General features: G+C 37.8%; 1 protein-coding gene, 1 long non-coding RNA gene and 2 pseudogenes across 2 annotated transcripts; 2 read left to right on the top strand and 2 right to left on the bottom strand.

The window, feature by feature from the left end:
• The first annotated feature begins 18,393 nt into the window (after window positions 1-18,393).
• Window positions 18,394-19,287, top strand: SPRY3 (sprouty RTK signaling antagonist 3). The gene has a single exon (XM_028095951.2). It carries the CDS (start codon window positions 18,421-18,423, stop codon window positions 19,285-19,287), a length of 867 nt encoding a protein of 288 aa, XP_027951752.1. The 5' UTR covers window positions 18,394-18,420.
• A 15,947-nt stretch (window positions 19,288-35,234) lies between these two features.
• On the top strand, window positions 35,235-37,608 carry LOC114202656 (dnaJ homolog subfamily B member 6 pseudogene; annotated as a pseudogene).
• Window positions 37,609-57,104: 19,496 nt separating this feature from the next.
• LOC114202659 (U4 spliceosomal RNA) lies at window positions 57,105-57,186 on the bottom strand (annotated as a pseudogene).
• Window positions 57,187-59,359: 2,173 nt separating this feature from the next.
• On the bottom strand, window positions 59,360-62,134 carry LOC114202655 (uncharacterized). The gene is made up of 3 exons (XR_015767353.1): window positions 62,073-62,134; window positions 61,400-61,470; window positions 59,360-60,461 (listed from the first exon to the last, which is right to left on the bottom strand). It is a non-coding gene; the product is annotated as an uncharacterized LOC114202655 (long non-coding RNA).
• Window positions 62,135-72,089: the final 9,955 nt, after the last annotated feature.

Here is a 72,089-nt window from a genome sequence, read left to right as displayed (position 1 = left end):
AATCTCATTTATGCTATATTTTTGCTGTTTGACCTAAGGTAACTTACCTTTAGTTCTCTTGACCTCAGTTGCCCCATCCTAAAAAAGATGATTTTGGTGCCTTAACTTGGAGAATTTTTTTATGATTTTATTTATTTATTTGAGAGAGAGAGAGTGAGTGGGAAGGAGAAGGAGAGAGAATCTGAAGCGGACTCTACACTGAGCACGGAGCCTGACATGGGGCTCGATCCCAAGACCTCAAGATCACGAGCTGAACTGAAACCAAGAGTCAGACACTTAACCAACTGAGCCACCCAGGTGCCCCTGATTCAACAATTCTGTACATTATTTAGTGCTCATCATGATAACTGTACTGTTTTTTAAAAATTTTATTACGTTATGTTAGTCACCATACAGTACATCATTCGTTTTTGATGTGATGTTCTATGATTCACTGTTTGCCTATAACACCCAGTGCTCCATGCAGTACGTGCCCTCCTTAATACCCATCACTGGGCTAACCCATCCCCCCAAGCCTCCTCCCCTCTGAAACCCTCAGTTTGTTTCCCGGAGTCCATAGTCTCTCATGGTTTGTCTCCCCGAGCAATATATGTATAAAGTATTTAGAACAATAGTAACAATACACTGTTAATGCTCAATAGATGCCAGCACTTCATTAATATTACATGTCAGTTTGCACATAAGGAGACAGACATAGTTATCTCCAGGCTGGGAATATTTAAAAATGAGTAAACAAAATATCCCATTTTAGCCTTAGGGCATCTGTATTCTCTTGACCTATTGAGGGAGGAGGTTCCTAAAAGATTCTTTCTTAAAAAAACTGGAGACATGAAGAGGAAAGTGCCAGAGGAGATAGTGAAGGACACCAAGAAAGCAGAGAAGAGGGATAGGAAAGAGAAGAACGAAACAGAAGAAACCAAGGAGGCTAGATAGAGGAAAGAAGGTAGTTGGGGAGAGGGAATAGAACAAGAATAAGGTTCATGAGGTTGGGGGGGGTGGAGAGAGAAAGAGAGAGAGAGAGAGAAGGGAGGCCGACCTTGTAATACAGAGCTGAGAGTTTTATTGAAGTTTAACAGAAAAGAAACCTTGTTTGAAAGGAAGAGACTGGCTATATTTAGTACTGGGTAGGATGTCAGTTCTGAAAATAAACTGCTCTCAGAACCAAATGTAATCCTCTGTGCTATTGTCACCTGCAGCAGGCTGGCCTCCCTTCTAGGGGAATGAGGAACATGGACACATCAGCTACCTTAGAGCTCCTGACATTGACAAGGACTTGCTTTGCTCCATTATCAAGTTTAAAAAATTCTGATTAATGTGGGGGAAAAAGTAGCATAGGTGGAGAAAGTGAAATGTATGTTAGTATATATGTAGGGCAAAGAAGTGTCCTGCTGAATAAACCAGAATCTAAACACCATGTGGCTAGATGCTTAATACATTTGCTACTTCCATGGTACAATTCCAACACATGAATGTGAACACTGGGGCTCAGGAGGAAGTGTGATAGGCCATAGAGAAGGATATACCTGAGGTACACTATAAGTGGCATAGAGATAAGTCCTGTGGAGGTATCATGCATATACAACTTAGGGAGCTCACATAGGGCACGCAGACAGGCCAAGGTCAGGCTACATTAGGAAAAGACAGAGACCTAAAGTACTTTTACACATACACACACACACACACGCACACTGTGTTGGGAAAGTATAGGTGATGCTTTTCACTGAAATGGAAAAAAAAAAACAGGATAAAACAGGTATTTCAATGGGAGAAGATATAGTTTTTTTAAAAAGCAAACTCTACCCCCAGCATGGGGCTCAAACTCACAACCCCAAGATTAAGAGTCACATGCTCTACAGATTGAACCAGGCAGGTACCCCTGTGGAAGAAAATACAACCAGAGTTCCAGAATTCTAAGTTTCAATTCTATCTTCTCATCACTTCCACTGTTACCCCTCTCTAGTCTGGACTGTTTCAGCAGCCTCTTAGCATGCACCCTAAGCCCCTCTCCTGAATATATACTCCAGAAGGCAGCCAGAGAGATCGTTTTAAAATTACAAGTCAGATTATTTCAACTCCTCTGGATCCAGCCCTCTTCTACCTCTCCGGTTTCCTTTGCTACCAGTATCCCCTCACTTCTTGAAGTCTAGGCATGCCGACCTTCTTGCCCTTCCTAGAACATTCCAAGCACATTCTGCCTTGGGATTTGTATTTACTCTACCCTCCATGCAGGAGATGCTGTGCCCATATAGCTAAATGGCTTTTTCTCTCACTTTGTTTGAGACTCAGCTCAAATGTCACCTAATGAGAGAGAGACTTTCCATGACGCCATACATTAACTAGCAACCCCCTTACTTTATATCATGTTTGCTGGATAAAGAAAGATGATGGGTGGAGATGTCTGATAAGCTGTTAGATATGTGGGTCTAGAGTTCACCTAGGAGGTCTGGACCAGATTTGGGAGTTTCCATCACTGCAGGCAAGGATAATAGTGTTTGTAATGGTCTAGAGGTAAGGGAAAACATGGTGTATTCAAGGACCATGTGGGAGTTTTTGAAAATGCAGATTTGTTGGTCTCATCCAAAATCTTTTGAATAAGATCTCTGGAGGTGAGACTTGGGAATATGTAGCTTGGTAAAGTTCCACATATTATACTGATGTGCAGCCATGGTTAAGAACCACTGCTTGAAAGATACATGCACCTGCACCAAATTTACTAGTAATCTCCACAATGCCAAACCAGTAGATATTTTATCTCATTTGACAACTCTCTTGGAATTGATGGTTGATCACTCAACTTCAAACACTATACTTCCTTGGCTTCCAGGCATCATACTCTCATGATTCTCCTGCCACATGTCTGACCATCCCTTCTCAGTCTATTTTATGGACTTCTTTCCTGCCAATCCCTTATATATCTGTGATCTCCATGGTTTTAACTTCCATTCTGTTACTCTAACATTCCAAACTCTTCTACTAGGCTCATCCATTCACATGACTTAAATCTGTGTACTACTGGTACCCATATTTCCATTCCTGATCCATATCTCCTCTTTTTCAAATTTTTATTTAAATTCTAGTTAGTTAATATACAGTGTAATATATTAGTTTCAAGTGTAGGATTTATTGATTCATCACTTGCATACAACACCCAGTGCTAGTAACAACAAGTGCCCTCTTTAATCTCCATCACCCATTTAACCCATCCCCCCACCCACCTCCCCTCCAGCAATCCTCAGTTTGTTCTCCATAGTTAAGAGTCTGTTTTATGGTTTGCCTCTCTCTTTTCTCCCCTCTATGTTCATCTGTTACATTTCTTAAATTCCACATATAAATGAAATCATATGATATTTGTCTTTCTCTGGCTGACTTATTTTGTTTAGCATAATACACTCAGCTCCATCCATGTTGTTGCAGATGGCATATTTCATCTTCTTTATGGCTGAATAATATTCTATTCCATTGCCTTTCATCCATTTTAGTTTATTTTTGTGTATGCTGTAAGAAAGTTGTCCAGTTTCACTCTTTTGCATGTGGCTGTGCAGTTTTCCCAACACCACTTGTTGAAGAAACTGTTTTTTTTCCATTGGATATTCTTTCCTACTTTTGTGAAGATTAGTTGATTATATATATATATATATATATATATACCACAACTTCTTTATCCATTCATCAGTCAATGGACATTTGGGCTCTTTCCATAATTTGGCTATTGTTGATAATGCTTCTGTAAACATCAGGGTGCATGTACCCCTTTGAATCTGTATTTTTGTATCCTTTGGGTAAATATCTAGTAGTGCAATTGCTGGGTTGTAGGGTAGTTCTATTTTTAACTTTTTGAGGAACCTCCATAGTGGTTTCCAGAGTGGCTGCCCCAGTTTGCATTCCCACCAACAATGTAAGAGGGTTCCCCTTTCTCCACAACCTTGCCAACATCTGTTGTTTCCTGTGTTGTTGATTTTATCCATTCTGACAGGTGTGAGGTGATAGCTCATTGTGGTTTTGATTTGTATTTCTCTGATGATGAGTGATGTTGAATATCTTTCCATGTGTCTGTATTAGCCATCTGGATGTCTTCTTTGAAAAAATGTCTATTCATGTCTTCTGCCCATTTTTTTAACTGGATTATTTGTTTTTTGAGTGATGAGTTGCATAAGTTCTTTATATTTTGGATAACAACCCTTTATAAGGTATGTCGTTTACAAATATCTTCTCCCATTCTGTAGGTTGCCTTTTATTTTTGTTGATTGTTTCCTTCACTGTGTAGAAGCTTTTTATCTCGATAAAATCCCAATAGTTTATTTTTGCTTTCATTTCACTTGCCTCAGAAGACATATCTAGTAAGAAGTTGCTACAGCCACTGTCAAAGATGTTGCTGCCTTTGTTCTTTTATAGGATTTTTATGGTTTCCTGTCTCACCTTTAGGCCTTTCATCCACTTTTAGTTTATTTTTGTGTATGGCGTAAGAAAGTGGTTCAGTTTCACTCTTTTGCATGTGGCTCTCCAGTTTTCCCAACACCATTTGTTAAAGCGACTGTCTTTTTTCCATTGGATATTCTTTCCTTCTTTGTTGAAGATTAGTTGACAATATAGTTACGGGTTCATTTCCTGGTTTTCTATTCTGTTCCATTGACCTTTGTGTCTATTTTTGTGCCAGTACTGTACTGTCTTGATCACTACAGCTTTGTAATATAAATTGGAGCCCAGAACTGTGATGCCCCCAGCATTCTTTCTCTTTTTCAAAATTGCTTTGGCTATTCAGAGATCAATGAAACCAAGAGCTGGTTCTTGGAAAAAATTAATAAAATTGATAAACCCTTAGCCAGGCTTATCAAAAAGAAAAAGGAAAGGACCCAAGTAAATAAAATCACAAATGAGAGATGAGAAACAGTAACCAACACCACAAAAATACAAACAATTATAAGAGAGTATTATGAAAAATTATATGCCAACAAATTGCACAACTTGGAAGAAATGGATAAATTCCTAGAAACATATTAACTAGCAAAACTGAAGCAGGAAGAAATAGAAAACTTGAACAGACCAATAACCAGCAAAGAAATTGAATCCATAATAAAAAATTTCCCAACAAAAAAGTCCAGGACCAGATGGTTTCCCAGGGGAATTCTACCAGACCTTTAAAGAGTTAATGCCTATTCTTAAACTGTTCCAAAAAAAAGTAGAAATGGAAGAAAAACTTCCAAACTCATTCTAGGAGGCCAGCATTACCTTATTTTGAAACCAAACAAAGACTCCAATAAGAAAAGAGAACTACAGGCCAATATCCCTGATGAACATGGCTGCAAAAATTCTCAACAAAATACTAGCAAATCGGATCCAACAGAACGTTGAAAGAATCATTCATCACGTTTAAGTAGGGTTTATTCCTGGGTTGCAAAGGTGGTTCAATATTCACAAATTAACATGATATACCACATTAGTAAAATAAAGGATAAGAACCATATGATCCTCTCAACAGATGCAGAAAAAGCATTTGACAAAGTACAACAACCATTTTTGATAAAAACCCTCAACAGAGATAGAGGAAACATACTTGTGAACATCATAAAGGCCATATACAAAAAACTCACAGCTAGTATCCTCAATGGAAAAAACTAAGAGATTTTCCTCTATTGTCAGGAACAAGACAGGGATGTCCACTCTGCACTCTGGCCACTGTTATTTAACATAATACTGGAAATCCTAGTCTCAAAGATCAGACAACCAAAAGAAATGAAAGGTTTTTGAATTGGCATGGAAAAATTCAAACTTTCACTATTTGCAGACAACATGATACTCTATGTAGAAAAACCTGAAAGACTCCTCCAAAAAACTAGAACTGATACACAAATTCAGTTAACCTGCAGGATACACAATGTACAGAAATCTGTTGCATTTCTATACACAAATCATGAAGCAGCAGAAAGAGAAATCAAGGAATTGATCCCATTTACAATTGCACCCAAAACCATAAGATAGCTAGGAATAAACCTAACCAAAGAGGTAAAAGATCTGTACCCTGAAAACTATAGAACACTTACGAAAGAAACTGAAGATAACACAAAGAAGTGGAAAAACATTCCATGCTCATGGATTGGAAGAACAAATATTGTTAAAATGTTTATATTACCCAAAGCAATCTACACATTTAATGCAATCCCTACCAAAATACCATCAGCATTTTTCACAGAGCTGGAACAAACAATCCTAAAATTCATATCAAACTGATCCATGTCTTCTCATAAAGTCAAAACCCATGTATAATTTTGCCTGGATTACCATTTATATACTACATGGGCACCTCAAACCCAACATTCTCAAACCCAATATTTTAATATTCCTTCCATATTTCAGTATATGGCATGATTAATACCTCATATCTAATAAGTCACTAAGTCTTGTTTATTCTATATTCTGCATGTCATCCATTTTTCTTCATCCACACTGCCCCTACCTTGATTCAGGCCACAATTATCTCTCATTTGATTTAGTGACAGGTTGTATTGCAGTTTATATGTTTACATGTCCATTTATTCTATCTGACTGTGAGTAATGAGAGGCTAAGACCATTCATTTACTCATTCAACCAGTATGTATTCATCTTTGTATCTTTCTTTTTTTTGAAATATTTTATTTATTTATTTGAGAGAGAGAGAATGAGAGATAGAGAGCACGAGAGGGAAGAGGGTCAGAGGGAGAAGCAGACTCCCTGCTGAGCAGGGAGCCCGATGCGGGACTCGATCCCGGGACTCCAGGATCATGACCTGAGCTGAAGGCAGTTGCTTAACCAAATGAGCCACCCAGGTGCCCCTCATCTTTGTATCTTTCATATCAAGTATATTCCCTGACAATAAGTAGGTGCTCCATATATGTTTGTTTTATTGAATTACATTGAAACTTACTATGTTACAGATGAGAAAAAATGGTGAAGATGAAAATAGATGAAAAATGACCTGCCAAAGCTACACAGATTAAGATACTAAAATTTACATTTCCTTACTCTTAGTCCAGTTTTCTTTCCACAGAATCACTTTGTCCCTACCTCCTACCCTTCTATGCTCTCCTACATTATTCTTTTCTCTCTGACTTTTCTATACCATTCTCTCATTATTGGTCATATTGCTCCCATATTTGTTTGCCAGCTTCTATGGGAATAATCATTATCACCATCCCTATAGGCTTTTTGGTTAAGAATCTGTATTTCCTTGGCATTGTTTACTTCTTCTGGCATCATCACTGCTGAATCAGGATGACCATAGGTCAGCTTTTCACCTGACATTTCTAAAGATTTCCTCTTGACTTCAGTAGAATATGGATAAAACTGGCCTTATATAGGAACTTGCAGGCTCTCAAATGGATTTAGTGGCAGTCCAGGAAAAACAGAATGAGGAAAAACTGTCAGAATTTGTGTAGAATACGTGTTTTATGTAGACAAATTAAGAGAGTACAGGTTATAATTATAGGTGACAGAAATCGATATTTTATTGGGTTTAGGGATGAAGATTCTGATAATGATTATTTTAGACACTGTATTGGAGTATCATACAAAATTGTTTTTTTATGTATAATCTATTTCCACTTGCTACAATTTAGTAAAAACTAAGTAAGAAACCTAAATAAGCTCAGTACATTCTAGGAATATGAAGAAAATATGTGGGTGGTGCCTTCTAGAGAAAATTTTTGCTCCTAACTTGTTCAAGCTATGAGTAGAGGGGGACCCTTTTAGAATGGCTTATAAAACATATTGTTTTCACATCTTTGTATCTTCATTAGTTCTGTTATATCTGCTTGTAATTGTTTTCATTCATTCTCTTATTTATCAAATATTTTCTCAGCATCTACTTTGTGCCAGGCATTATGCTGAGTTTGGGAGATTCAGTGATGGTTCTTTTTGCAGTTCATTCTGTCATCCCCTCTCTTACCTCTTGGCTTTTGCACACATGCTATTCCCTCTGGCTCTAATGTCCTTCTCATCCTTCAAATTTATATTTAAATATCACCCTTTCTAGGAAGCATTCAATAACCCCCTCAATATTGGATTAGATGTATTTCCTCTCTACTCTCTTCCATAGCACTTATTCTTTATTACATTTGTCTGTTTGCTACCTTTCCTACCAAATTATGAGCCCCTTGAGACCAGGGATTCATTGATTATTTATAATTAATTAATAGCATATATAATCTAGTATCTATATTAATAACATAGAATTAATTTATTTTTATATATTAATTTATTACTATATTATTATACTCTGAGCCTATATTAAGGCAACAATGAAAATAACTGAGATTATTCAACCTTCTCACCTCTTAGGATGATACCCATAAAAATAATAATTAGGTTAATGATCATTCACAATGCCTTCTATGGGCCACTCACTAAGTGCTGATTATTCAACAACTAAATTTCCTACTCTTGTGGAGTTGACGACACTCAAGTGGGTAGGGAAAGATGTTTGTTCTGTGTCAGATACTGTTCTAAGCATTTGACATGTTTTAACACATTTAATTATCACAACAACCCTACGAGGTATATTTGTAAGTTGTACTGATTTTACAAATGAGAAACCAAGGCCCAAAAAGATTAAGGAACTTGGCCAAGGATATATAGCTGGCAAGTGGCTTATCTGGAATTCGACTCAGGTTGACTCATTTCAGAGTTTACACTCTTAATCACTACACCACAGAACCCTCTCATCTGCAAATGTCTTCAAGGACTTTTGCTCTAACTTTTCTAAATTACTTGATATCCCTGAATATTCCATGTCATTATATACTCTTTTGCCCACCAAAACACCAGTTTAGGTATCTGTCCTCTTCTTTATCACCCTTAATTATAATTGTCTTCTCCCATTCTAGACAGTGATCTCTTTGAGGGTAGATATAACATTTATCATATTTGTCTTCACTGTTGTATCCCCAGGGCTTGGCACACTGGTCACTCAATTAATGCCTATTAAATGAATAAATAACTGACTCTTGTGCTTTAAGCTGTTGTGTTTCTGAAAGATTATTTGCAGTTTTATGATTTTTGAAAAGATATTGGCATAGTACAATTATATACAGAAATTGATGTTGAGACATTACAAAATTCACTATGTGATATCTGACAACTTGTTTTACAAACTTGTTAGAATCAGTGTATTTCAGGAAACATGCTTTCTTAGCTTTTTAGTTAATGGTGTGTTTTCAGGAAACACATTTAAACATATTCACTGAATTGTCTAAGATCATACAGCTAGTTAGGGACAGTGTTGGCCTAGAGCAAACACAGGTCTCCTGTCTCCCAATCCAATGGTTTTATTCTCTTTATAGACACCTTGCTGACATTAACTCAAATCCAATTGAATTTGGAAATACTGTCTTAGCACAGATCAACCCACCTATTTCTAAAAGGCAGTAATTTCAAAAAATAAATAAGTAACCTTGAAGAACACCAGAAAAATCACTCTGCCCTCCAAATATCTTCCTTACTACGTTGTTTTAGAAATCTCTAAGTTATAGTTTTATAATTAATTAAACACACCCTTCCATACTTAGAGCAACTGGTTGTCCAAATCATTTCTGATATGACAATTAAGTCAAAAAGATTTTGAAAGAAAGTAAAGTAGCTAACAAAGACTACTGACATAGATGAGAGTGTTACAGGGGTTACAAATGTAGAAATAAGTTAGGGTATTAGTAAAAACTATCATAGAGCTTTAGAACAGAAAGAAGCCTTAGAGCCAGGGAAGTCCTCACAGAGGAATTAGGACCCCAAAGTAGAAAATGAATAAATATATACAAGTCATGTGAAGGATACATATGGAAAGCTGGATTGGTATCTTAGAAGAGTCAAACACTCAACTTATCTTATGTTAAAAGATACGTTGAGAAGTGGAATGTATAGAGTCAGAATAACTTGATTGACAGGCAAAGCAATTTAAACTTAATGCTCTAGGAATTAGAAAGAAGTTTTTGAACAAAGGAATAAAGTATGAAAATAAGCCACATTTAAGGAAGATATATTTGGCATATATCTGCTCAAATTTAAAAATGGAGTGTTTTAAGCTCCAAAATAAAAGGATTTCAAATTGAAACCATCTCCTCCCTCTCCTATAGGCTTCATTAGGGTGAGAACAATTTCTTATTTTCCTTAATATTCATATTTACTGTTCATTGAGCACTTACTATATGCCAGATACATGATAAAACTTTCAAATGCAAGACCTTATTCAATCTATAGGAAATAGCACAATTCTGTGATGTGGGGACTATTGTTACCTTCATTTTATAGATGAATGGAGGAAACTGGTTCAGAGAGGTGAATTGAGATGTCCAAAGTCAGATAGCTCATAAATTTAGGAGCATAAATTTGAACCCTGATCTGTTTGATACAAATCTAGTTAGTTCAGTACTTGGCACATAGTTGATGTGCAATAAATACCTGTTGAAAAAATGGGTGAATGAATATATCAGTAAATCTATCCTCTTCTGCAGATAAAACTACAGCATAGCTTTAATGTTTTTCATGATCTTGATAAGCTCAAGTCAATATTAAGAGTAAAGAAGATGTTTGAACCATAAAAGAGAAGAATTTACATAGGCAAATCTCTTGACTCTAGAAATTCTGATTAGGAAGAGAACTGGATTTGTTTAGAAATTATACACACACACACACACACACACACATATGTATGTATGTATATGTGTGTGTATACACTATACATACCCACCCATCAACAAAAGAGTTTGGAGCACCTTTGACACATACATACACATATGAGCATGCAGACCCACACAACCATATATACTTTTAATCTCATGCTTTCTTTTGTTTTCTTAATCCTCCTGAGAGGGTGTAAATAATAGAATGTCAGAGCTAGAAGGGACCTTAGCAATTACCTAATCAAATCTTCTCATGTAAATGTAGAAATTGAGGCACTAGAGGGAAAGTAAATTACAAAGGTCACACAAGGAGTTAGAGTAAGATTAAGAATCTCAGTTTCGTGACTCACACAGGTTTGTTTTACTCTGAACTGTCACCATTTACCATCTCATTTTTATAGATGGGGTAAGCAAGGCATCCTAAGAATGTTGATGATCAAGCTCTTGCTACTTGTCCATTGAAGCAGGACTTGAAATCAGATCTCTTTTATTTTAAATATGAGGCTTGTTTTCATGCAAGTGCTTCTGTTTGGATGCCCAAAAGGAAGACCCATTCCTACTTAATTAGTGGACTGAGGATAATTTACAGAAAACTTTGTCCTTCACTTTAAGAGAAAATGTCCAAAGCTGCTTTCTTTTCAGAAGACTGGCAGTCCTAAGGAGGCTGCATGAAGGCAGGGATTCTGTCTTCCTTATTGAATCCACAATATCTAGTACAACAGAAGGCACAAAAAAATTTTTGTTGATTGAATCCACAATACCTAGTACAACAGAAGGCACAAAAAATTTTTTGTTGATTATATGGCATACTAAAGGCAAAAAGGGAAAGTAAGTTGGGTAATGGTTTCCCAATGGATGATGGATGGATAATCATTATTGGTGCTGAAAAAGTGGGAATGAATGTGGCTAAGAGGTGGGAGAAACCCTGAAACAAAGGAGAAGCTCTATCTGATAGAAGCTGCAATCACTCAGCAAGGGCTGAGTGGTTTGGTAGGACTGTGATCGGCAGAGATATTTAAATGAGGCCTCCTTAAAATTGTTACTTTCCAACCCACCCCCATTGCCCTTTAAATTTTGTTTCAGTCATTACCCAGGGACCGGATACAGAGATTCCTATGGGGAGTTCTAATGGGTCGATTCAATTTCAACTGGATGACGCCACTTAGCTAAGCATTAAGAGCTACAGCTCCGGGAAAGCAAACGACACAGAGAGAGGGAGAGAAAGAAATTATAACAAGGAGCAATAAATCCCTTTCTTCCCATCCTCCCCTATAATCCATTCACAAGACCTTCAGAAATCATCTACATTCACAAAACAGCCAGCTAGCTGAGCTGAACACACTGCAATTTCACTCCCCTCCCCCCGTCTCTGCAGATTATATACCAACACACCCTGAGCTATATAAATAATCACACACTAGCGGTATCTATTGCTCTGTTGAGATACCCCTGTGTCTACAACTGCAGTTTCTGCTGCTTCGGTTCATCCGTCAGATTGGAGGAGACAGAGGCGGAGGCGGAGGCGGAGGCAAAAGAGAAAGAGGGGGAGGAGGTAAAGAAGGAAGAAGGGGAGGAGGGAAGGGGGAGGGAAGAGGAGGGGAAGGAAAAGGCTGAAGGAGGAGGGGGAAAAGAAAGAGGAGGAGGAGGAGAAGGGGAGGAGAAAGAGGCGGAGGAGGAGGGGGAGGAGAAATAGAAGAAGGAGGAGGAGAAAGAGGAGGAGGAGATGAACAACTTACCCTGCTGAGCTTTCTTTGGGGAATACGTGCATCAAGATTTAGATCTGCATGTAAAATCTATACAAAGTATCTGCCACTACAGGTCTGACTCTCCTCCCCACCCCACCCCCCGCACCACCGTTTTGTTTTTTTTTTTCTTTCCGTTTTCTCTGCTGTGTCAGAAAGACCGACACAGAACTATCTCTGTTTCTGGCTCCACTGCCAGTGAAGGAGTTTTCATTCAGACTTTCCGAAGAGAGGTGGAGAAACCTAAAGACTCAGGAGAAGAAGAGGTCTTTTGAACCAAATGGGGCATTAGTTCTTCTGCTTTCCTCAGCATGGATAAACCTTTTCCTCAAGGTAAGCCATAGAGATTAGCTCTTAAAGACCCTAGAATTCTTTCTATGCAATGCATAGATTGCCATTCATTCCGGCCATCGTGTGTGTGTGTGTGTGTGTGTGTGTGTGCGCGCGCGCGCATGTGTGTGCGCGCGCGCGTGCGCATGTGTGTGCACGCGTACAAGAGCAAACGCATGGGTAAAATAAAATGAAAACCATTTAAATTTGATTTAAATGAATCAGCTTTTGCAGAAAACTATCCGTATTGGAAATTTATAAATCAAAATGGAACTTCAAAATAACCCTTTTGTAGCCAAATGTCAATTTAATTTTTAGCTTGTTGACCTTTAAACGCATTTTGGTTCTTGCCTAAGCCCCTTATAGCGCAGCCTAACCACCCAAGCTGAGGACGTAGGGAGAGCCCGTGCTGAGGCCAGTCTGGCTGCCCAGCGGGCATCCTGTCAGCGTGGGGCTAGTCTGCTATTGGCTCACAAGTCTGGGCTGTGCATCGTTCAGATTTCATCACATCACCTTGCCCTGGGTAGAAATGGCGCAAGCTGACACGGCATAACCCCCTACTTACATTGAGTCAGAGCAGTGATTTAGAAATCTCTGGATCCATGCCTGGGTGTGTGTGCACATGTCTCTGTGTGGCATACGGAAATTTTGTCAAAAGTGAGAACCCGTGAGCATGTCCAGTTAGCCAATAGGCATTTGATAGAACCTAGTACAGTGGTTTACACTCCCGTCCATTCCTTCAGCTAATTATAATTAGCATTCACCTCTGCATGTTGCAAACCAAGTTGGATGAACAGAAAACAGACCTTGAACTCTTAAACAGAGAATCTATTTTGAAATGCAAACTATTGTTGCTTTTCTGGGTACATTAAAACCTCATTGTAACATAATGTGCTATTACATGAATTTGGATATACCAGGTGTTAAATCATGTTCCCAACAAGTCAGCTGCATACATACATACCGATAAGGCACAGACTAGCATTTTATCCACAAGGAAGTATTAGGCTTCTTCCCTGTACCTCTAAATAAACATGCACTAAGACTTTATTCTATGCATTTTTGTTTCTTTGTGTTCTGTTTTTAGGTCTTTCTAGCTGTGAAACAATCTAGATAGTGATCTGAGTGCCTTGGATTTGGAAGGTTTTTATTCAGAGTTGAGGAGTTGGGTAGTGAGAAATTAAAAAACCTAAAGGAAGGAGACAAATTCTTCATGAAAGACTTTTTGAGACAGAGACATGCAACCAACAAACTCAGCATAAAAAAACTTAGAGCCTCAGAACAAGAAGGGGCTTTAAAAGCCCTCCTTTAGTGCCCCTCATTCTTTAGATAAACTGAAGCTTGGGATAGAAGTCATTTGCCCACAGTCACACAATAAAGTAGTTGAGACCAGAACTTAAATTTCTTGTATCTTGAAAAAGGATATGGTGTTTAAAGAAAGATTCCTGCTTCTTAAGTGAACAACTAGCATTTTCTTCAGGATTAGAAGTGTGTGAATTCATTTGCTATTACAACTTTTCCCTGTATTGCTCATCACTAAAACACCTATATCTTTAAAAATGCAAGGTCTTAAAGCTGCTAGACTCTCTAGTTTGAAATAAACTGCTATGAGCCTTAATGAAACTATTAAAGTAATGAATACGGCTAGGGTAGCAAAGTGACAAGTTAAGAGTTAAATGTGGTGAGAACCTGGCAGCTCCAGCAAGATGTATGTGGTAGGAGGGAGGCCCAGTCAGTGGCTGAGAGGTTAGTAATGTAAACTATATACAACTTGGTATTTGTAAGGGGGGAGTGCTTTGATAGAGATGCAAATGCTTTTGCACAGAGAGGGATTTTTGGAGAGCAGACTTTGGAACAGTAGAACTAAGAAAACATATAAAGCCATAGCAGAAATTCCCCCTATGTTTGCTTTCAGTTATTCTGAGAAGGAGTGTATATAACAGCAGAGCACAGAAAAAAGTAACACACCCCAGAGCTGTTACACAGTAAGGTACAAAACAGCATTGAACCCATGGGAATGGGAGAAAACAGGAGCCAAGCTCTCCTTCTCTCCCACTCCCTTCTTTGAAATTGAGGTTGAGTCATATTGTATCAGAAAGGATTTACCAGAGAAATCAGAACTGTCTAAGGGTGTTAGCCTAGTAGGGCTTTAGATAAGGAAGTTTTCAACTTTAGTCTCAACATGGCAGATTTTAGGTTCCAGGGAGTAAATACATTTTCCTTTCATTAACGAACAACATTTCTTGCATAGATTTAGCTCTCTAGTCCCTAAGTTGGCATAAGAAAAGAAATTTCTGTTTAGGTTGAACAGAAAATTTCAGGGCTACAGAAAAACTGTTGAGAAAGCTAGGAGCACCTGGCCAGAGGAACTGAGATGGGAGTGGGTTTACAATGCATCATTCATTACTGCAGAGGCACTACGTGACAGAAATCACTAGATCCCACCAATGTGCAGCCAAGAGTTGTAATCACCTTGGCTCCTATTTAATAATATGTGATATGCATATTCTCTCTCTCATTTAATCGAATATGGAACTGACCAACAGCACAGTTTCTTAACTGTTTTTGCTCACAATGAATGGCCCTTTAATGAGTGGATTTCTGAATCATAAACATGCAGTAGCAGTTTTTCATCTCATCTACGTGCTGGAGCAGCCTCTTGCCTATTTGCTTCTCAGTTATCTTTCCCTCCAGTATCTGTTTCAGTTCATCCTGTTTGCCAGATTGGATCAGCAAACAGTTTATTGTCATTCAATACTGTTTTATCCTTCTCTAGACTCTGATTTTGCCCAGGTCCTCCTTCCCACTGTATTGCAGATTTTCCACAGTCCATTCTAATAAAAGATTTTGCAGGTCAGGAGTTCATCCTGTTAAACCCCTTGTAAACAAGACAGTAGTACCTCATCATCCCAGACCGATGCCCGAAGCTTCCTTTAATTATCCAACCAAGCAGCTCAACTCTTCAGTCTCACAGCAATCTAATCAATATCCAGATATACCTTCTCAACTTAAGCACCATATACCCTTCTGCTGCCAAGACAGGATCCCCTTTGAACATGGTTCTGAGTCATTTCTATTATGACCTAGATTCCTCCAAGCTTAGCTTTTCAACCTTCTGGGCATGTCCCTGAGATACCTAGTGATATCTTTGGAATCCCACAGGATTATCTTTTGTAACTTTGAGACCTTGTATGCCTTCCTTTGAGTTATTGATTCTTGGAATTTCCAATATGTTTTGAATCTAATTTCCTTTGGGAAATCAATTAGTCTAAAATGCATCCAGTGTGTTTGTTACTGTTCTTATAGTATAAAGGACACAAAGGGTGCCATGCATTCTTTATCTGATCAATGGGGAATAAATCCATTTCTTATAAATTTGTCAAAAGACTCTTCCTGATGCAAAGTTTCTACATGCACATACCCTGCAAGTCAGCTCAACAATGTGTCTTTGTTTATTTTTTTTAAGATTTTATTTATTTATTTATTTGTCAGAGAGAGAGATTGAGCACAAGCAGGGGGAGCGGCAGGCAGAGGAAGAAGCAGGCTCCCGGCTGAGCAAGGAGCCCCATGTGGGGCTCTCTGGGATCTTGACCTGAGCCAAAGGCAGACCTTTAACCGGCTGAGCCACCCAGATGCCCCGTGTCTTTGTTTATTTAGGTGTTCGAATGAAAACTACTTTTTCCTTTCCAGTGCTGAGATTGTGAATCTTAGCAAAGTACAGTAAAGGTAGATGTGGGAGGTTTCAGGGGCCTGAGTCCAAGTAAATAAAAGAGACATAAATTTTGCTTTTGAATGCCGAAATGAAAAAGGGCATGTTCCTTAGTTCACCCTCAAGGATTGAAGATATAGAAGGTGTAGATGAAGAGAATTTTTTGTCAAATTGCGTAGTTATAGAATTATAGAACAATTGGCAAGGTCCTTCAAAATCACCTAGTTTACTCCTCTTATTATATAGATAGTGAAATTGAGGCCCACACAAAGCAAGTAATTTGACGAAAGTTTCATAGATATTCGAGCCTTAGAATGTCCATAGTGTTTATTTGCGTTCTCTTGTGCTGCATTAAGTAACACCAAAACAACCAGCTAAAAAGTGAAATTATAGTCAGACTGGTTCTTTTCTGTGATGTGCCAGAAAAGTTATTTTTAACCAAATTAAATCTTCTTTTCAAAAAGCGAACAGATGTAAATTCAACTAAACAGGTTTGCATGGGGATATAGCCTCAAAAGGCAATGAGTCTGGTCATATTATTAGCCACTGAGTCCTTTATGAACGGCATCCTTATTTTTCCTGTTATTGAGCTTTGGGCACATTTCAGTGTCATGTTTGCTTGCTTATGGAAACCTAATCAAGCACTATCCTCTCTCACTTGTTCATTTCTATTACTCATTCAAGCTTTGCATTCCATACAGTAGTGTGAGTAATCCATCTATTTTGAGGAGGCCTGAAATATGATGGATTTCAAATATATATATTTATTCGTGCTAGTGTTTCCTAGGTCCTAATGCCTCCAGAATGACTCTTGGATTTGTGCTTATGTTTTCTTGTGTACACTTCTTTGGCCATTCAGTCTTCCAGGTGGTGCAATACAGTGATCTACTGTTTGTACAATATTTTCCTCATAGTCACCATTATCAGTATTAGGCTCCATCAAATCCTTCGGGGAATGACCACCCAGCTCTTCCTGATTGTGGTATGACGGAGACATAAGCATGTGCTTTCTAGATATTCAACTTGGTTTAAATAGGTACAGCTACAGGTGGTATTTCAAGAAATTCAGGGATCATCTTATATGATTCCCCCATCCCCAGTGTTACTCACACATATATAAAAGTTTGATTCTGGAGCCACACTACCACTTAGAAAGAATTATCTCCTCAATAAGTTAAAGTAGACTAAAGGTGAGGAGAACTGCAAGATGATCAGTCCTGACTTCCATCCGCTTTGGGGAAGTTTTTTTCCTTTTATTCTACAGAGAGCCTGATTTTTGCTCTCTGTGTCTCTGCCATATCACTACCATTATTGCATCTTGCCTGCCTGTATTCATTGAATCAAGTAATTCCTTGCTCATCTGTTTATTATGCTTATCAGAAATTTTACTGAAAGGAGAATATTTATATACCATCAATCAAAAAAATATATATATGTACATGTGCATATATGTCTCACACACATACACATGCAACTTCTCATGGAAGACCTTTGAGTCTTTTTCTTTTACATTAGCATTACTTCCAGATGTAGCCTTTGCATTTGAAATTAGCTTCCATTTTTATTAGAATTTTGATGCTCAAGGCCTAGATTCCTCTGTTGGCAACCATCTGAATGAGCCAGCTTCTCCTGTGACCCTAGTCATATGATGAAATACAAGAGGAATCAATGATGTGAACTTTGCTCCCAGAGTGCTTTATAGTCTGGATGCGTTGACCAGATTTGCCTGTAAAGAAGTGGGTAAGGTCAATTACAGAATGAAGGTGTAACATGAGGACTACCCTAAAGTAACTGAAGGTAGTGGTAGAGATAGGGCCTGAGCCTTGTTAGTTCCCTGCAAAGTAGTCATACCTCTGTCTTCTCACGTATTGTTTCTGTTTCTTCTCTCCTAGGATTTTCTGATGTGCCCTAAGGTCCATGTAACTACAAGGGCTATTTATCACCACAAGTGCCACCCTGACCCAAAACCACTCAGAACTTAAGAATCAAGGCAAAATGGATGCCGCAGTGACAGATGATTTCCAACAAATTCTCCCTATCGAACAACTGCGCTCTACTCATGCTAGCAATGATTATGTGGAACGGCCTCCAGTCCCCTGTAAACAAGCCCTCTCCAGCCCTTCCCTTATAGTGCAAACCCACAAATCTGATTGGTCGCTGGCTACCATGCCTACTGCTCTTCCCCGCAGTCTCAGCCAGTGCCATCAGTTGCAGCCCTTGCCTCAGCATCTGAGCCAATCTAGCATTGCCAGCTCAATGTCCCATAGCACCACTGCCTCTGATCAAAGGCTCTTGGCCAGCATTACGCCCTCACCTTCAGGCCAGTCCATCATCCGAACCCAGCCTGGAGCAGGGGCCCACCCAAAGGCTGATGGTGCTCTGAAGGGAGAAGCTGAGCAATCTGCAGTTCACCCCAGTGAGCACCTCTTCATTTGCGAGGAGTGTGGGCGCTGCAAATGCGTCCTCTGCACGGCAGCTCGTCCTCTCCCCTCCTGCTGGCTGTGCAACCAGCGTTGCCTTTGCTCTGCTGAGAGCCTCCTCGATTACGGCACTTGTCTCTGCTGTGTTAAGGGCCTCTTCTACCACTGCTCCACTGATGATGAAGACAACTGCGCTGATGAGCCCTGCTCCTGTGGGCCTAGCTCTTGCTTTGTCCGCTGGGCAGCCATGAGTCTCATCTCCCTCTTCCTGCCTTGTCTGTGCTGCTACCTGCCCACCCGTGGATGCCTCCATCTGTGCCAGCAGGGCTACGATAGCCTCAGGCGACCAGGCTGCCGCTGTAAGAGGCACACCAACACTGTGTGCAGAAAAATCTCTTCTGGTAGTGCACCATTCCCCAAGGCCCAGGAAAAGTCTGTATGACCTTCCCATCAAATGGATCCAGAGCTTTCTCCTTCTAACTCCCGTTAGTAGAGTGTAGGCCTCGTCTTTGAAAAGGGGGAGAAGGAGGAAAGCAGCCAAAGTTCAGGCCTCACCAGTTTTGCTCCTGCAGTGTCAGGGGAATGGCCAAGTACATCCTGGTGCAGGATGCCTTGTTCTTTCTCACAGTATCTATCCCACTCCTCTTCCACCTTTTTACACCTTGCCAGTTAAGCCCTGTGGCTGTCATGGCAACTTCAGGTGATATACAGGCATGAGATTTGGACACTGAGGACTGACAGAGCCAGCAACGTGGAGGTTTAGGGGTTTCCCAGCAGAGTGCCTCTTGATGCAGGCTCTGAGCGTCACTCTACTTTCCACAGTGCCTTTGGAAACTTTCTTCTAAGATGGTTTTCACAGGTCCACGTGGAGCAGTGTTCAATGTTCCAGGGAATCTGACCCCTTCTCCCTCTACTGCCCTTCTCGCCGTTAGCCTTTTTCTCCCTCTCTCCTCTGCTTCTTTGATCCTTCCCCCTTCATTCCCACCCTATTTGTAATTTTCCTCTTTTCTTTCTCTCTCCCTTCCTTCCACTCCTTCCCTCTCTCTCTTTCTGGCTAACCCATTCTCTACTTGTATCTCTCTCTTGTTTGATCTGTCTCTCTCTTTGCCTGTCCTTCTTTCTCTACTATGTCCAAAAGTGCTGTTTTTCCATAGGTGTTTCCTTTGACGCCAAACTTTGCTATGCTACACTATTTACTAAATTTTATTAAGGGAAATGGATTACTGTAATGAACTGATCACTAGCAATAGTCTATATCCTGACGTGTGTGTGTGCACTCATAACCACACTCACCTGTTCATGAGCATATGAGGCAAAAATTATCTTACATTTCCAGGTTTAACTAGTTGGAGTTTTACTCCCTTTCCCAATAATCAACCTATAGTGCTGACAGATTCCACTAGCATGCGGAGTAGGGTAGTAAATCAGGATGCTCATAACTTTGTATGTCTGACCCAAGTGCCAAAGGCAGACGTGCTTTATAGCTAAACGAACAAAACAAGGGATACTACAGAGGTCTGTTCTCTCTTAGAAGCTAACTGCCCTGAGACTGCATGGCTCAGGCCTTAATTATGGACATAAAAAGTCATAAAACTTTAGAGCTGGAAGGAATCTTAATTGTTAATCTAGTTCAATGCCCTTATTTTGCAGATGGGAAAACTGAGGCCTGGAGATAGGAAGGGATTTTCCCAAGGCCACACACTGAGTTCATAGCAGGGTTGGGACTGGAATATAAGCCTTCTGACTCCTAGTTCAGTATTCTCTAGCCTACATCACATTAGGTCATGGGACTTTTCTCTTAGGACTCTATTAACAGTGACAGAAAGCCATTGCCATTCTATTTTTCTGGAACCATGCCAAGTTAGTGTGGTGGTCTTTATGCAGTGCATGGTGGGTAGCTAAATTAACTACCAGGTGTTGAGGCTGCCACCAGTGGACATCACCTTTGGCTCTGTCACCTATAGAAGCTCAAGTGTGGAAAACAAAACAAAACAAAAACAAGGAACCCTTAACCAAGCTGTATCTTCGCCTTCTCTTTGCTACACATGTTGTGCTCACTCCTGGCTTTGTCTGCAATGGCAATTGCCCGAGAACCTAAATTTCAGCAACAGTGGAAAACTGAGATGAAAGACATATGAAGCAGAGGACTGACTTCTCTTTTAAAAATATACCAAGAGCCTGTGTTATGAATCCACTTCAATGGGAAAAGGCTGCAGTGGGGATGGCAGGCTCTTAAAGACAGCTGTTAAAAGACACAAGAATTAGATCCAGTTTCCCTCTGTAAGTGAATCCAAAATTCACTAAGGAATTCAGAAATTGAGGGCACTTGCTTGAAATCAAGGTGCTCCAACTTAGTTTAAGACTTCCAGACTCTAACTTTATATATCATCTCTTTTAAAGCGTGCATGGATGTGTATTGCAGAGTGGAGAGGTGGGGAGAAATGTATAGTCATACACAGGGGGAAGAAGAAGGGAACATCCACATCCCTTTGTTGGATATATACCATAGAAATATGTGCCACTTACTTTTTGTTGGTTCTGATTCTTCCTGAAGTGTACTGACATTTGGGCTGCCCACAGCCCCATGCTTTCACTTTCACCTCCTCTTCTAGAATTGCTTTGCTCTATTTTTGTATATACAAATATGTTATGATGATTATTAATAATGTTAATGATATTGCTGCAAATGGTGCCATATATAAGGTTTGGCTTCTTGGAACATTATAAACCCAAACCAATACCTGTAACCTCTTAAGTTGCTTTCAGATCCTTCCATTTTAAGTAACTTCTTAAAATCTTACAAGTCTGCCTGATTGAACTTTGACTTATCTACTCCTAAAAGCCGTGCCCAGTTCTCTGGGTCCGGCTGGATGGTGATGAGTAGCAACACACACTTCTCCCCGCTTTTGCCTGAAATTTGCTTAGAGCTGAGATATATAAGGATTCTATGACACTAGTGCATTGTTCCTGGAGCTAAAGTTATTCTATGGATGTTTGTTTATTAGTTTCAGGGCCCAAAACAACACAAGTCCCTCTTCCTTGATATCCCAAATCCTGCAGTCCTTACTCAGGCAAATTGTGCACTGCCAGAGGGGCCCTGGGCTCTGCCATACACCCAGAAGAGCTCTTCTCAGTGTATTTCTAAATGGCCTTACACTTGGTAGAAGAAACTGAAGGGTTACTCAAATGCAATTGCAGTCTGCAATCTGCTGCTGAGTCAGGGCTTTCACTTGTGTCCAAGTTGGCCTGATACGGGCTGCATCTGGTTTACGTATAGATGGGTCCTGTTGGGGTATGTGTACAGATGTGTGAGTGTGCATATGTACCCTTCTGTGAAATTTTATATATATATATATATATATATACACACGCACACATATATACATATGTGTGTGTATGTGTGTGTGTGTGTAAATATATATATTCACACATCTCTATATATTTTAATGTATTGCACATGTATATTTAAAATATATATGAAAGAACTCTAAATCCTGCAGAAAGCCTCTGTTTTCATTATTTTTCTACCTTGTGTCATGTACTGTATAAACAGGAATATTTAGAGGGTGTTTCCTGCTTAGCATTTTTTTGCAGTTAAGTCATCTGTTACCCCCTACTTCTACTACTTTCCATATATTGGTTCCCTGATACATTTCACATGGCTTAGTCAAGAGTTTTCCTTTGATTCCAGCCCATCTTTCCTCATCACGATGGCTATAATAAATATAGTGAACATTTATATAGTGCTTACTATGTGCTAAGCACTATTTTAAACACATTGCCTATATTAGCTCATTTCATTCTCATATTAACTTTAAGATGTAGGTACAGTTGCCATTGCCATTTTACATATGAGAAAACTGAAGCACAGAGAGGTTACTTGACTTGCCAAAAGTAACAAGCTTGTAAGTGAAGGAGCTAATATTTGAACCTAGGCTGTCTGAGTCCAAAGTCCAGGCTCCCGAGTTAGGTATAGAAGTCTGGAATATAATGTAAACCCTTCTGGTATAACAAGCCTCAAACAGTGAATAGTCCTTTGCCTAAGTCCAGTTTATCTGTAGCTTAAAAGTAGAAACAAATATGCTCCTATGTTAGGAGTGAAGCATTAGTTATAGACATCATATATTAGCTGTCATGGCTCCCAAGATGGTGGCATTACAAACTTCTCCACTACTCCCTTTGAAAACATGTTTGCAGCCAGTTGCCACTTCTCTGACAGTTTACAGTGCAGAACTAGTAGAGAAATATTTTCACTGTGTAGGAGAAGGTAAGAGTTAAGGGTGTAACTTTTTCTTTATAGGCCCAGGAAAACTGATTTGTTTCTGCAGAAAATAGAACTAAAACTATTTTTAAGAATTTGAGATCAGTTGGAACTGTTAACATTTAAGTTCATTGATTATACTGAGTGTATTCTTCTGATTCAAATGTAAGCAATCCACTGATGGGTATTGTTCAGTATAAGTTCTTACCTTTTCCCATCACCTCCTTCATACTGGCAATTCTTTATATCCTGATATTATTTCAGAGCCAGAAAGAATCTCTTAAAGAGCATCTATTCCAACATCAACATTGTATAGTTGGAGAAAAAGATGCACAGAGAGGGAATATGACCTGTCCAAAGTCACATAGTTCTGAATTTGGGTGGAATTATGATTTATTTCCAGATATCTGAGTTTCTTAGAAAATAGAACTTGAAGCAAAAGCTTATGTGCAATCTCAAGGAAGTAAGAGTAAGGAGAAAGAGTAGTGAAGTAGGGAAGGAAGGAGAGCAAACATAAAGGAATGTATCATTGTGTTGGCCACAATCTGTTTCATGACAAACTAATTTCTCAATTTCTTATGACAGGCCATATTGCATCTCCATATAGCTCATCTGGGGGAAGAATGGAGAAGAATTTACCTCCTGCCTACTATCTCATTAGTCAAATACTTTCCCTGTGGAGTATTAACTCCCCTATACTTCTGGGCAGTACATGTGTGGATGCCCAAGCATGTACCTTAGCATCTCACACCTCAGAAGCAAGGGGTAACATAGTGGCTCCACTACACACAACAAGGCAAGTATGTGGATATAGGGAGACATATGAACTTGAGAACCTATGTATTCTTTGATTTGCTTTGAGGGGCTTCCTTCTGCATGGAAATGAAGTCCCTGGTTCAACTAGAGGAGTAACAAAGTCTCAAAATATCCTTCTTCTTATCATAAAAGGAAACTTTATCTTACTGAACTCTTCAAAAAGCATGTCTAATCCAATGCATGTACATGAATGCCCTTATAATCATTTAGGCTTCATCAGCATAATAGCAGGAAAACTGGTCAAGTTAATAAATTCAGGAAAAAATGGCTAAGCAAGTTATTTTGCAACATAAAAATAAAACATTCTGTTGGTCAACTGAATCTTTTTCTATTTCAGCCACTGATTATGATGATATCGCATAGACACATTCTAAGTGCTATACTATCATTTGTTCTCATAAACAATAGTTCCCTGTACCCTATAGACCATTCTTACATGAAGTCAAGGCATCCAGTCAATAAAAATATCCCATTGGTATGGTTTCATATCTATGGGTAATGTCATAAAAGCATTGAATGCATCCCACTGATTTAATTCTTGCCTTTTTCATGTAAAAAAAGATGACCATAGGAAAATTCTGAAAAATTTTCCAGGTAAATAATGAAATCATGCTATCACTACAAACAATACAGCAAAACTCTCCTTCAATGACATCTACTTTACTGAGTCCAGTGGTTATTTCTAAGTTCTCATGTACCTGAGTTACTAGCACCAAATGACATAGTTGTTCATTCTGTCCTCCTAAAAATGCTTTTATCACTTGGCTTCCAGGATACCACATTCTTCTTGTTTTCCTCCTACTTCACTGTCTGCTCTTCCTCTGTATTCTCTGCTGGACCCCCTCACTTTCTTCACCTCTTCATATTCAAGTATCCCAGGAATTGTTCTTTGAAATATGCTCTTTGGGTACCATTTCCATGATGAGTTTCAAAATTATACCTCCAGCCTGGACTACTTTCTTAAACTTCCCACTCATATATCCAACTGCCTATTTCACATCTCTACTCTGATATCTAGTAGGAATTTCAAACGTAACATGTTCAAACAAAGCTCTTAATCTTTCTCTCCTCAAACCTGACCTTTGCAGCATTTCCTATCTTCTTTAATGCCAATTCCAAATTTCTAGTTGCTCAGATAAAAAACTGTACTTACCCACTAGGCATTTTATTAGTTACAAATGTAGCTAAAATTCTGAACCTCCAAATCCTCAATTAGCATTTTACTCTGATGATTTAGCATATGGTCATTAGTATCCCTTTGAACCTTTGGCCTAAGGTTTGATAAGACTAAAATCCTTGGTCCTTTTATCCCAATTTACGCCCACATCCTTATCTTGACCCTCAAATTGATCAACACACTACAAGTGTTGCTGCTTTCAAAGGCCAGAATGACAAGACACACAGCCCTCAAGGGAAGACATCTTGAGAACGACACCGCTCATTGTTTTGGGATCTTGAGATCACAATCAAAGCTATATACGTTACTCCCAAATGTATTTACTGGCCAGTCTCCTAGAAAAGTAGTAATCTTGACCCACAAGTTGTCATTCTCCAACCATTTAGGCAATGCTTTTGACTATACCATATAATTGTCATGTTTCTGATGGTAAAAGCCACAGATGACAAAGACCTGAAAGTCCCCAAATCCTTTAGGAACTAACAAACACTGCTGATGCAGGTTACTAAGGAAAGAAAACAGAGATAGTCACTCAGGCAAACACACTAGTTTTATTAATATAGGGCTTTAACCTCAAGTCACCTGTATGTTTTCCTACTGTGACAAGATGAGGTGAACTATACAAGCATTCTGAAGGTTCATTTTGAACATATGTTCCAAGGCTTAAACTAAAGGGACACTGAATGACTCACTTGGCCTTTTTCTCTTAGGTCCATGCTTTAATCTTAGCCTTCAAATTCTTACCACTCTGATGACAAAAACAAAACAAGAAACAAACAAACAAAAAACTGAAAAGGAAATCCAAGGAAAAGAATATTAATTTTTATAATATCAGAGAATAGTTGGTAACAATTTTACTCTATGAAAGGGACTTTTCCAATGGGAGTGAAGGCCTTCCAAGTAGAAGTCTCCAGCTATATTAATACATGAGTTATATTAAAGGAAAGAAAGAAAAAGTAGTGAGGAGTAATACTAAATGTGGGTTGAGAAATGTTTTTAAAACGTTAAGAAAATGAGCCATATGAAAGAAAAAAGCTCTGTGATCAGTTTGTTTCTCTCACCTAAAACTCCATTTCACGAGCTTCTTGAACTCCTTTTTGTCTTTGACCTTTATCATCACTCTTCTTTCTTTTTCAAACTCCTATAGCATATCTGCTGGAATGATTCATGTGTGTGTGTGTTTGTGTGTGTGAGAGAGAGAGAGAGAGAGAAAGAGAGAGAGAGAGAGAGAGATGTGGATGGAACCTTGAGCTCTCCCCTAGAGGTTCAAAGTTAAGAGTATGCCCACTAATACTCAGCTTTTCAAACTCCCTTCTAGGACATGTCCCAGAGTACCTGGATCTTACACTAAATGTCGAGGTTTCTTTCCTTCAGAAATACCAGACTGGATTTGTGGCTTTCCCTGGATTGGTTTCTTCTCAGTCAACGTGATGTTGTGAAAATCACAGTACCCTGAGACCAATTAAATCAAAATCTTTGGAGGCAGGGCTGAAGAATGGATTTTTTTTAAGCTCCTGGGTGATTATAATATGCAAACAGGGTTGAGAAAGCCTAATCACTTCATTCTACAAATGCAGATACTGAAGCTCAGAGAGGGGAAGTCACTTAATCATAACCACACAGTGAGTTACAAACAAAGTTAGGAGTTATAAAAACCCAGGTCTCCTGACTCAGGCCAGAGGTCTTATCTTCATACTACACTGCTTCTCTTTCTCTCCTGTACTTTCTGGACCTTTGTTTTTCTCATTTGTAAAATGAAGATAATAAATCCTAGAGATTTTGTGAGAGTCATTAAAACAGACACATTTCAAATGCACAAGGTTCTGCACAAATATGGAAGAATGTTATAGTTGAGGGAATTAATATACAACACATATGTGAAGCTGAGTCTATAAAATAACACAATTAAAGTAGTTTCCTATTTTATTTTATTTTTTAAAAGATATTTATATAATGTAATTGAATAACAGAACATTATTTCTGAGAGTATGTAAGATAGATATTCATGATAATGTGTGAAATAAAGCTGTAAAACTAAAATACAAAAAGAGTCTGGTATAATCTAATGGAATTTTTACCATCCACCATGATAGAGAATTATGCACATTAGATTTAGAAGTAACCAAAGGCGTATTTTATTAAATATATATTACTGGGAGTAGTCTTTCCTCCTAATGTATACTTAAGTCTCTGAAATAGATGGCAGGCCACATTTTACTGTTGGGCAAAGTCACTGCTCATATGTGACATACCCTCTTGCTTTCCTATTTTAATCAGTCAATTATTTGGGTATTGTGTATTGTGTCTACCTAATAATGTATATCAAGAAGGACCCCTTGTGTGGGTTGTGTGTACCTTTAACCTTAACTTGGTGTCAGTGACAAGAAATTCAGAGTTGATGAGAGAGGTCAGTCTTTTCTTTTTCTTTCCCTCATTGCAATTGGAATTTAAAAAAATATAAAAGTAATGAGATATCTGGGCTTCTTATAGTCAGTCAACTACAACATGGCCTTAGGCCTGAACTAGCCCAGGGTTTCTATGGGACTTGTAGATTCCATTCCTGAGGACTGTTAGGGGTTTGGAGGGAAGGGATTTAAAAAAAAAAAAAAAGGTGTCTCTTCTGAAAGGCAGAAAGCATGGAAAGGCAAAGGGAGGGCTTCCAATTAGGAGGAGCTACTGTTAAAAAAGCAAGACGGGAGGGAAGAGGTTTTCTGATTTGGCTGATCTGAGGAAGTAGATTATTTGGCAGTCTAGTATCCCCAGAATGATCTGTAACCACAAGGAACACATTTTCTGAATTCCAGGGCCCCAGAACAGAATTCTAGATCCATTCTTGTTTTATCCATCCCAGATATTAGGAATTTCCAGAGGGGGCCACTTCTATTCCCCTAGGAGTCATACATCTGGCTACTTGTTTATTTGGTAAAAATGGAATTCTGTACCATTTATAAAATGGACCTCTTGTGTCTTCCTTATTTTGAAAGTATAATGCATATTCCTAATTCATCATTCATTTTTGTCAATGATTTTTAAGTATTTATTTGAAAGTTATTTTTAAATACAAAAATATGTTTATTTAACAAAGCTCTCCTTCATCCTTTTATTTCAGCCATCCTAATAAATTAAAAACAAGCCATGATTAAAGTAGGTATTTCTATATGTCATATTACAGACTAGTTTTAAAAATCTACTTAGTAGGGATGCCTGGGTGGCTCAGTCGGTTAAAAGTCTGCCTTCTGCTCAGGTCACGATCTCAGGGTCCTGAGATCGAGTCCCACATCAGGCTTCCCTGCTTGGCAGGGAGCCTGCATCTCCTTCTCCCTCTCCCTCTGTTTCTCTCTCTCTTTCTCAAATAAAATAAAAAAAATCTTTAAAAAAATCTACTGAGTATATATATGTCATCATTTCATCTTGAAATGCCTCCTTTTTAAGGGGGAGGCAGAGAGACAAGGAATTTGAAAGAATCAAGAGGTCTAAAAATATAGTGATAGGTGCTTATAATCCAGACCTGCCTCAGGCAGGGGTTACCTTTCAGGTAATTAAGAGATGATGACCTATGCTTAGGAAAACTTGGGTTGTTAGAAGCCATGTTTCAGGGGTCTATGATTTCCTAGAAAATATGACCCAAGAAGCTCCTTGCTAATAGCTACACTGCTGATGAAGTGCTTGTATTTTGCCTGACAACAATTAACACAATAACTTAGGATGAGCTGCATAAAATAGCATGTGGAGAGAGTGAGAAATCAGACTGTCTCTAATTCTAAAGGAATGGTCAAATTTGGTTGTGCATTAATAGTAGGAACATTGAAATCTATTTCAAGAGAACTTCAAATAAACAGAATGGAGATTGGACCTGAGGAGAATAAAGGGTAATTACTCCATAAAAGACCAGAGCATAAGCTAAAGTACAGAAGCAACATTAAATTTAGAATCAGAAGATAAAAGTAATAACACACAAGACAGTATGAGATGAGAGAAACCAACCTTGATGAATTTCACCCAAGGAATTATAGGTTGCTCCACTCTGTGTTAGGCACCTTTGGTAGGTTACTTAGGCTTTCTGTGCCTGGTTTTGAACCCAGAAACCATGACTCTAAATATTTTGTGCTCTTAACTACTATAATCCCACCTCTTTTCAGTATGAAAATGGCTATATGAGTAGAGTCATAGGATGTCCCCATTTGCCTGGGACAGTCTCAGTTGATACCTGTTTCCCAGAATATTTAATAGTGCCTTCTTATATTCTGAGAACTTATCCTGAAATAACTTGGATATAATATGTAAGAGTATGCTTAATCAGCTAACTTTGATAAAATCATTGTATAAAAAGAGTTCTGGATACTTTCAGTGTTGGCCCATCGCTCCTATTATCCTCAAATACCATCCAAACTTGGCCTCCTCCTGCCCCTATTTTTAAAGCCCTTCTTACCCAGTTTGCATTTCCTGGTCCATCATAGCACTTTTGACCTTTTTTCTCCCTAGCACACTTGCTTTAAAAAAAATCGAAACCTAAGTTCATTAAAACCACTTGTTCCACATTTTCATCTAAATAGAGGAATGTGGTTGGAGAAAAATACACAACCACAAACTTCAAGTGAGCCCACAGTACCACCAGACATTTCTATTTTATTTCTCTCTTCAGTTTATTTTCCAAATTTCAGAAAGGTTATCTCATACTTCTCTCATCACAGGTTGAATAACCCCACCTCTTTCATACCTCCACTCTGTCTATGACGTTGCCACATATCATTGAGAAAATAGAGGCATTCTCTCCTGAATCTTCTCCAGCCAGGCTTTTTGAACCAGTCCTCCACTGAAATGGCTTTTATTGATGTCACCAATGATTCTACCTTTCTAAATCCAATGGCAAATTCTCAGTCTTCATCTTACTCGTCAGCAGCACTTGTCCCAGCTGATCATGCCCTCTATCCTAACTTACATTCCCCCAAAAGCCTAGCAGAGTCTGAGATAAGGACTTGCATGCAGTTAGTTTATTTGAGGAGCTGACTCAGGAAACAGGAAAGGGGACCGAGAAGAATGAATCAGGAAAGGAGGTACCATCAATTCAAGGGTATGTTATTAATCTGTTTACCACTGTAGGCAACTGTGAATTATTCCCACTGAGGACTCCCTTTGGAACTGTATAGATGAGCTTTAGAATTCTCCATCAGACATAAAAGAGAGGAGTGTTTATCCATCATATTTTATCTCCCATTGACAAAGGGTAATTTGAGAGAGTATTAACTCACTGGCACTTGTAGGTTTGTTCATGAACTAGAATCACTGAGCAGGCCTCTGCAGGTGTTCTACCTGGTGATAGCAGAGAAGCCCCAAGGCAGGAAGAAATAGTATAAGAAACAGTTGAATGAGGTAGTATCAAGTTACCCCTGCATACAGCTGCTACAGCAATGTCCTGAGAAAGGTGGTCCAGGAGCATGTGACGTGGGGCATAAAAGATGGTCAACACACCCTCCTTCTTGAAATATATTCTTTACCTGTCATCCCGCAATGACACTCTCCTAGTCTTCTTCCTGACTCAATGATCTCTCCTTTTCCAAGTCCTTTTATGGTTCTTCTTCATCTCTCTGAACTCTAAATATTAGAGTGCCAAAACTTTCAGTTCTTAATCTTCTTCTCTTCTCTATCTACACTCACTTTCTTGGTGATCTCATCTAGTCTCCTGCATTTAAGCACCATTTTTATATACTCACAACTCCCAAATTTATATCTCTAGCCCCGACCTCTCCCCTTAATTCCAGACTGTTTTCTTAAAATCTCCACTTAAAAGTTTAACAATAATATAAAACAACATATTTAGGCGATAAATGATTTCTATACTCTTGAAAATTGCTTCTCTCTCAGTTTCCCCCATCTCAGTAAATTATGACTCCATTCTTCCAATGACTCAAGCCAACCATTTTGAGATATCCTTGACTCCTACCTTTTTCTCATATCAATTGTCCAACAAATCCTGTTAGCTCTAACCTCAAAATAAATCCAGAATTTGACCACTTCTCTCTATTATCACTGCTACTACCTGGTCTCAGCCACCCTTATCTCCTCCCTTGATAACTGCGGCAGCTCCTTGATTCTACTCTTGGCCCCTCCCCCAAAGTCTAATCCCAACAGAGAAATCAGAGTGATTGTTCTAAAACTGAAGGCTGGATCTTGTCATTCTCTTGCATAAAATCCTCCAATGATCATCCCATTCACTTAGAATCAGATTCATAATTTCTATCATGGTTATAAAGCCCTACATACATGCTTTTCTCCTGATATCTATATGGCCCAGTCCCTCACTTAAATCAGGAGTCCACTCAAATCTCACTTCCTCAAGGAGGACTTCCCTGACCATCTTAAATCAGCATTGCTCACCATTCTATCCTCATTTTGCTTCATTTTACCCCCATAGGATTTCTTACTACTTCATTATTATATTTTATTGTTGAATGAAAAAATAAATGGATATCATGGTAGTTAAGTTGGAGCAGCCTTTCTTTTTTTATTTTTATAGGGTTCTTTTTTATTTTTTTAAAGTTTTTATTTGAATTCCAGTTAGTTAACATACAGTGTAATATTAGTTTCTGGCGTACAACTTAGTGATTGAACACTTCCATACAACACTGGGTACTCATCACAAGTGCCCTCCTTAGTCCCCATCACCTATGTAACTCACCCCCCACCTCCCTTTGGTAACCATCAGTGTGTTCTCTAAAGTTAAGAGTCTGTTTCTTGGTTGGCCTCTCTGTTCCTTTTTTTTTTCTTCCATTTGTTCATGGGTTTTGTTTCTCAAATTCCACATATGTGTGAAATCATATGTTATTTGTCTTTCTCTGACTGACTTATTTCACTTAGAATAATACTCTCTAGCTGCATCCATGTCATATTCTCTCCAGAGAATAAAACCTCAGACTTCTGTTGGTTTGAGCATAAACATGGCAACCATATTCTGGCTTAAGTAAAGAGGGAATTTGACACTATAAATACTCTTACCTGGATATTCAATTGGTCCTTCTTTTTCAATCTCTATCTTTGCACCCATTTTCAGAAATACTACGAATTCTTATTTTAAGTTTTATTTTTCATTCCAGTTGGTTGACATATAGTGTAATATTAAATTCTGGTGTGCAATATAGTGATTCAACAATTCCATACAACACCCACTGCTCATCACAAGTGCCCATCTTAATCTCTATCACCTATTTCACCCATCCCCCCACCTATCTCCCCTCTGGTAATCATCAGTATATTCTCTATATTTAAGTCTTTTTCTTGGTTGGCCCCTCTCTTTTTTCCCCCTATGATCGTTTGTTTTGTTTCTTAAATTTCACATATGAGTGAAATCATATGGGCAATATTTATCAAAGGCAACAAATATTGACAAATGTGCCTGTGTGCCACACATTGCTTTATGTATTATTCCACTGTGTTCTCTCCCAAAACTCTTCCCTTGCCCCTCTATTTTATTTCTCCACTTCTGGAACTAACACCCTAAAATTACACTGCTTCCCCCTTCAGCACTTTCTAGTGGTTGCTGTTTATTCTCCCACACATGACTTCACTTCGTTCACAATGCAGCCTAGACTCCAGGGAGATTAAGATTTGAGTATTCTCTTCATAAAAAGTGTTGGTTGAAATTGTGTGGGTGTATGATCTCTCTCTGGCAGAAAGTATACACGAGAGAAATGCAGAACACTAATAGAATCTTTCCTTTAAAGTGATGACTATCGTAATTAGAGAAAAGAAAGAGACTTCTACTGGTAAGAGTTCCAATTACTAACAAAGGCAGGTTTACTGGGCCTCTTTAAAGTATTTCTATAAATGTATGTTTCAAAACAACTACAGTATAAAAATAATAGATACCAATTTTCAAGAATCCTCTATGTTCCAAGTATAAAATCTAATTTTCATAACAACTTTATGATATAGATTTTTTATCACTATTGACAACAGATATGGAAACTGAGGCTTTGGAAAGTTAAGTGATTTGTATAAGGCAATACAGTTAACAAGATTTTTTTCTAGATTTATTGAGGTACAATTGATAAATAAAAATTGTATAATTCAATGTAGACAATGTAATGTTTTGATAGATGCATATATTGTGAAATTAGTACCACAGTCAAGCTAATTAACATAGCCATCACCTCACATAGTTTTTGTTTTTTACTTAAATTCAATTTAATTAACATATAGTGTATTATTAGTTTCAGAGGTGATTTAGTGGTTCATCAGTTGCATATAACACTCAGTGTTCGTTACATTAAGTGCCCATCACCCAGTTACCCCATCCCCCCACCTCTCCCCTTCAGTAACCCTCTGTTTGTTATAGTTAAGAGTCTCTTATGGTCTGTCTCTTTCTCTGTTTTCATCTTATTTTTCCTCCCCTTCCCCTATGTCCATCTCTTTTGTTTCTTAAATTCCACATGAGTGAAATCATATCTTTGTCTTTCTCTGACTGACTTATTTTGCTTAGCACAATACCCTCTAGTTCCATCCACATCATTGCAAATGGCAAAATGTCATTCTTTTTGATGGCTGAGTAATATTCCATTGTATAAATATACCACATCTTCTTTATCCATTCATTTGTCAGTGGACATCTGGGCTATTTCCATATTTTTGCTATTGTGGACATTGCTGCTATACATTGGGGAGCATGTGCCCCTTCAAATCAGTATGTTTGTATCCTTTGGATAAATACCTAATAGTGCAATTGTTGGGTTGTAGGGTAGTTCTATTTTTAACTTTTTGAGGAAATTCCATACTGTCTTCCAGAGTGGTTGCACCAGTTTTCATTCCTACAAACAGTGTAAGAGGTTTCCACTTTTTCCACATCCTTGCCAATATCTGTTGTTTCCTGAGCTTTTAATTTTAGCCATTCTGACTGGTAACCTCACATTGTGTGTGTGTGTGTGTGTGTGTGTGTGTGGTGGGAGCACTTGAGATCTAGTCTCAGCAATTTCAAGTATACAATATAGTATTAACTTACATTGTTATACATTAGAGCTCTAGAACTCATTCATACCACATAAATGAAACTTTGTACCCTTCAAACTCCCCATTTCTTCCACCTACCAGTACCTGGCAATTACCATTCTACTACCTACTTATATGAATTTGACTTTTTTATATTCCACCTATGAGATCAGGCAATATTTGTCTTTCTGTGTCTGGCTTATTGTACTTAGCATAAGGACCTCCAGATTCATCAATGTTGTCACAAATGGCAAAATTTCCTTCTTTTTAAAGGGTGACTAATATTCATATATATATATATATAAATTTTCTTTATCCATTAATCCACCAGTGGACACTTAGGTTGTTTCCATATCTTGGCTACTATATGAATAACACTGCAATAAACATGGGAGTGCAAATATCTCTTTGAGATACTGATTTCATTTCCTTCAGATATGTACCCAGAAGCGAGATTCCTGGATCGTATGGTAGTTTCATTTTTAAATTTTTTGAGGAACCTCCATACTGTTTCCATAATGGCTGTACCAATTTACATTTCCACCAACAACATACAAAGGTTCCCAGTTCTGCACAGCTGATCAACGTTTATTATCTTTCATGATTTTGATAATGGACATTCTAACAGGTGTGAGGTGATACTTCATTGTAGTTTTGATTTGTATTTTCCTGATGATTCATGATGTTAAACGCTTTTTCATATACCTTTTGGACATTTTTGTGTTTTCTTTGGAGAAATGTCTATTTAGGTCCTCTGCCCATTTCTTAATCAGGTTGTTTGGGGGCTTTATTGTTTCGTTTTGTTTTGTTGCTATTGAGTAGTGAGTTCCTTATGTATTTTGGATTTTAACCCTTATCAAACGAATAGTTTGCAAATATTTTCTCCATTCCATAGGCTGTCTTTCACTCTGTTGATGGTTTCCTTTGCTGTACAGATTTTTGGTTTGATACAATCCCACTTATCTCTCTTTGCTTATGTTACTTGTGTTTTGATGTCATATACAAAAAAATCACATTAAGTTTCTGGCTTATTTGCTTGTCTGTTGCTTGCCACAACCAGTATCAAGATCTCGAGCTAGTGGTTATGTTGGCCTTTCCCATTAGTTTGTCATTGAGGTTGTTCTTGTTTTCAACAATACCAGTCGTGGCTTTTTCTATGCCCAACTCTAACTCAGGACCACTTCTTCCAGCAGTGAAGTTGCTGGTCCTTATGACTTACCTCATCTCTGGAGAAGTACCGTGGCATGGAGTTGGAGGTGGGTATAGGAGCAGTTCCAGACTAAAATGACACAAACTTTCATCATTCTTATTGAGGTTTAGTAGTTTTTCTTGAATAGACTCTTCTCAATTTGTTTTACACGTTTGGCTAGTTTACAGATTTCTGTAATCTTAGTTTTTGAAAGTTTTGTCTAGTTTTATTGTTTTTTTTTTGTTTTTTTTTTTGGTGAAGTGGACTTGCCAATGTCCTCACTCAGAATTTCTGGAAGTCCTGCCCTAGATCATTGATTTTCTTTATCTTTCTTCTTTTTTAATATAATCATTGGAAGCTATAAATTTTCATATAAGTACTGCTGTATCTGTAGACCTACAGATTTTGATGTGTTGCATTTTGATTATCACTAAGTTATAAATATTTTCAATTTCTTCTTTGACTCATGGGTTATTTAGAAGGGTGTTCATTCATATCCAAATAGTTAAGGATTTTCTAGGTATCTTTTTTTCTTCAAATTTTTATTTAAATATTAGTCAACACACAGGGCAATATTGGTTTCAGGAGTAGATTTCAGTGATTCATCACTTACATACACAGTGGTGTCTTTTAACTATTTTTTTGTAATTTAATGTTGTTTGGGTCAGTGAACAATCTCTGTTTTCAATTTCTTTTAATTTATTAAGGCTTATTTTGTGACACATCATATGGTCCTTTGTGATGAATGCTTCATGTGTAGTTGAAAATAATGCGTATTTTGCTGTTTTGGGATGAAATGTTTTATAAATGTTAATTGAACCATTATTAATGTTTAGTGTTGTTCAGGTGTGACTCTTTTTGGGGTTTCTACTGAATGTCTAACATTTATCAGAGGTATTTTTACTCTGGTTGGTCAGAACTCACATAGCTCTCAGTTCTGTGTGAACTCTAGGTAGTTGTTATTTGATTTGTGTTGTGGGGGTTTTGTCATATACATGTGTGGATTGATGTTTAACCAAAGACTTATGAAGACCCCTATACAAATTTCTGGAGAGGTTTTCCTGACTAATTCTCCCCTCCTCGGTTCTCCACCCCCAAAGTTTTAAAATCCCAAGCATCCTCAAACTCAGTTCTCTGTCCTGTCAACTCAGACTGATGTGTTCTGCTTGGTATTCTCCCAGCACCATGGTCCAGAAGGTGTCTCCAAGCACAAAATCCTAATAGGGCCCACTTTATTTGTTTTCCTTGTTTTAGAGGTCACAATCCTTTGCTCTTGTTTTCCAAAGTCTGAAAACTGTCATTGCATATATATTTGTCCACCTTTTTCATTGTTTATAGCGGGAAGATAATTTCGAATGTTAAGGTTTGCGTTTGGATCTCAGACATTTTCTTTTTTCTATACTCATACCTTAGGTGATATTATCCAATCTTATTGCTTTATATAATATTTATATCTTGACACATCTCCAAAATTTATTTTTCCAGCCTGGACTTCTCTCAAATCCAGATGTATATAGTCAACTGGCATATTCACTTGAATGTTTAATGGACATCTGAAGTTTCACATATTTAAAACTAAAGTCTTGAGGAGAGAAAGGAAAGTGAGTGAGGAGCTGCCACCAGTCCTGCCGGCTGCCTGTCCCTGGACTCACTCCAACAGATAAAAACCCTGAGAATAAAGAAGAAGCATAAATTCAAACAAGTAGCTGAGTCATATGAGGTGTTATGAGATGCTAAAAACGGGACATCTAAGACAAATACAGCAAAGAAGGATTAAATGATGGAGGTGGAGGTGGAGGTGGAGCTCATTTTGACAATCCATTTGAGTTTGGCTTCACATTCTGTTGCTTAGATGACATCTTCAGGGAATTTTTTGGTGGAAGGGGTCTGTTTCATTAGACTTCTTCAAAGACTTATTTGAGGACTTTTTTTGGGAGTCTAAGAGGTCCCCTGTGGAAGCAGGAGCCGAGGAACAGGGTCGTTTTTCTCTGCCTCCAGTGGATTTCTGTCTTCTGGAGAGGGTTTTCGTCTTTTGAAACAGAATTTACTTCCCTCAGGTTACCAGATCATGGCATCACTTCATTCTTTTCCATGGCATTTGGTGGTAGTGGGATGGGCAACCTCAAATCTATATCAACTTCACTAAAATGGTTAATGGCAGAAAAATCACTACAAAGAGAATTATTGAGTGGTGAAGAAAGAATAGAAGTTGAAGAAAACAGCTAAGTCCTTAATAATAAATGGTAAGGAGCATCTGCTACACTTGGATAACAAGCAACTCGATGCACATATGTCTGAGGGTTACAGAAGGGAGGGAGTGGGGGATGGGGTAAGCGGGTGATGGGTATTAAGGAGAGCACCTGTGGTGATGAGCACTGGGTGTTATACACAACTAATGAATCGTTGAAAACTACATCAAAAACTAATGATGTATTATATGTTGGCTAGTTGAACATAATAAAAAAAATCAATGCACACATGTAACAGAAATGTTACCTGTAACCAGCACCATCGAGGATTAACAGGAACGTTTTTTTTGAAGATTTCAAACGAACTCAACTTTCAGCATAACTGTAACTAATCTAAAGTATTTATACACATTGGAGCCCTATTTGTCATAGACTTTTGAGTTTATTGTTGGGACCACATAGTAGGACCATTAATTTGGGGGGATTTTGTTTTTTTTGTTTGTTTGTTTTGTTGGGTTTTTTATTGTTGTTTTTTGCTTTTGTCTTTAAAATTATTGTAAATCTCTGTATGCACTTTGCTTTTTTATTAAACATACTCGAAGGTGGCCATGATTCTTACACTAACACCAGCATGGACCTGCTTTTCCATTGTGTTTCAGATGTGACCCAAGTAGTCAGCCTGCTGTGAAGTTAACATTGCCAGGATGAATCTTCCACAAAAATAATTTCAATTTTTATCAGTATTTAATAACAAGAGATATTAATGCATTAATGGTAATAGATTTTTCATTTAATATAAATTGAGGATGCTTTTCTAGTTGTGAATGAATGCTGACAATTGGTTTTTTTTAAGATTTTATTTATTTGACAGAGAGAGACACAGTGAGAGAGGGAACACAAGCAGCGGGAGTGGGAGAGGGAGAAGCAGGCTTCCCACTGAGCAGGGAGCCCGATGGATGTGGGGCTCAATCCCAGGACCCTGGGACAATGACCCGAGCCGAAGGCAGACGCTTGACGACTGAGCCACCCAGGTGCCCCAGACAATTTAGTAAGTTTTAAAAATTGTTTAAATATGTAACATCAAGCTTAGGTTTAAAAAAGTAAAGCTGGTAAACTGGATCTTTGTCACTTGCTTAAAAAAATGCAAAGGTGTTTGGTGCAAAAAAACAAACCAAAACAAAACAAAAAAACCAAAAAACCCTAAAGTCTTCATTCCTTTATCCTTTCTTTCCAAACCTTCTTCTATACCAGTGTTCATTTACATAAGTGACAACTCCATTATTCTAGTTGTTATGTCCATCCTCGAGTCTTTTCTTTCTCTAACACCCCAAATGTAATCTATCAAGAAGTCCTTTTGGCTATGCCACTCAAAATATATATAGAATACAACCCCCTTTTATGACCTACAATGCTACTACCCCATCAAAGCTTGCATTATCTCTCACCTATATTACCTTAATAGCCTCCTAACAGGTTTTCTTGCTTCTGTTACTGTACTCCCCACATTCTATCTCCTCAGAAAAACCAGAGTGGTTCTGTTAAACGATAAGTGAGATAACGTCATATCTCATCTCAAAATCTGTAATAGCTTCCCAGATCATTTTCTTTCCTTGATCATTCCACCTTAGCAGGGCCAGGACTAGAGTGAGGCAAAAGAGGAACCGAATACACAAAATTTAAGGAAGCATTCATTCTCAGGGCCTAAACCTTGTCCTGGCCCTGTACTCTAGCCATATCAACTTCCTTGCTGTCCTTCAAAAATCCCAAGAATGTTTTGGCCTTGGGTCCTTTGCATTTGATGTGTCCACTGCCTTGAATATGTTCTTCCACCCAGTACTTGCATGTTTTGCTTGAGCTCTTCATTCAGGTTGCTATGAAAATCGCCTTGTCAATGAGGCTCTACCTCACACTCTCACTCTGTTATTCTGTCCCTTTATGCCTCTCTAGTTTTCTTCTTAGTACTTACCACCACTTAATATATTATATCTTTATTCATTTATTGCCTATATCTACTACAAGAATGTAAGCTCAATGAAAACAGAAATTTTGTTTTATTTTGTGCTGTGTCCCCAGGAATTGGAATAGTGCCTGGTCCATTGTAAGCATTCCATAAATTATTTTTTGAATGAATGAATATGTACAGCCTCTTTTTTTTTTACCTTTTTTCATTTCATTCCTTGCAAACAACACATGCTTAGATGATTTTTTACTCAATTTTACAGACTTTGTCTTTTAAAGAGATAATTGAGATTATCCATATTTTGTATAATGTTTGATACACTTTATTTAATTACATATTATTTAATATACGTTATTTAATAAACGTTATTTATTTTACATTGTTTTGCCCAAGTTTGATCATTTGATCAAGCTATTAATTCAGTCTTTCCTTCATTAATTTGTGAGCTCTAATATGCTTTACCGTTTCATTAATTGTTACCTCAACTTTCAAACACATTTGCCTCCGCTATTATTTGAAAACATGATTTCTTCTCTATTAAGATTTCAGCCACTCCAATATTTTTAATTAGAATATTTTCTTATTTATTTGGAATACTTTCACTTTTCTCCCTCTACTAAATTCATACTTTTTCTAATAAGATCTTTAGAATGTGTTTACTTCTCTGTTTGCACTCCTTTTTTAATCCACCACTCTTATTTTTCATAGATGAGGTAGTACTTTTAGTTCTAGACATAGAAATATGGAACTTCTATTTCAAAAGTCCTTATTTAACATTTATATTACCCATTTCTAGATAGTCTATTATTATCCACTTACATTAACTACTATATTTCATATGCAGACCTTTTTTTCTCTTCAGGGATTGTTCCCCTATTGTTTGATTAATTTGGTTGCTTTCCATGTTTTTTTCTCCTTCTGGAGCTGAAATTATTCACATATTTGGCCTCCTGCATCTATATATCAATGTAGATCCATGTCATAGAGCTTTTTGATATTGATCCCTAGGCACTTGTTTAGCTCACAGTATAAGAAGCCCAGCACCAATTCTTTTTGTTATATTTATCACAGTATCAAAAACTTCATTTGTCTCCAGGCTATAGGTGCCATTTGATCCAGGTGAGGCAGATAATTCAGAGTTAGTAGAGGAAAAGTGAGCTTTGTTCAGATATCCATCTTTCTAGAGGGTAGGTTTTAAATGGCAGTTCACTTGGGAGAGCATTGTTTTCTTCTAAAAGCATGGGAGATAACATGTTTTTCTTCTCTTTCCCTATTTCTTCCTCACTTTTGTTTGTAATGGTAAGGGTACTTTCACCTAGGTGTACTCAGAAACTTTGGCCTTCTCTCCTGCTACTTCTTTTGTATACTCTTCCTCACAAAACTCTGAAAAAATAGTGTGGTTTGAGGCATACTCTTCTTTAGAAGAGGCTAAGCTATTTCTTAACCAGAGTTATTCTTTGTTTTTTTTTAATCTGTTCATTCATTTAAAAATATTAAGTACCTATTCTGTGCCAAACAGTGTTCTAAGTGAGTTAGACATATACAGTCTCTACCCTCATGAAACCTATATTCTATTGTGAAGAAATAATCACAAGTTAATTTCATATAGCTATAAAGTATAGAAGGAAACTGTGGGATGATGATGGGGAGTACTGGGATAAGAATGTGAATCAATAATATCTTGGAGAGGAAGGTTTGAGTAAAGAAGTCTGGTAAAAAATAAAGGGAAAACTTTTGATAGTAGAAATCCTTGTCTACCACTACACAAAGGTAGGAAAAACAAACACAGCTTGCTTTTTTTCAGAACTTCATGTCAAATTATAAAAACAATTTGTAGCTTAGAAATATATAATCAGGAATAAGTTATACCCCTGACCAGGTAGAATAAAGTTTCATATCAACAATTTAACAAATTTCAGAAGAACCCCGGTGCTCCAACTAAAGCTGTGCACAAATCTTAACTGAGCTTCCCATTTATATTCACCTGCCCCCAAAGTTAGAAATGAAAATTCATGGGCCTCTCCTCAGACCTAGGAATTTGTATTTTAACAAGCCCTCCAAGTGACCCTTATCTAAGGTAAAGTTTGATAAATGCAAATTTAGAGCATAATATATAGGTAGAAAGAACTTTAAGTTGCCAACATTTTATTAGTGCAAAAAAGGAGGTCTAGAATAGGTAGGATCACCCATGTTAACATATAAGCAGGGTGAAAAGAAATACCATAGCCAATACTCAAACACACTAGGGGAAAAGTAGTCAAAAGAACTAAATCTGGAAGAAAATATATAACAAATACTGAAAGTCACCCCTCATCTTCCTCAAGTAATAAAATTCCTGTGTTATGTCTGGGCATATGGTTGCACAGTTAGAAAGTGATATTGCTCAGCCTTTGTTACAGCTAGATGTGGCCATATAATTAAGTTCTGACCAATCGGATGTGGGAAAAAGTAATAATGCTTCACTTTCAGATCCTCCTCTTGAAAGGAATGAGTACGCTCACCTTCCCCTTCCCCTTCTTACTGGCTGTAGATATGAAAATAGTAACTGGAGAAGCCTGCTTAGACACAGACATGGAAACTACACAATTTGTCCTACCAGCCACATACCACCACTTTACCTCTGAACTATAATGTGAAATAGGATAAAATTGTATCTTGTTTGAGCTACTGTATTTTGGGGTCTCTTTGTTACAGCAGTTTTGAATATACCCTAATAAATACACTGCATGAATCCGATAAAACAAGGACTGAAAGACAAATGATAAGACAACAAAATAAGATGAAAAGGTAGAGTGTAGAACTCAGGAATCAAATCAAAGATCAAAACAATACTATTGGGGCACCTGGGTGGCTCAGTTGGTCAAGTGGCTGCCTTCAGTTCAGGTCATGATCCCAGGGTCCTGGGACTGAGCCCCACGTCGGGCTCTCTGCTCAGCGGGGAGACTGCTTCTTCCTCTCCCTCTGCCTGCCTCTCTGCCTACTTGTGCTCTCTTTTTCTGTCAAATAAATAAATAAAATCTTTTAAAAAATACTATTGTAGAATTAGTAATTAGGAAATTGAAAAGAATAAAAAAGATAGGTTAAAATATTGTTATTAATATAAAGAAATGCCTGAGATATATTTACTCAAGAAATACTTGTGTAGCAGCTACTTTTTTTCCACACAGTGTTCTAGGTACAAATAATTGGGGGAAAGAGTTTACATAGGTTGTATTTCAAACAAAGGAAACATTATGAGTGAAAACCTTGAGGCGGAAAAGAGATTGGTGTTTTTATTCATAATAGAAATGAAATTGGTGCAGCTAAAGCTATATGAACAAGGGGCCAGAATTGTATGGGATTAAGTTGGAGAGTTTGAGAAGGACAAGATTATGCAGGGCCTCTATGGACCATAGTAAGAACTTCAATTTTATTCTAGGCTAATTGGGAAGCCACTGGGATATTTAAGGTGGTGGACAAGCATGATCTAATTTTGTATTTTGAAGGTAGCTGTTATATGAAGGATAGATTACAAGGGGATAAGAACGGGAGCAGGGAAACCCACTTCTCACTTTCCCTCCAATAACAACTGTAAGGCAAGTAATAATGATGGCCCAAACTAGGAAATGCCAATAAGTAAATACCTAAGTGATGTTTCACAAAGATTGTGTGTGTAGATATGAGCTCAGATTAAAAAGTCTGATCTGAAGATATAAAATTGGAAGTCCTCAGCACATAGTTGCTAATTGAAGGCATAGGACCAAATAAAATCAGGTGGAGTTGAAATGTAGAATAAGAAGGAAAGAGAATTCAAGCCCAAGCTCTGAGAGACTCTCAACATTTATAATGGGTAGGAGGGGGAGAAATTTCCAAGTAATATTGAAAGAGGGAATTCAGAGAGGTAGGAAGAAAGCAAGAGTGTGGTGCCATGGAAGGTAGAAGAGTGTGTTTCACTAAGTAAAACGCTGCATGGAAAGGTCAAATGAGATAAGGACTGAACAGTGTTTATTGAATTTAGCTATAAAAAAGTCTTTAATGGGAGCTCTCTTAGATTGCAGATGGTTAAAGAGTACGAGACAGGTATATAAGTGTTTTTAATGATGACTGCCAGACTGTAGCTCCTAGGAGAAACCATAGCTTACTTTTTTCTCTCCTGTCCTCTTTTTTCAAACATAATGTCTGGGTCTAGGGAAAACAGTCCAAGTCAGCATAGCTGTAGGTACTGAGCAATGTTTTTCTTCCTTGATTCCATTTCTATGGCATTGGGAAATGTGGCCTTTCATGTTATTGGAAGGTAACATCAGAGGTTCTGGTTTGGGCTTGGAAGGAAGCCAGTTAAGTCTTTAGGATAAAAGAGAGAGGGAGGGAGGGAGAGCAGAGAGAGAAAGAGAAACAGAGAGAGAATTTTTCTATGTGACTCACACCAGCCTACTAGAGTTTTTATTTAATATTTGGTTCCAAGTTCTCAGCTAACAATAAAGCATTTTTGTTTGGTTTCTTTGTCTTCTTTGAGCCTATATCTACCTCAGGGACCTCACTGAAAGGAAGGATAGTTTGAATAGGTCAGGATTCATATATTCCTGGGATTTCCTATCAAAATATAATCTCAATAGATTCTTTTAACATCTCCCCATTTCATCTTTTTACATGACCAAGCTACCAACTTGAATTGCAGATCCTTTGACAGCCTATCTTGTTCCCAAAACTGTGCTTGTACATTTATATTGAAATCTTTCTGATATTCATATACCTCTCATCTATAGTAATAGAGTCATAACTTTAAACTTCAATCCTATGGTTGTCACCCTCCTGCTGACAAACTCCCCCAAGAAATTGACCATATACCTGGGCCAATTTCTATAGTTTGTTAACACTTTCCCAATATCAGGCTCTGTTCAACTACCTGACTGAAATTTCATGTGTCATGTGCATTGAATCTGCTATTTAGTACTTGCCTTATGTTAATGAACATGTCTAGGCTTCTGTTACCAATCCTTCCCAATGTGATCTGTATAGTCATTGACCAATGTGTTAAGTTTTAGCCTCATTTCTCATACCTATAGGAAAAAAGTAATAACCAATTGTGGTTCCAATTGGCTTCTTGAAGAATAAAATGATCTAATTTTGAAAGGAGCTCATTGGTTCTTCTAAATATATTTGTCCATAGTGTTTCCTCAGGTCAATACTAACGTCTCTACCATTTGCTTTTTGTAATAAGATTTCATTGAGTTTACTTTTGTGGCTACATAGATTTGGGGACGAGACCTTTTTCCCTTCACAAAATGACCTAATAGCTTAAAATTTTTATAAAGTTATTATTTACATATAATAAAGTTCATCCATTTTAAGTTTACAGTCAGATGAATTTTGATAATTGTATACAATTGTGTAACTACCACACACATAGCCAGGTTTGGGAACCACTGCTACCTCTATCTACATTCAAACTATTTTTAGTAATTTTCTCAGGTAGTTTTTTATAAACACTCCAGTTTGAGCACCACTGACATATTTTATTATTGTTGCTTGGCCCAGGGTTACTTTGAATCCGATCCCTTTTCTCTCTTTTTCTTTCATAGACTGTTGATATGTTGTGGGGGAGTTGGTTTCTCAGCATGCACAGATAGCTGACTTTTATTTTTCTGCTGATATTACCACATGCAGAGCCATGCATTCAACTGGTGGAGTCAGAGAATGGAAATTGTCATTCTGTTTGGCTTAGCATATTAATGAGGCTTAGTGTTTCCACAATGCATGTCCTGAAGTTCAATGCCAAAGAGAAATGCTTTTTGTCTAAACCACTGTTTGTAATTCAGGGGCTATAGGTACCACTGTGGCCTGATACTCCAGATATCAGGGATGCACCTATAGTAGGTAAAGAGGAATAAAGGTGATGAGGAAAACTATTACTTTTCACTTTAATAGAAAGCAATGACTTTAGAATTAGACCTTCAAAATTTATGTCCTGAGTTTCTGCACCAATATGACACAGAATAAAACAACAATATGGGCCAGAAATTTTCTATGAGATGCACAGGTACTGTTTAGTATCATTATACTCTTCTCCCAGTATTCTCTATGGAGGTATAGAGTGGGTGAGTAGTAAGTTAGAATCATTTTCCATAATAAAAAGCATTCTGGGAATGAAGAATACTTATGCATTAGAGCCATGGGGTCTAATCCTGACTTTGCTACTAACTCTGTTCTAACGCACTTTCCCCATTTTACAATAAGGACAATAAATTAAATAATCTCTGAGGACCCTTCTAGCTCTGAAATTCAATGAAGCTGTAATTCTCACCACTTTTCTCCTCCCAAACTGTGGGGAGAGAGAGATGTGTTGGATTGCTTTTACTCTTTCAGCTTAACAATTAGCTCTTCAGTTGATTAATGCTCTGCTGGCAACAACAGCATCTTAGTGAAGATGATTTAGTATTTCAGCAATTGCTAGATGCTTATAAATGTGCCAGCTTGGTGTATTGAAATTAGTGAGGTTTCTAAAGGTATTTCAAACTGGCTTTAATTAATTAAATGCTGGATAGATGCAGTCCAAGGTTAACTACTTAATAAATTGGCAACCAAATAAAAAATTGAACCAAACATTTTGAGCAGTTTACTGGAAGAGATCTGGGCTTTCCACCAAGAGATTCTGTAGCAATGCTGGCAGCAGGGTGGGCCATTTTTAAGCTCCTGACTCATTGTCACTATACCCTTTCACCCAGGACTGAACCCTTCCCCACAAAACAAAAACAAAAACAAAAACAAAAAACAAAAAAAACTGCACAGTGTCACTTGATTGGTAGCAACAATGTCTGTGTTAGTGTCCACAGACTAAAAGAAAGTCCCCACATGAAATGTTAATAGTTGAGACAAGAGCCATCTTTAATTCACTGTGTATTTGAACATAAGAATATTGTAAATGGTGATAATTCTTATGTATGTAGAAAAGTTCCTTGCTATCTCTGAACTGGTATTTAAGTTGAAGACTAGAAAAAGGGATCATAAAGTAAGATAATATGATCCTGTTTAGAAGACTGTAGAGAGTGTTAAGGTGTTAAAGATCTGAAAATGAGAATTAAGGGTTGCCCATGTACCTACTAAGAGATTAATTCAGGGAAATTTCTGTTTTCTGAGAAACTATAGGAATAGATATTATCACTCAGGTTGTCAGGAAGCTGTATTTAAAGAAACCTGACCATTTTTTTAAGTTATAAAACCAAGAAACACATTAAGCAGCTACTTCGTGCTCAACTCTGTGCTAAATGCTATGGAGAACATGAGAAAGAAATGAGATTCCTGCCTGAGAGTACTTACAAAGACAGCATAATATAATGGAATGAGTTAAGGACGGAGAGTCAGAAGTCTTAGATTCCACCAGCTTACTCTATGACTTTGGTAAGGGACTTCTCTCCAAGTTTCAGATTCCCAGATCATTGAAATAGAATTCAATGTGATAATATGTGACAGTACCTCAGAAATTATGAAGAGCTAATCACATGTGGTCAGTGACAATACAGTTGCTAATGACTGGAGGTAATAATGGTATAGTAAAAACAAACAAACAACAACAACAACAAAACCCAGACACGCTGATAGACAAATTTGGGTTAGAATCCTGTCCTTGTCATTTACTGTGTGGCCTTCGGAAAGTTACTTAAACTCTATAAGCCTCAGTTCCCCATTTGTAAAATTAGGATAATGATAACAATAAAAACTTACCACATAATATTGTTGCCTATCACATAGCAGGTATTTAGTAATGGTAGCCTTTATTACTCATCAAAATAAATACAGTTAAGGGCGCCGGGGTGGCTCAGTCAGTTAAGTGACTGCCTTCAGCTCAGGTCATGATCTCAGGGTCCTGGGATCGAGCCCTGCATCAGGCTCCCTGCTCAGCGGGGAGCCTGCTTCTCCCTCTCCCTCTGCGGCTTCCCCCTACTTGTGCTTTCTCTCTCTGTCAAATAAATAAAAAAATAAAAAAATCTAAAAAAACAAAAACAAAAACAAAAAAACCCAAAAACAAAAAAACAAAATAAATACAGTTAAGTAGGAAACTGTATTGTATAAGCTGTAAAGGCAATGGGAATTTAAAATTCCATGTCAAAATATACTGTGAACAAAGCTACCATGGTAGCTGAAATAGCTGAAAGTATCCCTTTTTAGAAATTTTACATAATGATTTTGCATTCTTTGGGTAAATACCCAGTAGCGCGATTGCTGGATGATAAGGTAGTTCTATTTTTAACTTTTTGAGGAAACTCCTTATTGTTTTCCACAGGGGCTGCACCAGTTTGCATTCCCACCAACAGTGCAAGAGGTTCCCCTTTCTCCCCATCTTCACCAACATCTGCTGTTTCTTGTGTTGTTGACTTTAGCCATTCTGAGAGGTGTGAAGGGATACCTCATTGTAGCTTTTATTTGCATTTCCCTGAAGGTAAGTGATGATGAGCATCTTTTCATGTGTCTATTGACCATCTATTGACCGTCCTCTTTGGAGAAATGTCTGTTCATGTCTTCTGCCCATTTTTTAATTGGGTTATTTGTTTTTTGGGCATTGAGTTTTGTAAGGTCTTTATATATTTTGGATACTAACCTTTTATCAGATAAGTCATTTGCAAATATTTTCTCCCATTCTGTAGATTACCTTTTAGTTTTGTTGATTGTTTCCTTCACTGTGCAGAAGCTGTTTATTTTGATGAAATCCCGATAGTTTATTTTTACTTACGTTTCTCTTACCGTAGGAGACATATCTAGGGATACATGCACCCCCTATGTTTATAGCAGCATTATTTACAATAGCTAAAATATGGAAGCAGCCCAAGTGTCCATCAATAAATGAGTGGATAAGGAAGGTGTGGTATATATATACAATGGAAGATTTTTTAGCCATGAAAAAGAAAGAAATCTTGCCATTTGCAAGGACATGGATAGATCTATAGAGTATTATAATATTCTAAGGGAAAGAGAGAAAGACAAATACCATATGATTCCACTCATGTGTAGAATTTAAGAAACAAAACAAAGGCTCAAAGGGGAAGAAAAAGAAACAGAGAGGCCAACCAAGAAATGGGCTTTCAACTATAGAGAACAAACTGATGGTTACCAGAGGGGAGGTAGGTGGAGGGTTGAGTTACATAAGTGATGGGGATTAAGGAGTGCACTTGTTGTGATGAGCACAGGGTGATATATGGAAATTTTGAATCACTAAATTGTACACCTGAAACTAATATAACACTGTATGTTAACTAAAAACTTATAAAAACCTAAAAAATAAAAAGAAATTTTATATAATGAAAATAGGCCTTTAAAAGAAAACCATGTTTGTATGTTTTAAGAAATTATGTGGGATTAACTCAGGCAGAAGCAATGGAGATAGATATGAGAGTTGTTGAGGAGTTAAAATCTATGAGTTAATAACTCATTGGTGAGTGAAAACATGACAAATGAAGGAAGGTGACTCTCAAGTTTCTGGCTTGAGTGATTGGATAGATGATGGTGCCTGTTCACTCAACAAAAATTTACTGATGCCTACTATATACCAGGTCCTAGACATAGGGCAGTAAGCTAAACAGACATAATTCTTGTCCACATGCTTGTTACAGTCTAGTGGAGGAAACAGGATATAAACAAAATATACCAAAAAAGTAGTTCTAAACCATGTTAGGTGTTAAGTAAGAAAATTACAGAGTGCTATCTCAAAGTATGCCAGGGAGACATAATAGTGAATGCAAAAGGATAAGGTTTTGAGTGAAAGACAAAATTATGACCTCATTTTTTGAACATGTTAAGTTTTGGAGTATCAGTGGGAGACATAGTTGAAGATACCCAGATGTCATGTGAAGATTCAGATTTAGAACTCAGAGTAGATCTGGGTAGCAGATATTAAAAGAAAATTTATTCAGATGGTGACTGAAGTTATAAAATTACATGAAGTCACCTAAAAACAACATAGAGAGCAGGGTGCCCCAGAGGGGTGTTTGTGTGTGTGTGTGCATGTGCCGTCTTGTTTTCAATTGGATTTGAATGTCTTCCGTTGGGGCACACACTCTATACTTCAAACACAGTCCATATCATTCCTTATTTTCTTATACCTGAACAACTTCAATTTCATAAATACATTTTACCTATTTGGCCTCTGGAAACATTTGAGTTTTCATTTCTGGTAGAATAAAAAGGAGTGGACTTCCTAACATTTAACATTTAAAACAAATACTAACCTACCAAAATATGTTAAATATTATTTGTAAATTATCATATGAAAAAGCACTTTTTTCTATTTTGATGTAAAGTTCTATGAATTTTAGCATTTGTATTGATATATGTAACCACCCTCACAATCTGGGCACAGAACAGTTTCAACAGCCAAAAATAGCTACCTCATTCTACCACTTTATAGTCATATCTCCCTCCACCCATAAACCCTGACAATCTGTTCTCCATCCTTTATAGTCTTGTCTTTTTCAGAATGCAATATAAATGAAATAATGCAATATGTAGCCTTTTGAGAGTGGCTTCTTTCATGCAGCATCATGTCTTTCTTCGAGAGTCATCCAAGTTGTTCTGTATAACAGTAGTTTGTTCTTTTTATTCTGAGTAGTATTCTATTGTATGAGTGTACTACAGTTTGTTCAGTGTTTGCCCATGGAATGATGTTTAGATTCTTTCCAGTTTTGGGCAATTATACATACAGCTGATATACACATTGCTGCTTAGACATAAGTTTTCATTTCTCTGGAGCAGAGACTCAGGATTGAGATTGCTAGGTCATATGGTAAGTCTATGTTTGACCTCACAGGAAACTTCCAAACCATTTTCCAAAGTGACTGTCACATTTTTGTTCCTTCTAGTAATGTATGAGAGTCCCATTTGCCCATATCCTTGTCAGTGCTTGGTAGTATCAATATTTATTCAAATTTCTTTTTTGTTATAAAAGTAAAGGATGCATGAGTTGATTTTTTAAAGGAAATATACCAGAAAGGCAAAAAAAATGTAAAATAAAATCCTCCATTGCCTCTCCCCCTAACCAGGATAAACCTATTGGTTTCAAGTATATCTTTTCAGAAGTATTTAACTTATTTGTAAGTATATATGGACATATACAACTATCCTTGTGCTGTTTTTTAAAATTCAAATGGACAAAGATATCAGACAAGAAATACTTACCTATACCTCGATGATAGGTAATATATTGCTTTGTCAGGAAAATGCCTTAAAAAAACTATTGTAATGCTTTGGTAAAGTGAATTGTTACAGCCATTCCCATTTCCATGAATTCATCCTTACTGTAAATGGGGATTTAAGAATATAGTAAGAATAAACTAAATGTTTATAGCAGTTTGCCAGTTTGACACCTAATTGCCAAAATTGGAAACAAGCTACGTGACCTCCAGCTGTACATCCACCAATGGAATACTACTTAGCCGTTCAAAGGAACACACTTCTGATAACACACAGAAACATGGAGGAATCTCAAATGCATTATGCTAAATAAAAATAATTTGTTTAGCTGACTCAAGATTAACAGAGTGTCTGATTCTGTTTATATGACATTCTGAAAATGGCAAACTATAGGGATGGAAAAAAATTCAGTGAAGGGTTTTGTACTCCAGGGATTGAGTACGGGGAGTAAGGATAATGACAAAAGGGACATAAGTGAATTTGGGAGAATGATGGAACCGTATTATACTTTGATTTGGTGCATATTTCAAAATGTAAAAATAATGACTTGCATTCTATGTAAATTATAACTCAATAAAAAACAAATACCACCACCAAATGAATAAATAAAATTCAAATGGTATTATAAGTGAATATGGCTCCGTACATAAATGTACATTGTACATTAACATCTACAATCCACTTTAAGACAATTTTTTTATAAGGTGTAAGGTTAAGTTTGAGGGTGTTTTTGTTTTATTTTGTTTGCATACTGATGTTCAATTATTGCAACACAATTTGCTGAAAAAACTATCTTTACTAAATTGAATTGCTTTTGCACCTTGGCCAAAAATCACTTGGCCACATTTGTGTGGGCATATTTCTTTTTTTAAATTTAACTTTGTTTTTTTATTTAACTTTTTATTTTTATTCTGGTTAGTTAACATACAGTGTTATATTAATTTCAGGAGTATAAAATAGTAATTTAACCCTTCCATATATCACCCTGGGCTCATCACAACAAATGCACTCTTCAATTCCCATTACCTATTTCCCCTGTCCCCCACCCATCTCCCCCCGGTAACCATCAGTGTGTTCTGTACAAATAAGAGTCTGAAAACAATGAATCATGGATCACTACATCAAAAACTAATGATGTATTGTATGGTGACTAACATAACATAACAAAATAAAATAAAATAAAAGAGTCTGTTTCTTGGTTTGCCTTTCCCTCCTTTTTTCCCCCTTTGACCCTTTGTTTTGTTTCTTAAATTCCACATATGAGTGAAATCATTGGTATTTTTCTTTCTCTGCCGTATTTCACTTAGCGTAAATATTATCTAGCTCCAGCAATGTTGTTGCAAATGGCAAGATTTCATTCTTTTGTTTGGCAGAATAATATATATGCGCGCGCACACACACACACACATATGTATGTATACCATGTCTTCATGTCTTCTTTGTCCATTCATCTATTGATGGATACTTGGGCTGCTTCCATAACTTGGCTATTGTAAATAATGTGGTTATAAACATAGGGGTGCATGTACACCTTTGAATTTGTATTCTTGTATTTTTGGGTAAATACCCAGTAGCGTGATTGCTAGATTATAAGTAGTTCTATTTTTAACTTTTTGAGGAATCTCCATACTGTTTTCCACAGAGCCTGCACCAGTTTGCATTCCCACCAATGATACACAAGGGTTCTTCTTTCTCCACATTCTCACAATCACCTGTTTTTTTTCTTGTGTTGTTGATTTTAGGTATTCTGACAGGTGTGAGGTGATATCTCATTGTACTTTTCATTTGCATTTCCCTGATGAAAATGATGATGAGCATCTTTTCATGTGCCTGTTGGCCATCTGTATGTCTTCTTTGGAAATATATCTATTCATGTCTTCTGCCCATTTTTTAAATTGGATTATTCATTTTGGAAGTGTTGAGATTTATAAGTTCTTTATATATTTTGGATACTAACCCTATATCATATATGTCACTTGCAAATATCTTCTCCCATTGCTTAGGTTGCCTTTTAGTTATGTTGATTATTTCATTCACTGTACAGAAGCTTTTTATTTTGATGTTGTCGCAATAGTTTATTTTAAATTTTTTTCCTTGCCTCAGGAGACATACCTAGAAAGATGTTGCTATGGCTCATGTCAAAGAGGTTACTGCCTGTGTTCTCCTCTAGGACTTTTATGGTTTCAAGCCTCATGTTTGGTATTTAATCCATTTTGAATTTATTTTTGTGTATAACAAAGTGGTCCAGTTTCATTCCTTTGCATGTTGCTGTCCGGTTTTCCCAACACCATTTGTTGAAGAGACTTTCTTTTTCCCATTGAATATTCTTTCCTGTTTTGTTGAAAATTAATTGACCATATAATTGTGGGTTCATTTTTGGGTTTTCTAGTATGTTCCATTTATCTCTGTGTCTATCTTGTGCCAGTACCATACTGTTTTGATGATTGTAGCTTTGTAATATAACCTGAAGTCAGGAATTGTTTTGCCTCCAGCTTTTCTTTTCCTTTTCAAGATTGCTTTGGCTATTTGGGGTCTTTTGTGGTTCCATACAAATTTTGGGATGGTTTGTTCTAGCTCTGTGAAAAATGCTAGCAGTATTTCGATAGGGGTTGCTTTAAATCTGTAGATTGCTTTGAGTAGTATAGACATTTTAACAATATTTGTTCTTCCAATCCATGAGCATGGAATGCCTTTTCAATTCTTTGTGATGTCTTCAATTTCTTTCCCCAGTCCCTCATAGTTTTCAGAATACAGGTCTTTCACCTCTTCGACTAGGTTTATTCCTAGGTATCTTATTGTTTTTGGTGCAATTGTAAATGGGATTGATTTCTTAGTTTCTCTTTCTTCTGCTTCATTATTGATGTATAGAAATGCAAAAGATTTCTGTACATTGGTTTTGCATTCTGCAAATTTACTGAATTTGTGTATCAGTTCTAGCAGTTTTTGGTGGAGTCTTCTGGGATTTCCATATAGAGTATCAAGTCATCTGCAAATAGGGACAGTTTCACTTCTTCCTTGCTGATTTGGATGCCTTTTATTTCTTTTTGTTGTCTGACTGCTGTGGCTAGGACTTCCACTACTATGTTGAATAAAAGCAGTGAATGTGGACATCCCTGTCTTGTTCCTGACCATAGAGAAAAAGCTCTCAGTTTCTCCCCATTGAGGATGATATTAGCTGTGGGTCTTTCATATGTGACCTTTACTATGCTGAGGTATGTTACTCTAAACCTACTTTGTTGAGGGTTTTTATTGAGAATGGATGTTGTATTTTGTCAAAGGCTTTTTCTGCATCTATTGAAAGGATCATATGGTTCTTTTGTTTTATTGATGTGATGTGTCGTGTTGATTGATTTGCAAATATTGAACCACACTTGCAGCCCAGGAATAAATCCCACTTGATCGTGATGAATGATTTTTTAAAATATATCATTGGATTTAGTTCACTAGTATTTTATTGAGAAGTTTGCACCTATGTTCATCAGGGATATTGGCTTGCAGGTCTCTTTTTAGTGGTGTCATTGTATGGTTTTGCTATCAGGGTAATGCTGGTATAGAATGAATTTGAAAGTTCTCTTTCCTTTTCTATTTTTTTGGAATAGAGAAAAATAGGTATTAGCTTTTCTTTAAATGTTTGGTAGAATTTACCTATAAAACCATCTGGCCCTAGACTGTTGTTTGTTGGGAGTTTTTGATTACTGATTCAATTTCTTTGATGGTTATTGGTCTGTTCAATTTTTCTATTTCTTCTTGATTCAGTTTGGGAGGTTATATACTTCTAGGAATTTACCCATTTGTTCTAGGTTGTCCAATTTGTTGGCATATACTTTTTCAAAATATTCTCTTATAATTGTTTGTATTTCTGTAGTGTTGGTTATTTCTCCTCTCTCATTTATTATTTTATTTATTTAGGTGCTTTCTTTTTTCTTTTTGATAAGTCTGGCTAGAGGTTTATCAATTTTATTAATTTTTTCAAAGAACCAGCTCCTGGTTTCATTGACCTGTCCTATTGTTTTTTGTTCGTTGTTGTTTTTGTTTTTTTAGTTTCTATCTCACTTATTTCTGCTCTGATCTTCATTATTTCCTTCCTTCTGCTGGCTTTAGGCTTAATTTATTGTCTTTTCTAGCTCCTTTAGGTGTAAGGTTAGGTTGTTTATTTGAGATTTTTCTTACTTCTAGAAGTAGGTCTGTGTTGCTATATACTTCTTTCAAATGATTGCTTTTGCTGCATCCCAAAGGTTTTGGACTGTCGTGTTTTCATTTTCATTTGCTTCCATGTGTTTTTCTTTAATTTCTTTGATTTCTTGGTTGACCCATTCATTCTTTAGTAGGATGTTGTTTAACCTCCACGTATTTGTGGTCTTTTTAGATTTTTTTCTTTTGTTGGCTTTTAGTTTGATAGTGTTGTGGTGAGAAAGGATGCATGGTATGATTTCATTCTTTTTGTATTTGTTGAGGCCTGTTTTGTGATCTAATACATGATCTATTTTGGAGAATGTTCTGTGTGCACCTGAAAAGAATGTGTATTCTGCTGTTTTAGGATGGAATGTTCTGAATATATCTGTTAAACCCATCTGTTCCAGTGTGTCATTCAAAGCCATTGTTTCCTTGTTGATCTTCTGTTTAGATGATCTGTCCATTGATGTAAGTGGGGTGTTAAAATCCCCTACTATTATTCTATTATTATCAATGAGTTCCTTTATGTTTGTTATTAATTGTTTTATGTATTTGGGTGCTCCTGTGTTGGGTGCATAAATATTTACAATTGGTATATCTTCTTGTTGGATTGTCCCCCTTATTGTGGTATAATGCCCTTCTTTATCTCTTGTTACAGTCTTTGTTTTAAAGTCTAGCTTGTGCAATACAAGTATTGCTACTTATACTTACTGGTGTGGGCTGAGGTTTGTGCTAATCTTCTGGGGGAGGGGCCTGCCATACTGGAACTGAGGCAAGTGTGATCGAGAAGGGCAGTCTAGCCAGAGTGCAGGGGTGCGGGGCCTTGTGTAAGCAAGTTAGGTAGCCAGGGTCAGCACTGTGCTGCTTCCTGCAGGTTGCTCTGTGTTTATGCTGAGGGGTCGGGAGGAAAAAGGCTCCAAACAGCTTTGTTCCTGGAGAGGTGTCTCTGTGAATACTGCCTCTCAGGGACACCCAAGAAGAGCTGATAATCTCCCCCACTGTATGCCCCAGGTGTTCTTCAGACTGCTGTTTCCATACTGTCTGCCCGCCCCCCCCCCCACCCTGGGTTGTTTGCCTGCCTTCTCTCCAAGAGCAGCACAGTGCCCTCTGGGCTGTTTCTCAGCCAAGCCTGCTGACCTTTAAAACTCCAGGCTTTAAGCTCTGCTGGTTGCAAGAACCCTTGAAATTCAGCCCCTCCTGATTTCCAAGCCAACGGCTTTGGGGAGTTCTTGTGTGTTCCTCCGTGTGCTCCTCTTTGTCTCATCCTTCTCCGTAAACATGGCTCCTTCCCCTCCATAGCAGCCATGGTACATTTCTTCTGTAACCACATCTCCCTAATTCCTACCTTCTTCGATGTGGCCTCTTCTCTCCCTTTGGTTATGGAGTTTGTTCTGTCAGTCTTCAGGTTGATTTCCGGGGTATTTAAGATGATTTGATAGTTATCTAGTTCCGTTCATAGGATGAAGTGAGTCTAGGGTCCTTCTAGGGGACCCTAACCCTAACCCTCTCTGCTTCTTCCAGCCTGCTGTTCATTCCATCAAGGGTGTTGCTCATTTCATTTATTGAGCCCTTTATTTCTGGTATGTTATTCCTTATATCTGTGTTAATGGTCTCACTGAAGCCCTCCACTCTTTTCTCGAGTCCAGTAAGTATTCTTATGATCATTGTTTTAAATTCTCCATCAGACATGTTATTTATATCTGTTTTGCTTAGATCTCTGGCCATGGCTTTGTCATGTTCTTTCATTTCGGATAAATTTCTTTGTGTTCTCATTTTGTCTAAGTCTCTGTGCCTGTTTCTTTGTGTTAGGAAAGTCAGCTAAGTTTCCTGTTCTTGAGAGTAATGGCCTTATGAAGAAGAGGTCCTGTAGTGCCTTGCAGTGCAGTGTCCCCTCCTCCCCACAGCCAGGCACTTCTGGAATGCCTCCACTGTGTGCTGCATGTGCTCTGCTCTTGAGTACTGGCCACTTTAGACCAGTCATCTGCATAGGATCTCTTTGCCTGTTGTGGGCAGTGTTTGGCCCTGACCTAAATGCAGTGTGTGTGTGTGTGTGTGTGTGTGTGTGTGTGTGTGTGTGTGTTTAAAGATTTTATTTATTTATTTGACAGAGAGAGACAGCAGAGAGGGAACACAAGCAGGGGGAGTGGGAGAGGGAGTTGCAGGCTTCCTGCCAAGCAGGAAGCCCAATGCGGGACTCGATCCCAGGACCCTGGGATCATGACCCGAGCCTAAGGCAGATGCCCAACAACTGAGCCACCCAGGTGGCCCTAAACGCAGTGTGTTTTAACTAGGTGTGCACTGGTCTGCTTGTGAAATGAGACCTGCTGCCACCAGAACCAAGGCTCTGCGAAACTCCCAGGTGGGAGACAAAGTTTTCAATTAGCAATAATCGCACCTCGGATAAACCTCATTGGCTACGATACTGCCACTGCGCAAAGCTTCAGGTGGGAGACAAAGTATTGGCAGGAGTTTGGGCCAGTCTTCTTGGGGGGGGGGTCCTCACTGCATTGGGACTAAGGCAAATGTGACTGGGAGGGGCAGTTCCACAGGAGCATGTGTGGGGGGAGCAGATCTTGGTGTAAGCAAGTTAGGTAGTGAGTGTCTGCTCTGTGCTGGTTCCCACCAGTGTGCTTATGCTGAGGGGAGGGAGTGGGAAATGGAACTGGCCAGTTCCTTTGTTCCCAGAGGGATCTGTCCATAAATGGCTACCTTTATGGGATGTGCTCTGAAATGAGCAAATAACCTCCCCACTGTGTGCCCCAGACACTCTTCAGATCACTATGTCCATGCTGTATGTTCCTGGGAGGTTTGCCTGCCTTCTCTCCGGTAGCAACCCCAATGCCCTCTGGGCTCTATCCCAGCCAAGCCTGCTGACCTTTAAAATTCCAGACTTTAAGCCCTGCTGGTTGCAAGAACTCATGAAATTCAGTCCCTCTCTCTTTCCAAGCCAATTGCTGTGGGGATTCATTTTCCCTGTGCGCTAGTCTGTTTCTTGCCCTTCTCTGTGACTGGGTCTCTCTCTCCACCATAGTGGCCATGATCTGTTTCTCTTCCAAACTGTGTCTTTCCCCATTTCCTACTTTCCTGATGTGACCTCTTCTCTACCTTTAGTTGTGGAGTTTGTTCTGCCAAACTTCTGGTTGATTTCTGGGGTATTTAGGATGACTGATAATTATCTAATTGTATTCATGGGACAAGGCAAGACTAGGGTCTTCCTACTCTGCTGCCATCTTCCCCTCTCTCTGGGCAAATTTCTGGGCTCATTATTTTGCTCCATTGATCTATATGTCTATCCCTTTGCTAATGTCATATTGTTTTGATTACCATAGCTTTACAGTAATTCTTAAAATAAGGTAGTGTGATTGCTCCAACTTGATTATTCTTTTTCAAAATTGCTTTAGCTAGGGGTGCCTGGGTGGTTCAGTCAGTTAAGCATCTGATTCTTGGTTTTAGTTCAGGTCCTGATCTCATGGGTCATGACATTGAGCCCTGTGTCAGGCTCTGCACTCAGTAGGTCTACTTTGATATTCTCTCCCTCTGCCCCTTCTTCCACTTGTGCTCTCTCTCTCTCAAATAAATAAATTAAATCTTTTTAAAAAATTGTTTTAGCTATTCTATTTTGTTTGTTTCCCTTATAAATTTTAGCATCAGCTTATCTATATCTACAGAAAAAAATCTTGCTGAGATTTTGATAAGAATTGCGTTAAATTGGGGCACCTGGGTGGCTCAGTTGTTGGGCATCTGCCTTTGGCTTGGGTCATTACCCCAGGGCCCTGGTATCGAGTCCAGCGTCAGGCTCCCTGCTTGGCAGGAAGCCTGCTTCTCCCTCTCCCACTCCCCCTGCTTGTGTTCCCTCTCTCATTGTGTCTCTCTCTGTCAAATAAATAAATAAAATCTTTAAAAAAAGAATTGCATTAAATTTATAAATAATTTTGAATAGAATTTATATTTTTATATGTTGAACCTTCCAATCCATGAACATGGTATATTTATTTTTAGGTGTATTTAGGTCTTCTTTTAATTCTTTCATGAGCATTTTATAGTTTTCAGCATACAGATCTTATACATGCTTTGTTAGATTTATACTTAAGTATTTCACTTTTGGAGGGTTATTGTAAATGTATTATTTTTAGATTTTTTTCATTCCCAAATGTACACTAATAGTATATAGAAATATGATCTATTTTTGTTATTATTGACCTTATATCCTTTGATGTTGCTAAACTTACTTATTAGTTCTATATGGTTTTTGGAGATAATGTTCATATTTCACTGAATTCAACTTGCTAATACTTTGTGTTGAATTTTGCATCTGTGGTCCCAAGAGATAATTGGTTTATCATTTCTCGTAATTTTTTGCAATGTCTTTGTCTGGCTTTGATATGAGAGTAACGCTGGCTTCATAGAATAAGCTGGTAAGTATGCCTTTCTCTTCAATTTTTGTTAAGAGTTTGTGTAGAACAAACATTTCTTTCCTAAATGGCAGAATTCATCAGTGACAATCTGAGCCTGGTGTATGTCTGTATGGGGGAGTTCATTATAAATTAAAAATATAAGGATATTCAAGCGATCTATTTTTTTTTTGTCACACAAAGGAAACTTTATTTGTAGCAAATAAGGAGATCACAGGGGAATAACTTCAAAGTGGTGACTCCCCAAATGGGGGTGAGTGAGTTTCTTTTATTTAAGGATAGGATGAATACTCAGAAAAGGAAGTTTTGTCATCACATGTAGAGGTGGGTATAAAGCAACTGATGCTTACTTAGGAAACATGCTTATACATGTACTGTATGTTATGTTAATGAGGTTTATGTTCCTCCTTGAGTGGAGATTTTAACATTATTATGAGGTAGAGGTGACTATTGGACACTCCATGCTCTCTCTGCACAGGTGTGAGTGGGTGGTTGAGCTCAAACTGGTTTAGGCTGGCTGGAGCTCTTCCTGTTGTTTACCTCTAAAAGATAAGGTTAACATTCCTGTGGAGAAGAAGAGAGGGTCATTGGGGACCTTTCTGATGACAGTTTTAACCTCATTGACCCCATGGAGCATGGTTTCAATCTCCCCTAGATTTATGATCATTCCTCAGTTTTGAAGGAATTGGGACAATGACCACTCTGGCTATTTTCTGCTAAAATGGAATGAAGTTTTGGAGTTTGAGGAATAAAACAACTTTGCACTTTGTTGGAAATCTACCCTGGTACTTGGCTAACCATGTACATTTTGCATGGCCAAAATATTTGGAAAGCACATTTCATTATTACATATAACCCAAATTTTACTAGTCCTTGTAACATTGATTTAATCCTTTGGGGATTCCAGAAAAAGGGTCCAGTATTTAGTATGATTAACTTGTTCCCAGTATAATGTAGTTCTCTAACTTAATTTATCATAACTGGGGGTTATCTATAAGAATCTCATATCTGGAATAAATTTCTATCAAAAGTTCTTGTGGTGTGGTTACAGATTAACATTCTCTCCTTTGACAAGATTTTTCTTAGAAAAACAACATAGATCAACATTCTTTTCTCTTAGCTGGAACTTAACTGTTCTGTTCTGGACCATGGGTGAGAAATTTGCTCCATATCTTATGAACCAGTCTTAGTCTTGAAAATAGGTTAGTTTAACAGTTGTCTCATTTCAGGAGGCAGTCTTGCAGGTGGGCTCTCAAAATTAGGTCTATACTGTGCAAGCAATCAGGTAATTAATGAGACATCTCTATGGAAACAAAAGAAAAACACAGATTAATGACTGGAGCAAATTATAAACCCAGTGTCTGAGTCCTGAGTGTTGCCAGTGAAATACTTCTAGATGTGGGGTTGGAAACATCCTCACTGGGAGTGGGAGCAGGCAGTGGCAATCTGATGGATTGTTTCTTGTTTGAACTTATTTGAACTCAAATGTCTCTAGTGATCTGAGTGGCCAATACAACAATAGGCATGAAGATTGTGTAAACATGGGGTGTCTGGGTGGCTCGGTCGGTTAAGTGACCAAGTCTTGATTTCAGCTCCAGTTGTGAGCTCAGGCCCCACGTTGGAGCAGTCTGCTTGAGATTCTCTTTCTCCTTCTGCCCCTCCCCGTGCTTCTGCGCTCTCTCTCTCTCAAATAAATAAATAAAATCGTAATAAAAAGGTTGTGTAAACATGGGCCAGTGAGGCAATTTCTCTGAAATTTACCTTAAGTTGTCTAGCTTCAGTTTTCAGGGCTTCAGGAAAAAGGGCAGTTTTAGGTCTCAGTGATTCCAAATCAAGAGAATGAAAGAAAATTGGAAACTTTAGTTTGGAGAGTTATAGCCAGATATTCAAGGAAACCAGAAGAATTCAGGATCCAGCCCAGTTTTATAGGAAACAACAAACAAAGATAATTAATCAGAACTAGAATCTAACATCTACAAAGATGTGTTATTGAAACAATTTTTCTCTAAAATCACACTCATTTCTGTCAAAGATAGCCAAATTAAGGCTAATTTTGTTTGTAAAACAAATCCAATTTTAACAGATTTTACCTATTTACATACGTGTAGCAAGAATAGTGATTGGCCATATAGGTTTCTTTAAATCTACTTTGCTGGAACTTTTCATAAGGAATTTTAGATTGAACTTTTAATAGCCTCTCAAAGCTAAGAAGCCAAGCCAAATACTTGCCATCAGACTCACCTGCAATACCTATAAATTTGGGTTACTTCTTCTTTTCCTGAGGACCCCAAAACATCCTGAGGTTCCTGCACCTGCCAAAAAGGACATTTTTTACTCACATGATAAAGCTGCTGGGAATTCTGTAAGCAAGGTATCAAGCCAACATTTCCAAGGGGCTTTATTGGCTTCATAAAGCCTTAGTTCTTTAAAGCTGTCTGGTCATATCTGAATCTATGTAAGTCTCTCTCAAATATGACATTCCAGTCAAAGTCTTGGTAATATAACCAGTGTTTCCAATGGTGTTCTGCTCAAGGAAAGCAGATTCTTATTGAACATATGCAAATAACTATAATTGCCATGAAAGAAAGAATACTCAATGAGAGTTTCTGAATTTTGGAGGGCTCAGGTAGGGAGAAAAGATAAATAAATGTTCCAATTTGTTCACAAAGGAATATTTTACCAAATTTCTGTAAGTCATAGATAGCTTAAGATAAAATGTTTGTTTTTTAAATCTAGAAGAACAAACATTAGAGAACCAGCAATGTTTTATACAAAAGTGATAAAAACTATGATCATCTTTCTCAAATCATTTAGTCCCATGTTACTAATTCTTATTCTGTTTGAATGCAGTTTTTTCATTAGTTCCAGAAATTCTTACTCAGTTTAGTTATATAATTTTAAGGGGATCAAAAACCTGTATTTGTTGAAAGTCCTTCCCATGAATCTCCTTGAAGCTGAAACATTTTTGCAAGAGCATCAGAACAATAACTGTTAATGACAAAAGATTCAGAAACGGACATGGTTAAAGATCTGATGAGAATTCATTATAGTGTAGTTGACAATGAAATTCAGTTATTTTTGTGACATACATTTTAATAATTAGAATTTTAAGTGATGACATTATATCAGTACATATTACAACTTTAGGAATTTCATATACTTTCTGGAACTGTCATAGCATTTACCCATACAATACAACCTATGAAGGCTTATCATCATTTGTTTGACAATGCTTGTCATGTAACTTAACATACCAAATAAACAAGTCTGATTGATCAGAAAGACTTCATTTAGAATTTGAATTTCTGGGAAATTTGTTAAAAAACCCAGAAGGTTTTAAAGCACATACCTAACTAGGATCACAGATCACTATAAAATTTAATATTTTATTATCTATTTAACCAAGGTGGTGACAAGAGATTCCAAAGGCAAATATAGGTTATACAGGTATTAGAGAAAGTTAGCTCCTTTAATATTGAGAAGATTCAGGTTTTTTTTAAGTAATCAAGGACCTGTTTCCAATGACTCAGGTTGCTGCTGTCTCCTTTGTCTGGGATTGTAAAGGAAGAAAGAGAAGCACAAGGACCAAGTATCCAGGGTGGAGATTTAAACAGGGAACAACAGTGTCTGGCATGCCTGACAAACACACCAAACAACCAGGTGAGGCAGAGATTTTTCTTTCAATCTCCTAGATTCTGAACTAGTCTCTGCTGGACCATTCCTTGTTTTCCCAGGCTGGGGCATCCAAGCCTCCGAATGGTCAGGTTGTGTGATCCTTCATCACAGGCTCAATTTGAATAAGTATTGAATCCGCCAGAGTACTCTATTATTCTGGCTTGCCTAGACTTTGTGAGACAACTCTAGTTTTCCTCTAAAAGCTGTGCTATAAAGCCAGCATAACTTATCCCAACTGTGATCCTTTTGAGTAAAAAATACTCAAAGTGGCCTTTGGATTTCAGGTGAGGTCAGAACACTGGGCCAGTGTTCACAAGCACCAAGGTGAGTCCTCCAAGGAGTTGGCACCAGGCCCTGGTAGCTTAAACCAGGTAACTAGAGGGCAGAACCTCAGAAGGACAAGTATCCCATCTGAGTCACCAAATTTGTAATTGAACTAATATGAGTTTGCTCCTTGGTGAGTTACAGATAGAGACTACACCAGGTGGAGTTGTCACACAAAAGAAACTTTATTTGCAGCAAATAAGGAGATCATGGGGAATAACTTTCAAAGCCATGACTCCTCAAGTGGTTTATTACTTCTTGAGTGAACCTTTTTTTTTCAATTGGGAGAGGCAATCTATGATAGGACCTGAGTATCCCTTCAAGTTCTTGTTGGGTATGCCAAGAATACAAGGCCCTGAGCATTCTTTGCCTTGGTCATTTCTCAGTGTTGCGTTTTCAGTGAGCAGCCTAGAAGGATGAGGTAATGTCTGTCCCTTAGACAAAGAGCAGTGGTTCACTATAAAAATGGCAAATACCCTAATCTCAGTGTTTTTGTTCTGTAATGCAGCCCACAGAATGTGTATCTATCTAGGAGTCTCGTGTTTTCTGCCAGCATTCATGAACTAGTAATAGTAATAATAATAATAAATCTCAATTAGCTTGTAAGCAGAGTAAAAATCTAGACCCTCACAGTTCCTGATAGTTTTGGCAATGAGGATGGGTGTGTGCTGTGATATGGGATATGAGAAGATTCCCCAGGATGTAATAGAGAAAGAATGCTTTCTCCCCAGTGATGAGAGGGCCAGTGTGGGAATAAGGATTCTCCACTGCTCTATCTGTTAATGAGACCAGGAATTAGAAAAAGCCTTGTTAAAAAAAAAAAGATATTAGGAAGGGAAAAATGAAGGGGGGGTAATCAGAGGGGGGAGATGAACCATGAGAGACTATGGACTCTGAGAAACAAACTGAGGGTTCTAGAGGGGAGGGGGGTGGGGGGATGGGTTAGCCTGGTGATGGGTATTAAAGAGGGCATGTATTGAATGGAGCACTGGGTGTTATATGCAAACAATGAATCATGGAACACTACATCAAAAACTAATGATATAATGTACAGTGATTAACATAACATAATACAATTAAATTTAAAAAAAAAGAAAAAAAAAAAGAAAAAGCCACTCCAAGGTGTTTTGATTGTTGTTGAATCTCCTCTGGGTGGGAGTTTGTAGGGATGTTATATTGACAATGGGGCAGCAAACCCTGGGACTCCAACCAAAATACAATGAATGTTGTGAATGCTGAGTCAAAAGGCCTTCCATAAGGATATAGTGTCAGCATTGAGAATATAGAGCTTTGAGTGGAGCAAAACATTAGAAGTTCACTTGCTGAGCCTGAGCAGGTATTCACTTGAAAACAAAAGTAAATGTAAAGAAATTTCTTTCTCACTCTACACCCCCTGATCACTCTCTTCCATCCCAATCTCAAGTGATTTAGGAAAAAAAACAAAAACAAATATACTGGGGAATTTGTGGGGAGAGGAGGGACTCAAACTTTTATAACTGTTAGATATAAGCACCCAAGTCACCATCTCATCTGGTCCTGTGGGGGTTTAAAAACATTGAGGATTACAGGGAAAACATGCAGCAGCATTTATGGGGGCAAAAAGGGCAGCTGGGCCTGGGCCCTTGCTGATCTCTAGGAGGTTCATGGGGAAGAGACAGCACCAACTCTGGGTTAAGGAGCCAAAGGGAAAGAAGCCTCCCTGCAGCTCAGCTTTACAAAAGATATCTACAAAAATATTGCAGCATGCATCATATCTAAAAATAAAAGAATGGATACTTTCTTCTAGGATCATGAACAAGGCAAGATTGCCAACTCTCACAATTTTTATTCAACACAGTACTGGAAATCCTAGTCAGTAGGTAAGGGAAGAAAAAGAAATAATAGGTACTGATTGCAAAGGTAGAAGTAAACAGTTTATTCACAAATGACATGATCATGTATGCATAAGATTTTAAGGAATCTATATAAAAAGCTATTTGAACTAGTAAGGTCACAAGACATAATGTCAATATACAAAAATCAATTGTATTTCTATGTACTAAGCAATAAACAATTGGAAATTGAAATTTTAAAATGTCATTTACAGAAGTATATAAAAACATTAAACATGGATGGGTCAATTGAATAAAATATGTGCAATACCTATACACCAAAAAATACAAAACATTGTTGAGATAAACAGAGAGATATACCATGGTCATGTATTGGAATGCTCAATGTTTTTTAGATGTTGTGTTAATATTCTATTGTGTGAGAAATTGCCACAAACTCAATGGCTTAAAATGACACAAACTTATTATCTCATAATTTATGTGAATCAGGAGTTGAGGCACAAGTTAGGTGGATCTTCTCTGTTCAGGGTCTCACTAGGCTGGTTGAAATCCAGGTGTTGGCCAGGGCTGTGATCTCATCCGAGGTTCAGGGTCCTCTTCCAAGCTCATTGGTTATTGGAGAATTTAGTTCCTTGCAGTTGTAGGACTGAGGATCAGAGAAAGAGTTGCTGATAGGTCCTCTGAAGCACTAGAGCAAATGGGTAAACTGGAGCTTTTCAGGGTAATCTAAAAATCCAATTACAGCAAGCAATTAAAGTAGGACTGATGGGGTTTTGGAATATAGGTCAGGTTCAGTGGAGTGAGGTCCAGAGCCGACGGCCAAGAAAGAATTCTTGAGACATCTTTGATGCAAAAAGGTGGTTTATTAAAGCACAGGGACAAGACCCATGGGCAGAAAGAGTTGCCCCAGGTTTGTGAGGGGTGGCTGATTATATATTTGGGAGTTGGGGAAGGTAAGGAAAATGGAGGTTTCAAAAGGATTTTCACATGTTAAAGACTCACAGGATACCAGAGGCCTTGCCATTGTCAAGTTAAGGTTGTTTTTCCCTCTAGCAAGGCATTAACATTAAGATTGTTGGGAACTTCCAGGAGGAACATTATACTCTGCCCACTTCAAGTATCTGTTACTGGGCTGCAGGTTATAAGGACATTTAATCTACATTTCCTTCTGGAAGCTAGGTTATTGATAGAAATGCTTTGTTCTTATAAATTGCTAAGACTCTTGTAAACTGAGGGAGACTCGTGTCTTGCAGGATTGTGATCTCTGTAAGTTAACTATTTGTTTTTCCTTTCCTTAGCTTTAGGGCAGCCAGGAGTGCCTGAGGAATGTCACATATATCCCACCTGATGGGTGGGTGGGTTGTGAGGTGTCAGCTTTGCTTTGTCCTCAGCTAGCCCTGTGCTCCCTCATCAGGACTTTGAAGTAGGAACTTATGTAGAGGTCTATGGAAAGCTGTTGCCTTTGTGTAAGCTGTCTTTTCTTTGGGGCTTAGTATCTGATGGCAGATCTGGGGCCGCTGTTGGCCAGCAGGGTCAGCAGTTGGAAAGAAGAGATAGATGCTGAGCAGAGGAGAGCAATGACAAACTGGAATCTCCAAGGCACCTCTGCATTTGTTTATCACCATATCAACAACAGATCTGTATTTTTCAAAGATGGTTGCAACAATATTCCATCCTATATGCTCTTCTGCAATATGATTTTGCCACTCCCCCATCAGGAAGTATAGTCTAGTTCTCACCCCATTGAATCTGGGCCCTATCTGTGACTATTTTGACTAAAAGAATATGGTGTAAGTGAAACTATGGCAGTTCTAGGCACAGCACTTACCTGGCATAAAACTTCTGATTCCTGCCTCTTGGAACACTCAACTATTGATACAGTCCCTTGTGGAGCTTCCATACTATAGAAGCCCAAGCCATATTGTGAGGCCATATATAGTCCACAGCCCCAGCTAAGTTCCTGGGCAACAGCTAACCATGTGCATAAACCATCTTGGATGTCCAGCTGAGTTGATTTTTAAGATAAATCCAGCACCAGATAACATCTGAATGAAGCTGTGAAACCCCAAGTGAGAACTACGCAGCTGATCCCAGTCAACTCACAGAACAATAAGAGAGAATAATGATTTTTTCAGCTACTAAGATTGGGGATGATTTGTTATGTAATAATAACCAGAACAGCATCTGATCATGAAGACTCTCCAAGAATTATAGTCATTGTTTCACTTCTACCTCCTAAATCTCACACAGATTCCTTTAACATGGAGCCATTCATATAAAGGGTTTCTAGGAAATGTAGTTTCAAGCTCAAATAAGTTGACAATAGAACACCTGGTATATTTGGCTTAGTTGTGTAACTTTGGCTATTAGAATATGAATTGACATGACATAAGCAGAGGGTTTAAATGTATTTGCTGTGTGTTGGCTTTTTCTTCTGCTTTTGCTATCTGCCATGAGAAGAACCTGCCTTGGATAACCTCTGGTGTGGTCCTACAATGATAGGTGAAGACCTAAATCAAACTCTGGGTCTAGAGTTGAACTAGCCAAGCCCAGCAGGGCTCAGCAGAACCACAAAGAACTAGCAGACTTGTGAACAAGAAATAAATATTTGTTGTAAGCTGCTGAGATTTTGAAGCTGTTTGCTGCATGGCATTATTTCAGGCAATAACCATCTATTATAACTAGTAAATAAATGGAAAGAACCAAACCTTTTTTCTGCCTTTCTTGATGAGAGTACTTCAAGGTAACCCAACAGTTGATGTAGATAAGTTCTTCTTTACAGAAGAATCCCAATTTATAAATGCAGGAAGAATGATAGGATATCACCATTTTGAAACATATAATGAAATGATAGTTCTAAGCAGAGATCATCAAGAACTGCAAAAATTATTAGGTGAAAAGTGGTTGGGTAAGTTTAAAATAGATTGATCAGGCTGTCAACACATAAACAATTTAATCAGTGTTTACATCGCAAAAAGAGAGACAACCAAATATTATGTCTCCTGATGTGATGCAATAGAAAATACAAGCAACACCACTTGTAGCTTATTCTTGTTAAAAGTTGAATCTAAATCTGATAAACCTCTATACCTAGCTACAGGAAATACAGGAGTCAGAGGAACTGGTGAGTGGTGGTACTAGTTAATGAGTTGGGAACCCTGGAAGAAGTTAAATGACACCATGGGGAGGAGCATTTAGCAAAACACAGATATGGGAAATTTTCTAGGACAAACAACTGATTTTTTCCACAAATATACTGAGAGGAAGGAGAAGAGAAATATAATCTATAGATTAAAAATATTAGAGACATAGCAATCAAGTCTGACTTATGTACATTGGTTGGATCCTAATCAAACAAACCAACTGAAAAATAATGTGGGAGAAAACTAGAGAAATTTAGACACAATATTTGGTGACATTAAGGAGTAGCTGTTATCCTTAGATGTGATAATATATTTAGATGCAACTAGGGGATAGTTGTTATCTTTACATGTGGTATTGTGATTATGTTTAAAAATGAGTCCTTATCTTTTTGAGATATATACTGAAATGTTTATGGATAAAATGATGTATCTTGGTCTTGTTTCAAAATGGAGGGCAGTGGGTGGGGATATAGATGAAACAAGATTGGCTAAGAACCTGGGGTTTTAGTTGGAACAATTGGGTGCATGGTGGTACAGTTAGTGAGATAGGAAAGTCAGAGAGAGAAACAGGTTTTGACTGGGACAAGGGGTTTGGCAGATCAGGAGTTCTCTTTTTGATACATTAGATTTGAAATGCCTATTAGAAGTAGTAGGAGTAGAGGGCACCTGGGTGGCTCAGATGGTTAAGCGTCTGCCTTCAGCTCAGGTCATGATCCCAGCCTCCTGAGATTGAGTCTCGCATCGGGCTCCCTGCTCTTTGGGAGCCTGCTCCCTCTGCCTCTCTCTCTCTCTGTCTCTCATGAATAAATAAATAAAATCTTTAAAAAAAAGTAGTAGGAGTAGAGATATTAAGCAATAGTAGAGATATCAAGTAGTAGAGATATCAAGAAGTAGTAGAAGTAGAGATATCAAGCAGATATGAGTCATATGCTCCCTAAGAGGTCATGCTGGAGATGTAATTTTGGTGTCTCCAGATTCTGTAGTTTATACTCTCCCTATGTGAACTCATCCATCCACATGTCTTTAATACTTTCTAGATTAGGTAGGAGCTATTCTGTTCTTTAGTTTCTACCATTCCTACAGGGAGTGCCAGCATGTTCAGCTATTTTGGTTAACAGTATGTATTAAAATTAAAATGCACATCCTCAATGACCAATTCCACTTCTCTGTATCTACCCTAGAGTTACATTTGTACATGAGCAAAAGCAGACATGACAAGAATTCTCCCATTTATTTGTAATAGCAAAAATCTGAAACATTCCAAATGTCCACTGACAGGGGAATGGCTAAATTGAAAATATTTTCACACTATGCAATATTATGCAACAGTTAAAAAAAAGTAGGATGTATCCGTGTATTGTAATGAAAAGATCTTCAAGGCATATTGTTGAATAAAAAATGCAAGTTGCAGAGGAATACTTCTACTTCTATGTTGATAACTTTAAAAAACTGTGTGTGTGTATGTGCATCTGTGTATACCTATAGTTACATATGTGTATTCAAATTTAAAAGTATTTCAAATACTATACAACAAACAGATAACATTGGCTATATCTGGGTAGGATACTAATGTGGGTGGCTGGTAAAGAGAACTTTTAGCTTTATCAGTAATGTTTTCATTTTATAATAAAAAGATATTTACATATTACTTGCAAATTTATCTTTTATCTAATATAAAAGAGTAAAGCAATTACATGTAACTATCTGCAATCAAGTAATAGCAAATGACATAGCGAAGTGGCTAGGAACAGGAGCTTTGGAGTGCAACCTCCTGGGTTTACATCCTGGCTCTGCAATTTAGTAGCTGTGTCTGAGCAAGATGGATAAATTCTCCATGCTTCTATTTCCTTATTTTTATTATTTTATTTTTTTAAAGATTTATTTATTTATTTGACAGAAAGAGAGAGAGTGCACACAAGCAGGGGGAGCTGTAGGCGCAGAGGGAGAGGGAGAAGTAGGCTCCCCGCCAAGCAGGGAGCACAACACAGGGCTTGGTCCCAAGACCCCAAGATCAAAACCTGAGCCTAAGGCAGACGCTTAACCAACTGAGCCATCCAGGTGCCCCTATTTCCTTATTTTGAAAATGGAGATAACAATAGTACTTGTTTCAGGGCGCCTGGGTGGCTTGGTGGGTTAGGCATCTGCCTTCAGCTCAGGTAGGGATCTCAGGGTCCTGGGATCAAGCCCTGCCTTGGGGGGGGGTCCCTGCTCAGTGGGGAGTCTGCTTCTCCCTCTCCCTCAGCCCCTCCCCCCTCTCATGTGTGCACTCTCTCTCAAATAGATAAAATCTTTCAAAAAAACCAATAGTACTTGTTTCAGGGTTGTGTTAGAATAATATATGCAAGAGGCTTATAAGACTGCCTAGCACATAGTCAGTGATTAATAAATCTCTGCCATTTTTATTATTTCAAAAATTTATTCATTTATTAAATTCAAGTATAATTAATATACAGTGTTATATTAGTTTCAGGTGTAAATGTAATCATTCAACAATTCTATAATTATTCAGTGCTCATCATGATAAGTGTACTCTTAATCCCTTTCACCTATTTCACCATCAGGGAAATGGAAATCAAAACCACAATGAGATGTCACCTCATCCCCTGCCAGAATGGCTCAAATCAAAAACACAAGAAACAACAAATGTTGGCAAGGATGTGGAGAAAAGGGAACCCTCTTGCACTATTGGTGGGAATGCAAGCTGGTGCAGCTACTATGGAAAACAGTATGGAGGTTCCTTAAAAAATTAAAAATAGAACTACCATATGATCCAGTAATTACACTACTGGGTATTTACCCAAAGAAAATGAAAACACTAACTTGAAAAGATATATGCACCCTATGTTTATTGCAGCATTATTTACAATAGGGAAGATATGGAAGTAACCCAAGTGTCCATCCAAAGATAAATGGGTAAAGATGTGGTATATACATATATATACAATGGAATATTACCCAACCATAAAAAAGAATGAAATCTTGTCATTTGCAACAACATGGATGGATCTAGAGGGTATAATGCTAAATGAAATAAGTCACTCAGAGAAAGACAAATACCATATGACTTCACTCATATGTGGAATTTAAGAAACAAAACAAATGAGCAAAGAATTATTGTTATTATTTCCATTTCTTAATAGACTTCTGGTTTCATATATATTAAGGGTATCTGGATATTATTCTTGTGAGTGAGATGGTGAAATGTGGGCTGAATGGTATTGTTAGGATATTCATAGCAGATTCATTCATTAAATATTTTGCATACCTATTACGTGCAATTATGTCCAATGTGTTTTCATTCATAGACGGCTTTCTGCTTAGAAAGGTGTGATGTGGTACTATTCAATAGTTTTATCAAAAATTTGAGAAGAGGGACTCCTGGGTGACTCAGTTGGTCAAGCACCTGTCTTCAGCTCAGGTCATGATCCCAGGGTACTGGGATCAAGTCCCACATCAGGCTCTTTGCTCAGCGGGGAGCCTGCTTCTCCTTCTGCCTGCCACTCCCCATGCTTGTGCTCTTTCTCTCTGACAAATAAATAAATAAAATCTTTAAAAAATTTGAGAAGAAAGAAAAAAAGAAGGTGCAAATTACATAAATCTTCAAGGGAATATGAATTCCACAGATAACATGCGGGGTTGAATCCAGTAAGATGAAAGTATTTTTTTCATAAAGTAAGATAATCTTAAATTAGATCTTAAAAGTTTCTTTCATCCAGCCACTCCATGCTATAATATTCCTACAAGTATCCCAAATAAGAATCATTGTATTTCTTCTTAAGTGTTGTTTTGAACAGAGGACTCATTATTTCATGAAGAAGACTGTTCAATTGTTGAACAGCTAGAACTGTATCTTATGTTGATACTAAATCATCAACTCAGCAACTTAATGAGGTGGCTTATTTTCCTATGATAGCTACACAAATCAATTCTCTTTCATCTTTTACATGGCAACTTTTT

Source organism: Eumetopias jubatus, unplaced genomic scaffold (genome assembly GCF_037043125.1).
Source record: "Eumetopias jubatus isolate StellerSeaLion01/CBP00866 unplaced genomic scaffold, mEumJub1_p1.0 scaffold_60, whole genome shotgun sequence".
NCBI lineage: Eukaryota > Metazoa > Chordata > Mammalia > Carnivora > Otariidae > Eumetopias > Eumetopias jubatus.
This window is presented reverse-complemented; position numbering and strand designations above follow the sequence as displayed.

Coding starts and splice junctions, on each gene's coding strand:
- SPRY3 (XM_028095951.2), top strand. CDS start 18,421: ATGGATGCCGCAGTGACAGATGATTTCCAACAAATTCTCCCTATCGAA.